We start from the raw sequence: 70,762 nt of genomic DNA on the forward strand, positions 1-70,762 counted from the left end.
GTGTGAGTGATGGTGAGTGAATGAGGGATAGTGAGTGAGTGATAGTGAGTGAGGGATAGTGAGTGAGTGATAGTGAGTGAGTGATAGTGAGTCAGTGAGTGATAGTGCGTGAGTTAGTGATAGTGAGTGAGTGAGGGATAGTGAGTGAGTGAGGGATAGTGAGTGAGTGAGGGATAGTGAGTGAGTGAGGGATAGTGAGTGAGTGATAGTGAGTGAGGGATAGTGAGTGAGGGATAGTGAGTGAGTGAGTGATAGTGAGTGATAGTGAGTGAGTGAGTGATAGTGAGTGAGGGATAGTGAGTGAGTGATGGTGAGTGAGTGAGGGATAGTGAGTGAGTGAGTGAGGGATAGTGAGTGAGTGAGTGAGGGAAAGTGAGTGAGTGAGGATAGTGAGTGAGGGATAGTGAGTGAGTGAGTGAGGGATAGTGAGTGAGTGATAGTGAGTGAGGGATAGTGAGTGAGTGAGTGAGGGATAGTGAGTGAGTGAGGATAGTTAGTGAGTGATAGTGAGTGAGGGATAGTAAGTGAGCGATAGTGAGTGAGGGATAGTGAGAGTGATAGTGAGTGAGTTAGTGATAGTGAGTGAAGGATAGTGAGTGAGTGAGGGATAGTGAGTGATAGTGAGTGAGGGATAGGAGTGAGTGAGGGATAGTGAGTGAGGGATAGTGAGTGAGTGAGTGATAGTGAGTGAGTGAGTGATAGTGAGTGAGGGATAGTGAGTGAGTGATGGTGAGGGAATGAGGGATAGTGAGTGAGTGATAGTGAGTGAGGGATAGTGAGTGAGTGAGTGATAGTGAGTGAGGGATAGTGAGTGAGTGATAGTGAGTCAGTGAGTGAGTGAGTGAGGGATAGTGAGTGAGTGAGGGATAGTGAGTGAGGGATAGTGAGTGAGTGATAGTGAGTGAGTGATAGTGAGTGAGGGATAGTGAGTGAGGGATAGTGAGTGAGGGATAGTGAGTGAGTGATGGTGAGTGAGTGAGGGATAGTGAGTGAGGGATAGTGAGTTGATAGTGAGTGAAGGATAGTGAGTGAGTGAGGGATAGTGAGGGATAGTGAGTGAGTGAGGGATAGTGAGTGAGTGAGGGATAGTGAGTGAGGGATAGTGAGTGATAGTGAGTGAGTGAGGGATAGTTAGTGAGTGATAGTGAGTGAGGGATAGTTAGTGAGTGAGGGATAGTGAGTGAGTGAGGGATAGAGAGTGAGTGAGGGATAGTGAGTGAGGGATAGTGAGTGAGTGAGGAATAGTGAGTGAGGGATAGTGAGTGAGTGAGGAATAGTGAGTGAGTGATAGTGAGTGAGTGAGTGATAGTGAGTGAGTTAGTGATAGTGAGTGAGGATAGTGAGTGAGTGAGGGATAGTGAGTGATAGTGAGTGAGGGATAGTGAGTGAGTGATAGTGAGTGAGTGAGTGAGGGATAGTGAGTGAGTGAGTGATAGTGAGTGAGGGGAAAGTGAGTGAGTGAGCGATAGTGAGTGAGTGAGTGAGGGATAGTGAGTGAGTGATAGTGAGTGAGGGATAGTGAGTGAGTGATAGTGAGTGAGGGATAGTGAGTGAGTGAGGGATAGTGAGTGATAGTGAGTGAGGGATAGTGAGTGAGTGAGGGATAGTTAGTGAGTGATAGTGAGTGAGGGATAGTTAGTGAGTGAGGGATAGTGAGTGAGTGAGGGATAGAGAGTGAGTGAGGGATAGTGAGTGAGGGATAGTGAGTGAGTGAGGAAATAGTGAGTGAGTGAGGAATAGTGAGTGAGTGATAGTGAGTGAGTGAGTGAGTTAGTGATAGTGAGTGAGGGATAGTGAGTGAGTGAGGGATAGTGAGTGATAGTGAGTGAGGGATAGTGAGTGAGTGATAGTGAGTGAGTGAGTGAGGGATAGTGAGTGAGTGAGTGAGGGATAGTGAGTGAGTGATAGTGAGTGAGGGATAGTGAGTGAGTGATAGTGAGTGAGGGATAGTGAGTGAGTGAGGGATAGTTAGTGAGTGATAGTGAGTGAGTGAGGGATAGTTAGTGAGTGAGGGATAGTGAGTGAGTGAGGGATAGAGAGTGAGTGAGGGATAGTGAGTGATAGTGAATGAGGGATAGTGAGTGATAGTGAGGGATAGTGAGTGATGGAGAGTGAGTGAGTGAGGGATAGTGAGTGAGTGAGGGATAGTGAGTGAGTGAGGGATAGTGAGTGAGGGATAGTGAGTGAGTGATAGTGAGTGAGCGAGGGATAGTGAGTGATAGTTAGTGAGTGAGGGATAGTGAGTGAGTTAGGGATAGTGAGTGAGGGATAGTGAGTGAGTGAGGGATAGTGAGTGAGGGAGGGATAGTGAGTGAGGGATAGCGAGTGAGTGATAGTGAGTGAGTGATAGTGAGTGAGTGAGGGATAGTGAGTGAGTGATAGTGAGTGAGGGATAGTGAGTGAGTGAGGGATAGTGAGTGAGTGATAGTGAGTGAGGGATAGTAAGTGAGTGAGTGATAGTGAGTGAGTGAGGGATAGTGAGTGAGTGAGGGATAGCGAGTGAGGGATAGTGAGTGAGGGATAGTGAGGGATAGTGAGTGAGTGATAGTGAGTGAGGGATAGTGAGTGAGTGAGTGATAGTGAGCGAGTGAGGGATAGTGAGTGAGGGATAGTGAGTGAGTGATAGTGAGTGAGGGATAGTGAGTGAGGCATAGTGAGTGAGTGAGGGATAGTTAGTGAGTGAGGGATAGTTAGTGAGTGAGTGATAGTGAGTGAGTGAGGGATAGTGAGTGAGGGATAGTGAGTGAGTGATAGTGAGTGAGTGAGGGATAGTGAGTGAGTGATAGTGAGTGAGGGATAGTGAGTGAGGCATAGTGAGTGAGTGAGGGATAGTGAGTGAGGGATAGTGAGTGAGTGAGGGATAGTTAGTGAGTGATAGTGAGTGAGGGATAGTTAGTGAGTGAGTGATAGTTAATGAGTGAGGGATAGTGAGTGAGTGATAGTGAGTGAGTGAGGGATAGTGAGTGAGTGAGGGATAGTGAGTGAGTGAGGATAGTGAGTGAGGGACAGTGAGTGAGTGAGGGATAGTGAGTGAGTGAGGGATAGTGAGTGAGTGATAGTGAGTGAGGGATAGTGGGTGAGGGATAGTGAGTGAGGGATAGTGAGTGAGTGAGGGATAGTGAGTGAGTGAGTGATAGTGAGTGAGTGAGGGATAGTGAGTGAGGGATAGTGAGTGAGGGAGGGATAGTGAGTGAGGGATAGTGAGTGAGGGATATTGAGTGAGGGACAGTGAGTGAGTGAGGGATAGTGAGTGAGGGATAGTGAGTGAGGGATAGTGAGTGAGTGAGGGATAGTGAGTGGGTGAGGGATAGTGAGTGAGTGAGGGATAGTGAGTGAGTGAGTGATAATGAGTGAGTGAGTGATAGTGAGTGAGGGATAGTGAGTGAGTGAGGGATAGTGAGTGAGGGATATTGAGTGAGGGACAGTGAGTGAGTAAGGGATAGTGAGTGAGTGAGGAATAGTGAGTGAGTGAGGGATAGTGAGTGAGTGATAGTGAGTGAGTGAGTGATAGTGAGTGAGGGACAGTGAGTGAGTGATAGTGAGTGAGGGATAGTGAGTGAGGGATAGTGAGTGAGTGAGGGATAGTGAGTGATAGTGAGTGAGTGAGGGATAGTGAGTGATAGTGAGTGAGGGATAGTGAGTGATAGTGAATGAGTGAGTGATAGTGAGTGAGTGAGTGAGGGATAGTGAGTGAGTGAGGGATAGAGTGAGTGATAGTGAGTGAGTGAGTGATAGTGAGTGAGTGAGGGATAGTGAGTGAGGGTGAGGGATAGTGAGTGAGTAGTGAGGGATAGTGAGTGAGTGAGAGATAGTGGGTGAGGGATAGTGAGTGAGGGAGGGATAGTGAGTGAGGGATAGTGAGTGAGTGAGGGATAGTGAGTGAGGGATAGTGAGTGAGGGATAGTGAGTGAGTGATAGTGAGTGAGTGAGTGATAGTGAGTGAGTGAGTGAGGGATAGTGAGTGAGTGAGGGATAGAGAGTGAGTGAGGGATAGTGAGTGAGTGAGGGATAGTGAGTGAGGGTGAGGGATAGTGAGTGAGTGAGAGATAGTGAGTGAGGGATAGTGGGTGAGGGATAGTGAGTGAGTGATAGTGAGTGAGTGAGGATAGTGAGTGAGGGATAGTGAGTGAGTGATAGTGAGTGAGGGATAATGAGTGAGGGATAGTGAGTGAGTGAGGGATAGTGAGTGAGGGATAGTGAGTGAGTGAGTGATAGTTAGTGAGTGAGGGATAGTGAGTGAGTGATAGTGAGCGAGTGAGGGATAGTGAGTGAGTGAGTGATAGTGAGTGAGGGATAGTGAGTGAGTGAGTGATAGTGAGTGAGTGAGTGATAGTGAGTGAGGATAGTGAGTGAGTGAGGGATAGTGAGTGAGGGATAGTGAGTGAGTGAGGGATAGTGAGTGAGTGAGGGATAGTGAGTGAGTGAGGGATAGTGAGTGAGGGTGAGGGATAGTGAGTGAGTAGTGAGGGATAGTGAGTGAGTGAGGGATAGTGAGTGAGTGATAGTGAGTGAGGGATAGTGAGTGAGTGAGGGATAATGAGTGAGGGTAGTGAGTGAGGGATAGTGAGTGAGTGAGGGATAGTGAGTGAGTGAGGGATAATGAGTGAGTGAGGGATAGTGAGTGATATTGAGTGAGTGAGGGATAGTGAGTGACTGAGTGATAGTGAGTAGTGAGGGATAGTGAGTGAGTGATTGTGATGTGAGGGATAGTGAGTGAGTGAGGGATAGTGAGTGAGGGAGTGAGGGATAGTGAGTGACTGAGTGATAGTGAGTAGTGAGGGATAGTGAGTGAGTGAGGGATAGTGAGTGAGGGATAGTGAGTGAGTGAGGGATAGTGAGTGAGGGAGGGATAGTGAGTGAGTGAGGGATAGTGAGTGAGTGAGGGATAGTGAGTGATAGTGAGTGAGGGATAGTGAGTGAGTGAGGGATAGTGAGTGAGTGATATTGAGTGAGGGATAGTGAGTGAGTGAGGGTGAGTGAGTGATATTGAGTGAGGGATAGTGAGTGAGTGAGGGATAGTGAGTGAGTGAGGGATAGTGTGAGGGATAGTGAGTGAGTGAGGGATAGTGAGTGAGTGAGGATAGTGAGTGAGTGAGTGACTGAGTGATAGTGAGTGAGGGATAGTGAGTGAGGGGTAGTGAGTGAGTGAGGGATAGTGAGTGAGTGAGGGATAGTGAGTGAGGGTGATGGATAGTGAGGGATAGTGAGTGAGTGAGGGATAGTGAGTGACTGAGTGATAGTGAGTGAGGGATAGTGAGTGAGTAGTGAGGGATAGTGAGTGAGTGAGGGATAGTGAGTGAGTGAGGGATAGTGAGTGAGGGAGGAATAGTGAGTGAGGGATAGTGAGTGAGGGAGGGATAGTGAGTGAGGGTGAGTGAGTGAGGGATAGTGAGTGAGTGAGGGATAGTGAGTGAGTGAGGGATAGTGAGTAGTGAGGGGTAGTGAGGGATAGTGAGTAGTGAGGGGTAGTTAGTGAGGGATAGTGAGTGAGTGATAGTGAGTGAGTGAGGGATAGTGACTGAGTGAGGGATAGTGAGTGAGGGATAGTGAGTGATAGTGAGTAGAGGGATATTGAGTGAGGGATAGTGAGTGAGTGAGGGATAGTGAGTGACTGAGGATAGTGAGTGAGGGATAGTGAGTGAGGGTGAGTGAGTGATATTGAGTGAGTGAGGGATAGTGAGGGATAGTGAGTAAGAGGGATATTGAGTGAGTGAGTGATAGTGAGTGAGGGATAGTGAGTTGAGAGGGATAGTGAGTGAGGGATAGTGAGGGATAGTGAGTGAGGGATAGTGAGTGACTGAGTGATAGTGAGTGAGGGATAGTGAGTAGTGAGGGATAGTGATGAGTGAGGGATAGTGAGTGAGTGAGGGATAGTGAGTGAGGGATATTGAGTGATAGTGAGTAAGAGGGATATTGAGTGAGGGATAGTGAGTGACTGAGGGATAGTGAGTGAATGAGTGATAGTGAGTGATATTGAGTGAGTGAGGGGTAGTGAGTGAGTGAGGGATAGTGAGTGAGTGATAGTGAGGGATAGTGAGTAAGAGGGATATTGAGTGAGTGAGGGATAGTGAGTGACTGAGGGATAGTGAGTGACTGAGTGATAGTGAGTGAGAGTGATAGTGAGGGATAGTGAGTGAGAGTGATAGTGAGGGATAGTGAGTGATGGATAGTGAGTGAGGGATAGTGAGTGAGTGAGGGATAGTGAGTGACTGAGTGATAGTGAGTGAGGGATAGTGAGTGAGTAGTGAGGGATAGTGAGTGAGTGATAGTGAGGGATAGTGCGTGAGTGATAGTGAGTGAGTGATAGTGAGGGATAGTGAGTGAGTGAGGGATAGTGAGTGAGGGATAGTGAGTGAGTGAGGGATAGTGAGTGAGTGAGGGATAGTGAGTGAGTGAGGGATAGTGAGTGACTGAGTGATAGTGAGTGAGGGATAGTGAGTGATGGATAGTGAGTGAGTGAGGGTGAGGGATAGTGAGTGATAGTGAGTGAGGGATAGTGAGTGAGGTATAGTGAGTGAGGGTTAGTGAGTGAGTGAGGGATAGTGAGTGAGTGAGGTATAGTGAGTGAGGGTGAGGGATAGTGAGTGAGGGATAGTGAGTGAGAGATAGTGAGGGATAGTGAGTGAGTGAGGGATAGTGAGTGAGTGAGGGATAGTGAGTGAGTGAGTGAGGGATAGTGAGTGAGGGATAGTGAGTGAGTGAGGGATAGTGAGTGAGGGATAGTGAGTGAGGGATAGTGAGGGATAGTGAGTGAGTGAGGGATAGTGAGTGATTGATAGTGAGTGAGTGAGGGATAGTGAGTGAGTGAGGGATAGTGAGTGAGGGATAGTGAGTGAGGGATAGTGGGATAGTGAGGGATAGTGAGTGAGTGAGGGATAGTGAGTGAGTGATAGTGAGTGAGTGAGGGATAGTGAGTGAGGGATAGTGAGAGTGATAGTGAGTGAGTGAGGGATAGTGAGTGAGGGATAGTGAGTGAGTGAGGGGTAGTTAGTGAGTGAGGGATAGTTAGTGAGTGAGTGAGGGATAGTGAGTGAGGGATAGTGAGTGAGTGAGTGAGGGATAGTGAGAGGGATAGTGAGTGAGTGAGGGATAGTGAGTGAGTGATAGTGAGTGAGGTATAGTGAGTGATAGTGAGTGAGTAAGGGATAGTGAGTGATAGTGAGTGAGGGAAGTGAGTGAGTGATAGTGAGTGAGTGAGGGATAGTTAGTGAGTGAGGGATAGTGAGTGAGGGATAGTGAGTGATAGTGAGTGAGTGAGGGATAGTGAGTGAGGGAGTGATAGTGAGTGAGTGAGTGAGGGAAGTGAGTGATAGTGAGTGAGTGAGGGATAGTTAGTGAGTGAGTGATAGTGAGTGAGTGAGGGATAGTGAGTGAGTGAGGGATAGTGAGTGAGGGATAGTGAGTGAGTGATAGTGAGTGAGGGATAGTGAGTGATAGTGAGAGTGATAGTGAGTGAGTGAGGGATAGTGAGTGAGTGAGGGATAGTGAGTGAGTGATAGTGAGTGAGGGATAGTGAGTGAGTGAGGGATAGTGAGTGAGGGATAGTGAGTGAGTGAGTGAGGGATAGTGATTGAGGGATAGTGAGTGAGTGATAGTGAGTGAGGGATAGTGAGTGAGGGAGGGATAGTGAATGATGGATAATGAGTGAGGGAGGGTGAGGGATAGTGAGTGAGTGAGGGATAGTGAGGGAGGGATAGTGAGTAGTGAGTGAGTGATATAGTGAGGGAGGGATAGTGAGTGAGTGATAGTGAGGGAGGGATAGTGAGTGAGTGAGGGATAGTGAGTGAGGGATAGTGAGTGAGTGATAATGAGTGAGGGATAGTGAGTGAGGGATAGTGAGTGATAGTGAGTGAGTGATAGTGAGTGAGTGAGTGATAATGAGTGAGGGATAGTGAGTGAGGGATAGTGAGTGATAGTGAGTGAGTGATAGTGAGTGAGTGAGGGATAGTGAGTGATGGATAGTGAGTGAGGGATAGTGAGTGAGTGATAGTGAGTGAGGGATAGTGAGTGAATGATAGTGAGTGAGGGATAGTGAGTAATAGTGAGTGAGGGATAGTGAGTGATAGTGAGTGAGGGATGGATAGTGAGTGTGTGATAGTGAGTGAGGGAGAGTGAGTGAGTGAGGGATAGTGAGTGAGTGAGGGATAGTGAGTGAGTGAGGGATAGTGAGTGAGTGATACTGAGTGAGTGAGTGATAGTGAGTGAGGGATAGTGAGTGAGTGATAGTGAGTGAGTGAGTGATAGTGAGTGAGTGATAGTGAGTGAGAGTGAGTGAGTGATAGTAAGTGAGTGATAGTGAGTGTGGGATAGTGAGTGAGTGAGGGATAGTGAGGGAGTGAGTGAGAGGGAGGGTGAGTGAGTGATAGTGAGTGAGGGAGGGATAGTGAGTGAGGGAGGGAGGGATAGTGAGTGAGGGTGAGGGATAGTGAGTGAGGGATAGTGAGTGTGGGAGGGATAGTGAGTGCGGGATAGTGAGTGAGTGAGGGATAGTGAGTGAGTGAGGGATAGTGAGTAAGGGTGAGGGATAGTGAGTGAGGGAGGGTGAATGAGTGAGGGATAGTGATATAGTGAGTGAGGGAGAGTGGGATAGTGAGTGAGGGATAGTGGGATAGTGAGTGAGGGAGAGAGGGATAGTGAGTGAGGGATAGTGATATAGTGAGTGAGTGGGATAGTGAGGGAATATGGGATAGTGAGTGAGGGTGAGGGATATTGAGTGAGGGAGTGTGGGATAGTGAGTGAGTGAGGGATAGTGAGTGAGAGTGAGTGAGTGATAGTGAGTGTGGGATAGTGAGGGAGTGAGTGAGAGAGGGAGGGTGAGTGAGGGATAGTGAGGGAGGGAGGGATAGTGAGTGAGGGATAGTGAGTGAGTGAGGGTGAGGGAGAGTGAGTGAGGGGGAGGGATAGTGAGTGTGGGATAGTGAGTGAGAGAGGGAGGGTGAGTGAGTGATAGTGAGGGAGGGAGGGATAGTGAGGGAGGGAGGGATAGTGAGTGAGGGAGGGAGTGAGCGAGTGCTGAGATAGGGAACTCGCTGTGGGGGGAATCGGTGATCTGTGGGTGGGGGCCTTCGACAGCCTGCACCTCGGTGACTCCCCACCCCCAGATTACGGGGGCCGGGGGAGAGAGCGTGTGCGATTGATGTCTGCCCTTCCCGTTAAATGACCCCGCTATTATTTACCTTCCAGAGAAAGTCGTCAAAAGCAAAGGAAAAGAAGCAGAAGAGAATGGAGGAGCGAGCGGCCATGGATGCCATCTGTGCAAAGGTGGAAACAGCAAACAAGGTGAGTTCGGAGAATGTGGTGTGAGCAAGTGGGGGAGGGGGGGACGGAGCGAGGGAGGGGGAAACGGAGCGGGGGAGGGGGAACGGAGCGGGGGAGGGGGAACGGAGCGGGGGAGGGGGAACGGAGCGGAGGAGGGGGAACGGAGCGGGGGAGGGGGAACGGAGCGGGGGAGGAGGAACGGGGGAGGGGGAACGGAGCGGAGGAGGGGGAACGGAGCGGAGGAGGGGGGAACGGAGCGGGGGAGGAGGAACGGGGGAGGGGGAACGGAGCGGAGGAGGGGGAACGGGGGAGGGGGAGGGGGAACGGAGCGGGGGAGGGGGAACGGAGCAGGGGAGGAGGAACGGGGGAGGGGGAGGGGGAACGGAGCGGGGGAGGGGGAACGGGGGAGGGGGAACGGAGCGGAGGAGGGGGGGACGGAGCGGGGGAGGGGGAACGGAGCGGGGGAGGGGGCACGGAGGGGGAGGGGGAAACGGAGCGGAGGAGGGGGGAGAGGGGACGGAGCGGGGGAGGGGGGACGGAGCGGGGGAGGGGGAACGGAGCGGAGGAGGGGGAACGGAGCGGGGGGAGGGGGGGTGGAATGAAGGGGATGGAGCAGGGGAGGGGGGATGGAGCGGGGGAGGGGGGAGCGGAGCAGTGGAGTGGGGATGGAGCAGGGGAGGGGGGACGGGGGACGGAGCGGGGGGGGAACAGAGCGGAGGAGGGGAGACAGAGCGGGGGGAGGGGGGGCGGAATGGGGTGGATGGAGCAGGGGAGGGGGGATGGAGCGGGGGAGGGGGGAGCAGAGCGGGGAGGGGGGACGGAGTGGGGGGGGGACGGAGTGGGGGGGGGGCGGAGCGGAGGAGGGGAGCCAGAGCGGGGGGAGGGGGGAAGGAGGAGGGGGGGGAGGGGGGCCGGAGCAGGGGAGGGGGGAGCGGAGCGGGGAGGGCGGGAACGGAGCGGGGGGGGACGGAGCGGAGGAGGGGAGACAGAGCGGGGGGAGGGGGGAAGGAGGAGGGGGGGGAGGGGGGACGGAGCAGGGGAGGGGGAATGGAGGAGGGGGGACGGAGGGGGGATGGAGCGGGGAGGGGGGACGGAGTGGGGGGGGGGCGGAGCGGAGGAGGGGAGCCAGAGCGGGAGGAGGGGGGACGGAATGGGGGGGGGAGGGGAGACGGAATGGGGGGGGGAGCGGAGGAGGGGAGCCAGAGCGGGAGGAGGGGGGACGGAATGGGGGGGGAGGGGCTGGAGAATCGGGTAGTTTTGAGATTTAACTTTTCTCCTCCTTCCCTTCAAAGCTCGACGATCCGTTAGCGTCATTTCCCGCCTTCAAAAAATACGACCGGAACGGGTAAGAGTGTGTGTCACTTACTTCATGTACTCCCGCCAGTGCGGCTAACCTTCCAACATCCAAGCTCCCCATCCACACGCCCCCCAACCTTCCACACCTGTCCCCCTGGGCTTTACCTCTCCTGGGATTCTACCAAGCAATGCGGACTTCAATAGACACCCTAGGACCGCCCCTGCCCCTGCCCCTGCCCCGCCCCTGCCCCTGCCCCTGCCCCGCCCCTGCCCCTGCTGGTGTCTCTCAGCCCCCTCTCTCTCAGGGAGATATCTGTACACTGACTGGTGTCTCTCAGTCCCTCTCCCTCAGGGAGATATCTGTACACTGACTGGTGTCTCTCAGTCCCTCTCCCTCAGGGAGACATCTGTACACTGACTGGTGTCTCTCAGCCCCCTCTCTCTCAGGGAGATATCTGTACACTGACTGGTGTCTCTCAGCCCCCTCTCTCTCAGGGAGATATCTGTACACTGACTGGTGTCTCTCAGTCCCTCTCCCTCAGGGAGATATCTGTACACTGACTGGTGTCTCTCAGTCCCTCTCCCTCAGGGAGATATCTGTACACTGACTGGTGTCTCTCAGTCCCTCTCCCTCACGGAGATATCTGTACACTGACTGCTGTCTCTCAGTCCCTCTCCCTCAGAGAGATATCTGTACACTGACTGGTGTCTCTCAGTCCCCCTCTCCCTCAGAGAGATATCTGTACACTGACTGCTGTCTCTCAGTCCCTCTCCCTCAGAGAGATATCTGTACACTGACTGGTGTCTCTCAGCCCCCTCTCTCTCAGGGAGATATCTGTACACTGACTGGTGTCTCTCAGTCCCTCTCCCTCAGGGAGATATCTGTACACTGACTGGTGTCTCTCAGTCCCTCTCCCTCAGGGAGATATCTGTACACTGACTGGTGTCTCTCAGTCCCTCTCCCTCACGGAGATATCTGTACACTGACTGCTGTCTCTCAGTCCCTCTCCCTCAGGGAGATATCTGTACACTGACTGGTGTCTCTCGGTTCCTCTCCCTCAGGGAGATATCTGTACACTGACTGGTGTCTCTCAGTCCCTCTCCCTCACGGAGATATCTGTACACTGACTGGTGACTCTCAGTCCCTCTCCCTCAGGGAGATATCTGTACACTGACTGGTGTCTCTCAGTCCCTCTCCCTCAGGGAGATATCTGTACACTGACTGGTGTCTCTCAGTCCCTCTCACTCAGGGAGATATCTGTACACTGACTGGTGTCTCTCAGTCCCTCTCCCTCACAGAGATATCTGTACACTGACTGGTGACTCTCAGTCCCTCTCCCTCAGGGAGATATCTGTACACTGACTGGTGTCTCTCAGTCCCTCTCACTCCGAGAGATATCTGTACACTGACTGGTGTCTCTCAGTCCCTCTCCCTCAGGGAGATATCTGTACACTGACTGGTGTCTCTCAGTCCCTCTCACTCAGGGAGATATCTGTACACTGACTGGTGTCTCTCAGTCCCTCTCCCTCACGGAGATATCTGTACACTGACTGGTGACTCTCAGTCCCTCTCCCTCAGGGAGATATCTGTACACTGACTGGTATCTCTCAGTCCCTCTCACTCAGGGAGATATCTGTACACTGACTGGTGACTCTCAGTCCCTCTCCCTCAGGGAGATATTTGTACACTGACTGGTGTCTCTCAGTCCCTCTCACTCAGGGAGATATCTGTACACTGACTGGTGTCTCTCAGTCCCGCTCACTCAGGGAGATATCTGTACACTGACTGGTGTCTCTCAGTCCCTCTCACTCAGGGATATATCTGTACACTGACTGGTGTCTCAGTCCCTCTCACTCAGGGAGATATCTGTACACTGACTGGTGTCTCTCAGTCCCTCTCCCTCAGGGAGATATCTGTACACTGACTGGTGTCTCTCAATCCCTCTCCCTCAGGGAGATATCTGTACACTGACTGGTGTCTCTCAGTCCCTCTCTCTCAGGGAGATATCTGTACACTGACTGGTGTCTCTCAGTCCCTCTCCCTCAGGGAGATATCTGTACACTGACTGGTGTCTCTCAGTCCCTCTCCCTCAGGGAGATATCTGTACACTGACTGGTGTCTCTCAGTCCCCTATCCCTCAGGGAGATATCTGTACACTGACTGGTGTCTCTCAGTCCCTCTCCCTCAGGGAGATATCTGTACACTGACTGGTGTCTCTCAGTCCCTCTCCCTCAGGGAGATATCTGTACACTGACTGGTGTCTCTCAGCCCCCTCTCCCTCAGGGAGATATCTGTACACTGACTGGTGTCTCTCAGTCCCTCTCCCTCAGGGAGATATCTGTACACTGACTGGTGTCTCTCAGTCCCTCTCCCTCAGGGAGATATCTGTACACTGACTGGTGTCTCTCAGCCCCCTCTCCCTCAGGGAGATATCTGTACACTGACTGGTGTCTCTCAGTCCCTCTCCCTCAGGGAGATATCTGTACACTGACTGGTGTCTCTCAGTCCCCTCTCCCTCAGGGAGATATCTGTACACTGACTGGTGTCTCTCAGTCCCTCTCACTCAGGGAGATATCTGTACACTGACTGGTGTCTCTCAGTCCCTCTCACTCAGGGAGATATCTGAACACTGACTGGTGTCTCTCAGTCCCTCTCACTCAGGGAGATATCTGTACACTGACTGGTGTCTCTCAGTCCCTCTCACTCAGGGAGATATCTGTACACTGACTGGTGTCTCTCAGTCCCTCTCACTCAGGGAGATATCTGTACACTGACTGGTGTCTCTCAGTCCCCTCTCCCTCAGGGAGATATCTGTACACTGACTGGTGTCTCTCAGTCCCCTCTCCCTCAGGGAGATATCTGTACACTGACTGGTGTCTCTCAGTCCCTCTCACTCAGGGAGATATCTGTACACTGACTGGTGTCACTCAGTCCCTCTCACTCAGGGAGATATCTGTACACTGACTGGTGTCTCTCAGTCCCTCTCACTCAGGGAGATATCTGTACACTGACTGGTGTCACTCAGTCCCTCTCACTCAGGGAGATATCTGTACACTGACTGGTGTCTCTCAGTCCCTCTCACTCAGGGAGATATCTGTACACTGACTGGTGTCTCTCAGTCCCTCTCACTCAGGGAGATATCTGTACACTGACTGGTGTCACTCAGTCCCTCTCACTCAGGGAGATATCTGTACACTGACTGGTGTCTCTCAGTCCCTCTCACTCAGGGAGATATCTGTACACTGACTGGTGTCTCTCAGTCCCTCTCCCTCAGGGAGATATCTGTACACTGACTGGTGTCTCTCAGTCCCTCTCCCTCAGGGAGATATCTGTACACTGACTGGTGTCACTCAGTCCCCTCTCCCTCAGGGAGATATCTGTACACTGACTGGTGTCTCTCAGTCCCTCTCACTCAGGGAGATATCTGTACACTGACTGGTGTCTCTCAGTCCCCTCTCCCTCAGGGAGATATCTGTACACTGACTGGTGTCTCTCAGTCCCCTCTCCCTCAGGGAGATATCTGTACACTGACTGGTGTCTCTCAGTCCCTCTCACTCAGGGAGATATCTGTACACTGACTGGTGTCACTCAGTCCCTCTCACTCAGGGAGATATCTGAACACTGACTGGTGTCTCTCAGTCCCTCTCACTCAGGGAGATATCTGTACACTGACTGGTGTCTCTCAGTCCCTCTCACTCAGGGAGATATCTGTACACTGACTGGTGTCTCTCAGTCCCCTCTCCCTCAGGGAGATATCTGTACACTGACTGGTGTCTCTCAGTTCCCTCTCCCTCAGGGAGATATCTGTACACTGACTGGTGTCTCTCAGTCCCTCTCACTCAGGGAGATATCTGTACACTGACTGGTGTCACTCAGTCCCTCTCACTCAGGGAGATATCTGTACACTGACTGGTGTCTCTCAGTCCCTCTCACTCAGGGAGATATCTGTACACTGACTGGTGTCACTCAGTCCCTCTCACTCAGGGAGATATCTGTACACTGACTGGTGTCTCTCAGTCCCTCTCACTCAGGGAGATATCTGTACACTGACTGGTGTCTCTCAGTCCCTCTCCCTCAGGGAGATATCTGTACACTGACTGGTGTCTCTCAGTCCCTCTCCCTCAGGGAGATATCTGTACACTGACTGGTGTCACTCAGTCCCCTCTCCCTCAGGGAGATATCTGTACACTGACTGGTGTCTCTCAGTCCCTCTCACTCAGGGAGATATCTGTACAGTGACTGCTGCACAGAGTTCATATGTGAAAGATGAGGATTGAAGCAGGCTCAAGGTGGAATAGCTGCCGTTCAGTCTGAGCGTGTCAGTGAATTTTAGTCCCTAGGCTGCTGGCTGCACTTGGATCAATATCCCAACAGTGGTTTTAGGAGACGAGAAAGCTGCAATTATACAAGGCCCTGGTGAGACCACACCACGAGGTGTGGAATAATGGAACAGGGGCCACTCCTGAAATTCTGGTTACACTTCTGTCCCACACTCCTGATCTTTGGGCACCCTGTGCGGAGGGGAGCAGGCAGGTCCGAGGGCCTCCTCGTAGGACTGCTCCTGGGCCTGGCCAAGGGGGCCATCAGCCGGTCCAGGCAGCGGGCGGTCGAGGGGGCCGTTCAGCCCGACTGCCTGCCTCTCTTCCGCGGTTAGATCCGAGCCAGGGTGTCCCTGGAGATGGAGCACGCGGTGTCCACCGGTACGCTCGCGGCCTTCCGCGAGAGGTGGGCGCCAGAGGGACTGGAGTGCATCATCACCCCCGGCAACCAAATTTTAATTTGATTTTACATGTTTTAAAGTTTAATTTGTTTTAATTGCCGGGTTTTTAGTGTTCCCCTCCCCTTTTAATAGGGGGCACTTGTAAAATATATGATTTTAATGCCCCCCCAAAAAAATCACAAAAAACCAACAAAAAAAAAAGAGTTGTGCACAGTGTCGGTCTCCTTACCTAAGGAAGGATATACTTGCCAGAGAGGGAGTGCAGCGAAGGTTCACCAGACTGATTCCTGGGATGGGGGGATTGTCCTATGAGGAGAGATTGAGCAGACTGGGCCGATATTCTCTGGAGTTTAGAAGAATGAGAGGGGATCCCATTGAAACACACACAATACTTACAGGGCTTGACAGGGTAGATGCAGGGAGGGTGTTTCCCCCCGGGGCTGGGGAGTCTAGAACCAGGGGTCACAGTCTCAGGATAAGGGCTCGGCCATTTAGGACTGAGATGAGGAGGAATTTCTTCACTCAGAGGGGGGTGAATCTTTGGAATTCTCTGCCCCAGAGGGCTGTGGAGACTCAGTCTTCAAGGCCGAGATCGGGAGATTTTTGGATATTAAGGGAATCGAGGGATCGGGCGGGAAAGTGGGGTTGAGGTCGAAGGTCAGCCGCGATCTCATTGAATGGTGGAGCAGGCTCGAGGGGCCGAATGGCCGTCTCCTGCTCTTAACCGTTATGTTGTATGAAGGGGAGGAAGCAGGAACTATTTAGCGGCCCTGTTTTTGGAGGGTGGAGGGAGGGGCGGCTGTGATGTGTGACTGACCATCCCTCCCTCTCCCTCTCGCCCAGAATGAACGTGCTGATTGAGTGCAAGCGGCTGGCCGACCTGGACCCCAACACAGTGGACTGGGCCGTGGAACTGACCAAGACCAACATGCAGACCATGTGAGTGAGCCCTGGGCTGAGGGAGTAGAGAGAGGAGAGATCAGAGGAGATGTCCCTCAGTCATTGAGCACCTGCCGGCCGGGATCCACGGAGGCAGTCCAGGGGAGGGAGCTGTGCGTCTCCAATCCCATTGGTCGGAGATCTGGGACACTCCCTCTCTTCCATGGCCTGCTCTGGCGCCCGGTCTGGAATCTGCTGTGGGAAGGTTGAAGGATTAATGTCGGCCAGGACGCCGGGGAGAACTCCCCTGCTCTTCGGGCCCTCAGTTTAACGTCTCACCCAAAAGACGGCACCCTCCAACAGTCCGGCGCTCCCTCAGTACCGCCCCTCCGACAGTCCGGCGCTCCCTCAGTACCGACCCTCCGACAGTGCGGCGCTCCCTCAGTACCGCCCCTCCCTCAGTACCGACCTTCCGACAGTGCGGCGCTCCCTCAGTACCGACCCTCCGACAGTGCGGCGCTCCCTCAGTACCGCCCCTCCCTCAGTACCGACCTTCCGACAGTGCGGCGCTCCCTCAGTACCGCCCCTCCGACAGTGCGGCGCTCCCTCAGTACTGCCCCTCCGACAGTGCGGCGCTCCCTCAGTACCGCCCCTCCGACAGTGCGGCGCTCCCTCAGTACTGCCCCTCCGACAGTGCGGCGCTCCCTCAGTACCGCCCCTCCGACAGTGCGGCACTCCCTCAGTACTGCCCCTCCGACAGTGCGGTGCTCCCTCAGTACCGCCCCTCCGACAGTGCGGCACTCCCTCAGTACTGCCCCTCTGACAGTGCGGCACTCCCTCAGTACCGCCCCTCCGACAGTGCGGCGCTCCCTCAGTACTGCCCCTCCGACAGTGCGGCACTCCCTCAGTACTGCCCCTCCGACAGTGCGGCGCTCCCTCAGTACCGCCCCTCCGACAGTGCGGCGCTCCCTCAGTACTGCCCCTCCGACAGTGCGGTGCTCCAAGGCAGAGATGGCGGGGCGGGGCCCGATCGGACGGGACCCTGGGCGGGGGGGGGGGGGGGATTGATCGGACGGGACCCTGGGCGGGGGGGGATTGATCGGACGGGACCCTGGGCGGGTGGGGGGGGGGATTGATCGGACGGGACCCTGGGCAGAGGGGGATTGATCGGACGGGACCCTGGGCAGGGGGGGGGATTGATCGGACGGGACCCTGGGCGGGGGGGGGGATTGATCGGACGGGACCCTGGGCGGGAGGGGGATTGATCGGACGGGACCCTGGGCGGGGGGGGGTTTGATCGGACGGGACCCTGGGCGGGGGGGGGGGATTGATCGGACGGGACCCTGGGCAGGGGGGGATTGATCGGACGGGACCCTGGGCGGGAGGGGGATTGATCGGACTGGACCCTGGGCGGGGGGGAGGGGGGATTGATCGGACGGGACCCTGGGCAGAGGGGGATTGATCGGACGGGACCCTGGGCAGGGGGGGGGATTGATCGGACGGGACCCTGGGCGGGGGGGGGGATTGATCGGACGGGACCCTGGGCGGGAGGGGGATTGATCGGACGGGACCCTGGGCGGGGGGGGTTTGATCGGACGGGACCCTGGGCGGGGGGGGGGGATTGATCGGACGGGACCCTGGGCAGGGGGGGATTGATCGGACGGGACCCTGGGCGGGGGGGGGGGATTGATCGGACTGGGCCCTGGGCGGGGGAGGGGATAGATCGGACGGGACCCTGGGCGGGGGGATTGATCGGACGGGACCCTGGGCAGGGGGGGATTGATCGGACGGGACCCTGGGCGGGGGGGGGGGGTTTTGATCGGACGGGACCCTGGGCGGGGGGGGGATTGATCGGACGGGACCCTGGGCGGGGGGGGGGGGGGATTGATCGGACGGGACCCTGGGCGGGGGGGGGGGGGGATTGATCGGACGGGACCCTGGGCAGGGGGGGGATTGATCGGACGGGACCCTGGGCAGGGGGGGATTGATCGGACGGGACCCTGGGCAGGGGGGGGATTGATCGGACGGGACCCTGGGCGGGGGGGGGGGGGGATTGATCGGACGGGACCCTGGGCAGGGGGGGGATTGATCGGACGGGACCCTGGGCAGGGGGGGGATTGATCCCGGAGGCCGTGACACTCAACACTTGGCGGATTGCCGCCGCTCTCTCCCTGCAGGTATGAGCAGAGCGAGTGGGGTTGGAAGGACCGGGAGAAGAAGGAGGAGATGACGGATGAGCGAGCCTGGTATCTGGTGGCCCGGGACGGTGGCAGTGCCATGCCCGCCGCGTTCTCGCACTTCCGCTTCGACGTGGATTGTGGCGAGGAAGTACTGTACTGGTATTCTTGCGCTACGTTAACTGATTGCGTTCCCCGCGGAGGGCGGTGTGGCCGGCCGAGGGAGGCGTCCCGATCCCGTGCCGGCTCTGGGCCACGCCGGCCTGGTGCAGCCGGCAATCGCACGGACTCCTGAATTTTAAAACCGGGCGCGGCAGGGAGCAGAGGTCCCAGTGCCCCGAGGTGTCTGGGCGCGAGGACGTGGCGTGGCTGACAGATTTAAGGTGACTTGGCTCTCCGTCACCACGTGCGTTGAGTCCCCCGGGCCCCACTCCCGCCTCCATCTCGGGCACCGCCCGTCCCTAACTCGCCCGCTGGACATATCCGCCGCGTGCTCACCTTCGCACCGAGTGTCGGGGAGGGCCCACAATCGCCAAGCACCAGTCCTCCCCGGTGCGCATGCACGCACACACAAAACACACCTCCCCTTCTCGCACGCACCCCTCCCATACTGTCCCATCAAACGCTCCCAGGGCAGGTACAGGGGGTTAGATACAGAGTAAAGCTCCCTCTACACTGTCCCATCAAACACTCCCAGGGCAGGTACAGCACGGGTTAGATACAGAGTAAAGCTACCTCTGCACTGTCCCATCAAACACTCCCAGGGCAGGTACAGCACGGGGTTAGATACAGAGTAAAGCTCCCCCTACACTGTCCCATCAAACACTCCCAGGGCAGGTACAGGGGGTTAGATACAGAGTAAAGCTCCCTCTACACTGTCCCATCAAACACTCCCAGGGCAGGTACAGGGGGTTAGATACAGAGTAAAGCTCCCTCTACACTGTCCCATCAAACACTCCCAGGGCAGGTACAGCACGGGGTTAGATACAGAGTAAAGCTCCCTCTACACTGTCCCATCAAACACTCCCAGGGCAGGTACAGGGGGTTAGATACGGAGTAAAGCTCCCTCGACACTGTCCCATCAAACACTCCCAGGGCAGGTACATGGGGTTAGATACAGAGTAAAGCTCCCTCTACACTGTCCCATCAAACACTCCCAGGGCAGGTACAGGGGGTTAGATACAGAGTAAAGCTCCCTCTACATTGTCCCATCAAACACTCCCAGGGCAGGTATCTCTCTGTGTGGTTACCGCTAGCGCTGATCTGATCTGTTTGTCTTGTGTTGCAGTTATGAGGTTCAGCTGGAGAGCCGTGTGAGGAGGAAAGGGCTGGGGAAATTCTTAATGCAGATTCTACAGCTTTTAGCAAACAGGTAATTTGTGGATGTTCTGGAGATGATGCAATTGTCTGTGTATGTGTGTGTACGCAGTGCTGTATGTGTGTGTGTACACACAGTGCTGTATGTGTGTGTACACAGTGCTGTATGTGTGTGTGTATACACTGTGCTGTATGTGTGTGTGTGTATACACAGTGCTGTATGTGTGTGTGTACACGCAGTGCTGTATGTGTGTACACGCAGTGCTGTATGTGTGTACACGCAGTGCTGTATGTGTGTGTGTACGCAGTGCTGTATGTGTGTATACACAGTGCTGTGTGTGTGTGTATATATACACAGTGCTGTGTGTGTGTGTGTATACACAGTGCTGTGTGTGTGTGTATACACAGTGCTGTATGTGTGTGTGTATACGCAGTGCTGTGTGTGTGTGTGTGTATACGCAGTGCTGTATGTGTGTGTACGCAGTGCTGTGTGTGTGTGTGTGTATACACAGTGCTGTATGTGTGTGTGTATACACAGTGCTGTATGTGTGTGTACACGCAGTGCTGTATGTGTGTGTACACAATGCTGTATGTGTGTGTGTGTGTATACACAGTGCTGTATGTGTGTATACACAATGCTGTATGTGTGTGTGTACACGCAGTGCTGTATGTGTGTGTACACGCAGTGCTGTATGTGTGTACACAGTGCTGTATGTGTGTGTATACACAGTGCTGTATGTGTGTGTGTGTATACACAGTGCTGTATATGTGTACGCAGTGCTGTATGTGTACGCAGTGCTGTATGTGTGTGTACGCAGTGCTGTATGTGTGTGTACACGCAGTGCTGTATGTGTGTGTACACAATGCTGTATGTGTGTGTGTGTATACACAGTGCTGTATGTGTGTATACACAATGCTGTATGTGTGTGTGTACACGCAGTGCTGTATGTGTGTGTACACGCAGTGCTGTATGTGTGTACACAGTGCTGTATGTGTGTGTGTATACACAGTGCTGTATGTGTGTGTATACACAGTGCTGTATGTGTGTGTGTGTATACACAGTGCTGTATATGTGTACGCAGTGCTGTATGTGTACGCAGTGCTGTATGTGTGTGTACGCAGTGCTGTATGTGTGTACACACAATGCTGTATGTGTGTACGCAGTGCTGTATGTGTGTACACGCAGTGCTGTATGTGTGTACACGCAGTGCTGTATGTGTGTACACAGTGCTGTATGTGTGTGTACGCAGTGCTGTATGTGTGTACACACAATGCTGTGTGTGTGTGTACACGCAGTGCTGTATGTGTGTACACACAATGCTGTGTGTGTACACGCAGTGCTGTATGTGTATACACAGTGCTGTATGTGTGTGTACGCAGTGCTGTATGTGTGTGTACGCAGTGCTGTATGTGTGTACACACAATGCTGTGTGTGTGTGTACACGCAGTGCTGTATGTGTGTACACGCAGTGCTGTATGTGTGTGTACGCAGTGCTGTATGTGTGTGTACGCAGTGCTGTATGTGTGTGTACGCAGTGCTGTATGTGTGTACACACAATGCTGTGTGTGTGTGTACACGCAGTGCTGTATGTGTGTACACGCAGTGCTGTATGTGTGTGTACGCAGTGCTGTATGTGTGTGTACGCAGTGCTGTATGTGTGTACACACAATGCTGCCAGACAGAGCTCTTTGACACTTCAGCTGACAAATTCTCCGCTCCCTCTCCCCGCCTACTGTTCCCCAGTCTGAGGTGGGGAGCTGGGTGTAGAGGCAGGACAATCTGCTCTGGGTTCTGCCAGTGTTCCCGTGAAGCCCGCAGACTGCAATTTCCGGAGAGCAGCCCTCTATCTCCCAACGGGGTTCCCCCTCGTGAGCGGAGGTGTCCTGGTCCTGCAGGGGGGAGGGGTCCCGTGAGGCTATCCTGTGTCGCCGTATTTGCAGAGTGTCGGAAGTTGCCCAGCGAATGGGGGCGAGTGCGGGGTGGGGGGCGTGGAGACTGGACAAGACTAATTCTCGCTCTCTGCTCTCGCCACAGTACACAGATGAAGAAAGTGATGTTGACGGTATTTAAGCACAACCGCGGGGCGTATCAATTCTTCAGGGAGGCGATGCAGTAAGTTGGGCCGCGGTGTGTGGTCTGGAGTCTGTGGTATTTACAGGGACGTACGGATAACCGGACGATCAGTGAGGACACACGCACTCGTGCACACGTGCTCACCCTCGATCACACTGCCGCAAGGGCACAGGGCGGCGATCACAAGTCCTGCCGATGTCCCCGGGGCCCCTTGTGTCTCCCCGACTACTGCCCGAGCTCAGACTCGCCAGTTATCATCGAATCACACGGCACTGAAGACCACTCGACCCATCGTGCCTGCTCTCCAATGCTCCCCTGCTCTGTAGACCGTTCCTTTTGTAAGGAGGCTCCGTCTGCCCTCTCGCGTGGACGTACGGTTTGGGCAATAAATGCTGCCACACATCGGGCAAATTCATTAAATAACAAAAATCCCACAGCACTTTTCAAAGTAGCTCAGGGGAATTCTCCCAGTATCCTGGGGCCAATATTTATCCCTCAACCAACCCTTAAAAAAACAACTCATTATCATATCGCGGTGTGGGATCTTGCTGTGCACAAATTGGCTGCCGAGTTTCCCACAATACAACAGTGACCACACTCCCCCCAAAAAAGTTCTTCATTGGCTGTGAAACACTTTGGGACGTCCCGGGATCATGAAAGGCGCTATATAAATGCAAGTTTCTTTCCTTTGTCTCACCTGTTGTGGCTGACATTGACTCCAGTCTCGTGCTTGATATCATCAGCTGTCGGGGCAGAGAGGGGGGAGCACGAAATGTGGCCTTGTAGCACCCTCATCTCCAAGTCAGTCGTTCGTCGGTTCAAGTCCCACTCCAGGGACTGAGAGAGCGCCGCACTGTCGGAGGGGCAGTACTGAGAGAGCGCCGCACTGTCGGAGGGGTAGTACTGAGGGAGTTCTGCACTGTCGGAGGGGCGGTACTGAGGGAGTGCTGCACTGTCGGAGGGGCGGTACTGAGGGAGCGCCGCACTGTCGGAGGGGCGGTACTGAGGGAGCGCCGCACTGTCGGAGGGGCAGTACTGAGGGAGCACCGCACTGTCGGAGGGGCAGTACTGAGGGAGTACTGCACTGTCGGAGAGGCAGTACGGAGGGAGCGCCGCACTGTCGGAGGGGCAGTACTGAGGGAGTGCCGCACTGTCGGAGGGGCAGTACTGAGGGAGCGCCGCACTGTCGGAGAGGCAGTACTGAGGGAGCGCCGCACTGTCGGAGAGGCAGTACTGAGGGAGTGCCGCACTGTCGGAGAGGCAGTACTGAGGGAGTGCCGCACTGTCGGAGAGGCAGTACTGAGGGAGAGCCGCACTGTCGGAGAGGCGGTACTGAGGGAGTGCCGCACTGTCGGAGGGGCGGTACTGAGGGAGCAGCGCACTGTCGGAGGGACGGTGCTGAGGGAGAGCCGCACTGTCGGAGGGGCAGTACTGAGGGAGTGCCGCACTGTCAGAGGGGCGGTACTGAGGGAGTGCCGCACTGTCGGAGGGGCGGTACTGAGGGAGCGCCGCACTGTCGGAGGGGCGGTACTGAGGGAGTGCCGCACTGTCGGAGGGGCAGTACTGAGGGAGCGCCGCACTGTCGGAGGGGCAGTACTGAGGGAGCGCCGCACTGTCGGAGGGGCAGTACTGAGGGAGTGCCGCACTGTCGGAGGGGCCGTCTTTCGGATGAGACGTTAAACCGAGGCCCCGTCTGCCCTCTCGGGTGGATGTAAAAGATCCCGGGGCCACTATTGGAAGAAGAGCAGGGGAGTTCTCCCCGGTGTCCTGGGGCCAATATTTAACCCTCGACCAACATCACTAAAACAGATGATCTGGGTCATTATCACATCGCTGTGTGTGGGAGCTTGCTGTTCACAAATTGGCATTTCCCACATTACAACAGGGACTACACTCCAAATAAAAAGGACGTCATTGACAGTAAAGCGCTTTGAGACGTCCGATGGTCGTGAAAGGCGCTATATAAATACAATTATTTGTCAGCATTGTCCACATCCTGAGAAATCGTTAGTTTAAAAAACAGGCGGTGCCATAATCATGGATAACAGGACTGTGGTCTGTTTGTGTCAGTGCGCCTTTGTGGTGGTGGGGGGGGGGGGGGGGGAAAGGAACAAGGAGGGGGCGAGGTGGGGAGGGGGAGAGATGGGGGAGGTGGTGGGAGGAGGGAGAAGGGAGAAGGAGGAGGGTGGGCGGGGGGGGGGCGAGGAGAGAGCGCCAGGGCTCCTGATTGTTTGCTGACGGGTTGGGTCGCTGGGATGGAGATGTATCAATAGGGGGGGGGGTATTCTGTCCCCGGGTATCGCTGTGACCGGGGGCCCCCCACCCCGTTAGTTGTGGTACACTCCTGTGACCCACCAGCTTGCTCTGTTTGACCCTTACGTCCTGTTGCGTCGAATTCGCTAGATGTTCGAAAGATCAAACAAATAGGTTCGCAATTTTCCATTTAGGGTTCCCACAGTAAGTTTCAGTTTAACCTGAACAAAAGATTATGACACTAGATTCACAAGCCAACATATCTTCAATAAATGCTTTAACAAACACTGCTCATTAGTTGCTACATAATATAGGACTCACAACCTATATAGATTACAGAATATAGGACTCACAATCTATATGGATTACAGAGTATAGGATTCACAACCTATATGGATTACAGAGTATAGGATTCACAACCTATATGGATTACAAAGTATAGGATTCACAACCTATATGGATTACAGAGTATAGGATTCACAACCTATATAGATTACAGAATATAGGACTCACAACCTATATGGATTACAGAGTATAGGATTCACAACCTATATAGATTACAGAGTATAGGATTCACAACCTATATAGATTACAGAATATAGGATTCACAACCTATATAGATTACAGAGTATAGGATTCACAATCTATATGGATTACAGAATATAGGACTCACAACCTATATAGATTACAGAATATAGGACTCACAATCTATATGGATTACAGAGTATAGGATTCACAACCTATATGGATTACAGAGTATAGGACTCACAACCTATATGGATTACAAAGTATAGGATTCACAACCTATATGGATTACAGAGTATAGGATTCACAACTTATATAGATTACAGAATATAGGACTCACAACCTATATAGATTACAGAATATAGGATTCACAACCTATATAGATTACAGAGTATAGGATTCACAACCTATATGGATTACAGAGTATAGGATTCACAACCTATATAGATTACAGAATATAGGATTCACAACCTATATGGATTACAGAGTATAGGATTCACAACCTATATGGATTACAGAGTATAAGATTCACAACCTATATAGATTACAGAATATAGGATTCACAACCTATATAGATTAGAGTATAGGATTCACAACCTATATAGATTAGAGTATAGGATTCACAACCTATATGGATTACAGAGTATAGGATTCACAACCTATATAGATTACAGAGTATAGGATTCACAATCTATATGGATTACAGAATATAGGACTCACAACCTATATAGATTACAGAATATAGGACTCACAATCTATATGGATTACAGAGTATAGGATTCACAACCTATATAGATTATAAAATATAGGACTCACAACCTATATAGATTACAGAATATAGGATTCACAACCTATGTTACCCGATTCGGTCCGAGGTGATCAAGCTCCGTCTGACTTCAGCTGAAGGATTCTATCCCAAGTTCCTGCTGTTGAGTGTTGCTCCGAAGTTCTCGCTAACTTCCTCCAAATCTTATACCCTTTCTTCTCTCTGTTAAACACGTGTCGGTTTCTGCTGACATTTCAACTTTGTACATATACATTCTTCTGTTATTGTAACCCTGTCTTTCCTCCCTGAGTTATTACCAATGTCGGTGTCTTTGTTACTGGTGTGTGTGTCCCATACCTTGACGCATTAGGTCGTTTTTCATCCCCTCCCACCCCTGCTGTTCCTACAGCATGTTTCTGCTAAGGTAAACTTACCCTCCCATTTGGCCACATCTGTTATAGCTGCAACTGACCTGTTGTTCATTCACTAGCGTTTGTAGGGACCCTGTTAACTGACATCCATTATTCACACACTATCTCTTACACATGGTGACTCCTTTGAATTTGGCTTTACTATTCTGCAGCTTTTATCCTTATCTCCTTCAGCCCGAGGTCAGTGCAAGAGGCACTGAGTCTACCGGTTTAACCTCAAGCCTGAGCTAAATTCTTATTAATCGTGAATTCTTTCTGATATTTCCACAGTCCTTTCTCCCCCGCAGGTTCGACATTGACGATTCATCTCCCAGTGTGTCGGGGTGCTGTGGCGATGACTACTCCTACGAGATACTGAGCCGGCGGACCAAATACGGGGAGCACCCGCACCCCCAGGGCAGCCCGCACTGCGGAGGCTGTTGTCACTGAGGAGGGGTGGGGGGGGAACCATCCTTTGACCCCCGACCTCTCCCCTCTTCCCCTCGCCACCACTTCTCTCTGACCTTCCCCCTCCCGGAAGCACCCATCACGCAAGGGAGTGCGTGTTTGAACCTTCCCAGCTGTCGCATCGCGAGGGACATTGCAGAAAGCTTTTTAAATGTTTTTTTTTAATACACACGCGTCTCTATATACTGTGAATAACTCCCAGACTCTCACTGCCAGACTGCACAAGTCTACAAAGCTAAATCTCACTGCTATTTACTGGCTAAATGACGAGGTGATACGGTAAGGGCTCCTGCAGCCTCTTAAATACAACTTATTTATATAATAAAAACAAAAAATTATTTCTGTTAAGTCCAAGCAGGAAAAAAAAATAACAGGAGCTTTTTTTAAATTCAATAAATAACATCCCGATGGGTTTGAGGATATACTGTATATTGTATCTGTAATATATTTTTTAAAAACCTCGTATCTGTGCTCCACTTTTCCGTGAATGTTTTTTTTTTCTGCCCTAAATTCCTGCAGATATTTATATGTAAACTTGTCACGCGGTAATGACAGCCGGTGACCACCGGGGGGGGGCGATGCAACACCACCGTCGGTTGCCTCCTGACATTTTTACATTTGGTGGTTCCATTCTAGAAGTGACATCAGAATTTATAACGGAGATATCGGCACCGATTGTGCAGCTTTCGAGCGGGCTCCATATCCCTCTAACCCCTGGGTTCTCCTGAAGACGGAACCGACTGCCCTGGACTGTGGCTGGAACAGGAGTTGCCCTACCCCTCCCTGTTTCAAGGGCAGGCTCGGGTGGCACGAAAGTACAGGCCGTGCTTAAATTACCAGGCGTTGGGAGCTGGGAGTGTCACCCTGGAAGATTTTGGGCTCTGTGAATGTCTGCATCCAATGACTCCCTCCCCAGATTAGCACCGGGGCAGGAACCCGGGTGCCCTGTTAACGATGTCGGGCTTTGTGTCTTTGTCAAAGAGTTGCTGAAATCCAGAAGCCCCACAACTCGTTCTCTGTGCTGTACCCTTAATCCTCGTGTCCTGTTTAACGCCACTGTTGTACACTAACTCCCAGGGCACATCCGTAAATTCTCAATTCATTCATACCATCTGGTTGTGGGTTTTGTGTTTTTTTTTTATATAATTGTCGAATAAAATTTTGTACTATGTTTGTTTTTGTTCCTTAATCCTCACTTTCCAACTCCCAACAAATTAACAGACAGGTACAGCCTGCAAATAGCAAAGCAAATGGTATGTTAGCTTCTGTTACACGTGGATTTGAGTACAAGAGTAAAGATATTACTGCAATTATACAGGGCCCTGGTGAGACCACACCTGGAGTATTGTGCACAGTTTGGGTCTCCTTACCTAAGGAAGGATATACTTGCCACAGAGGGAGTGCAGCGAAGGTTCACCAGACTGATTCCTGGGATGGGGGGATTGTCCTATGAGGAGAGATTGAGGAGACTGGGCCGGTATTCTCTGGAGTTTAGAAGAATGAGAGGGGATCCCATTGAAACACACACAATTCTTACAGGGCTTGACGATGGTTGATGCAGGGAGGGTGTTTCCCCCCCGGGCTGGGGAGCAGGAGTTGGCCATTCGGCCCCTCGAGCCTGCTCCACCATTCAATGAGATCATGGCTGACCTTCGACCTCAACTCCACTTTCCCGCCCGATCCCCATATCCCTCGACTCCCAATAGTTCTCAAAAATCTATCGACCTCTGTCTTGAATATACTCAACATCTGAGCCTCCATAGTGCTTGGTAACTGACAGTGGCCTCCAGCGGTGATCCTCGCTCATTATTCCCCCCCCCGCCACTTTCCTTGCTTTGGGGTTTGTACACAGTCTTTTGTTGGCTGCTCATCACAGGAACAAGGGTAGACCATTCAGCCCCTTGAGCCTCTATCGCCACTCTTATCAGATCATGGCTAATCTGTACCCCAACTCCATTGACCCGCTCTTGCTCCATATCCTTTGCTACCCTTACCTGACAAAAATCTATCCCTCTCGGTGTCAGCTGTGGGTCAACGGGCTCTGAGTCATAATATAGAGGCCAACATTTGCAGTAAGGGACGAGGTCAACTTGAGGATCTCAGGAAGCAGTGCTCCAGGGACTTGAGCACAGAAATTGAGGCTGACACTCCAGTGCAGTGCTGAGGGAACGCCGCACTGTCGGAGGGGGCAGTACCGAGGGAGCGCCGCACTGTCGGAGGGGCAGTGCTGAGGGAACGCCACGCTGTCGGAGGGGCAGTACCGAGGGAGCGCCGCACTGTCGGAGGGGCAGTGCTGAGGGAACGCCACGCTGTCGGAGGGGCAGTACCGAGGGAGCGCCGCACTGTCGGAGGGGCAGTACTGAGGGAGCGCCGCACTGTCGGAGGGGCAGTACCGAGGGAGCGCCGCACTGTCGGAGGGGCAGTACCGAGGGAGCGCCGCACTGTCGGAGGGGCAGTACTGAGGGAGCGCCGCACTGTCAGAGGGGCAGTACTGAGGGAGCGCCGCACTGTCGGAGGGGCAGTACCGAGGGAGCGCCGCACTGTCGGAGGGGCAGTACTGAGGGAGCGCCGCACTGTCGGAGGGGCAGTACTGAGGGAGCGCCGCGCTGTCGGAGGTGCAGTACCGAGGGAGCGCCGCACTGTCGGAGGGGCAGTACTGAGGGAGCGCCGCAGTGTCGGAGGGGCGGTACTGAGGGAGCTCCGCACTGTCGGAGGGGCAGTACCGAGGGAGCGCCGCACTGTCGGAGGGGCAGTACCGAGGGAGCGCCGCACTGTCGGAGGGGCAGTACTGAAGGAACGCCGCACTGTCGGAGGGGCAGTACCGAGGGAGCACCGCACTGTCGCAGGGGCAGTACTGAGGGAGCGCCGCACTGTCGGAGGGGCAGTACCGAGGGAGCGCCTCACTGTCGGAGGGGCAGTACTGAGGGAGCGCCGCACTGTCGGAGGGGCAGTACTGAGGGAGCGCCGCACTGTCGGAGGGGCAGTACTGAGGGAGCGCCGCACTGACGGAGGGGCAGTACTGAGGGAGCGCCACACTGTCGGAGAGGCAGTACTGAGGGAGCGCTGCACTGTTGGAGGGGGCGCCCCACTCTCAGAGGGGCAGCACTGAGAGAGTGCTACATTGCTGGGGCAGTACTGAGGGAGTGCCGCACTGTTGGAGGGGCAACACTGAAGGAGTGCTACATTGCTGGGGCAGTACTGAGGGAGCGCCGCACCGTCGGAGGGGCGGTACTGAGGGAGCGCCGCACTGTCGGAGGGGCGGTACTGAGGGAGCGCCGCACTGTCGGAGGGGGCGCCCCATTCTCGGAGGGGCAGCACTGAGGGAGTGCTACATTGCTGGGGCAGTACTGAGGGAGTGCCGCACTGTCGGAGGGGCGGTACTGAGGGAACGCCGCACTGTCGGAGGGGCGGTACTGAGGGAGCGCCGCACTGTCGGAGGGGCGGTACTGAGGGAGCGCCGCACTGTCGGAGGGGCGGTACGGAGGGAGCGCCGCACTGTCGGAGAGGCGGTACTGAGGGAGCGCCGCACTGTCGGAGGGGCGGTACTGAGGGAGCGCCGCACTGGCGGAGGGGCAGTACTGAGGGAGTGCCGCACTGTCGGAGGGGCGGTACTGAGGGAGCGCCGCACTGGCGGAGGGGCGGTACTGAGGGAGCACCGCACTGTCGGAGGGGCGGTACTGAGGGAGCGCCGCACTGTCGGAGGGGCGGTACTGAGGGAGCACCGCACTGTCGGAGGGACGGTGCTGAGGGAGCGCCGCACTGTCGGAGGGGCAGTACTGAGGGAGCGTCGCACTGTCGGAGGGGCGGTACTGAGGGAGCGCCGTACTGTCGGAGGGGCGGTTCTGAGGGAGTGCCGCACTGTCGGATGAGATGTTAAACTGAGGCCCCGTGTGCACAGGTGGATGTAAAAGATCCCATGGCACTATTTCGAAGAAGAGCAGGGGAGTTATCCTCGGTGTCTTGGGCCAATATTTATTCCTCAATCAACATAACAAAAACATTATCTGGGTCATTGTCACATCGCTGTGTGTGGGAGCTTGCTGTGCGCAAATTGCCTGCTGAGTTTACCACATTACAACAGTGACCACACTCCAAAAGTATTTAATTGGCTCTACAGTGCTTTGAGACGTCCAGTGGTCATGCAAAGCACTATATAAATGCAAGATGGTAGTTTCCAGTGATTTGTCCACAACTGCTTTGGGACTGCCAGGTCTGTAGTCACCTGGTTTTTCTCTCCCTGTCCCTTATTAAGTAATAGCATGGCATTTACAATTGTCCAATCCACAGGCACGATTCCTGAATCTGGAGACCCTGGGAAAATTATGTCTAACACACCTACAATTTCTCCCCCTATTTCTCCGGGGTTGAGGAATGACCGGAACAAACTCGTCAAGTTTCAGAAGGATTGTGATGAGGTAAATGGTGCGAGGTGGTAACGAGGGAGCACAAGATGGAAGGTGAGAGAAAACAAGTCTTTACAGAGCTGGTCAGAATGTGTCCTAAACCATGACTGAAGCGGAGCTTCTAAACTCTTTATAAGCTTAAACATGAAGAACATATGAAATAGGAGCAGGAGTCAGCCATTCGGCCCCTCGAGCCTGCTCCACCATTTAATACCATCATGGCTGATCTGATTATGGACTCAGCTCCACTTCCCCGCCCACTCCCCATAATCTTTCAGTCCCTTATCGCTCAAAAATCTGTCTATCTCCGTCTTAAATATATTCAATGACCCAGCCTCCACAGCTCTCGGGGGCAGAGAATTCCACAGATTGAGAGAAGAAATTCCTCATCTCAGTTCAAATGGGCGGCCCCTATTCTGAAACTATACCCCCTAGTTCTAGATTTCCCCATGACGGGAAACATCCTCTCTGCATCAACCTTGTTGAGCCCCCTCAGTATCATAAGATCACCTCTCATTCTTCTGAACTGCAATGAGTAGAGGCCCAATCTACTCAGCCTTTCTTCATAAGTCAACCCCTCATCTCGGGAATCAACCGAGTGAACCTTCTCTGAACAGCCTCCAATGCAAGTAAATCCCTCCTTAAATAAGGAGACTAAAACTGTACGCAGTACTCCAGGTGTGACCTCACCAATATCCTGTGCAGTTGAAGCAGGACTTCTCTGCTTTTATACTCTATCCCCCTTGCAATAAAGGCCAACATTCCATTTGCCTTCCTGATCACTTGCTGTACCTGCATAGTAACCTTTTGTATTTCATGCACAAGTACCCCCAGGTCCCTCTGTACTGCAGCATTTTGTAATTTTTCTCCATTTAAATAATAATTTGCTTTATTTTTCCTGCCAAAGTGGATAACCTCACATTCTACTCCATCTGCCAAATTTTTTGCCCACTCACTTAGCCTGCCTATATCCCTTTGCAGATTTTTTGTGTCCCCCTCACAACTTGCTTTCCCAGCCATCTTTGTATCATCAGCAAACTTGGCTACATTACACTCGGTCCCTTCATCCAAGTCATTAATATAGATTGTAAATAGTTGAGGCCCCAGCACCGATCCCTGTGGCACCCCACTAGTCACTGTTTGCCAACCAGAAAATGACCCATTTATCCCGACTCTCTGTTTTTGGTTAGCCAATCCTCTATCCATGCTAATATATTGCCCCAACCCCGTGAACTTTTATCTTGTGCAGTAACCTTTTATGTGGCACCTTATCGAATGCCTTCTGGAAATCCAAATACACCACATCCACTGGTTCCCCGATCCACCCTGCTCATTACATCCTCAAAGAACTCCAGCAAATTTGTCAAACATGATTTCCCTTTCACAAAACCATGCTGACTCTGCTTGAATGTATTATGCTTTTCCAAATGTCCCGCTACTGCTTCCTTAATAACGGACTCCAGTATTTTCCCAATGACAGATGTTCGGCTAACTGATGTGTGGAGGGAGCCAGAGTGTCTGGAGGTGCTGGTTGAGGTCACAAAGAGGAGAACAATGGGTTTGTGACTCCGTGAACAGTCCAGTAATCAAACTGGCCAGCTCACATCCTTCAGCTTCACAATGAAGATCCTCGGGCCATCACTCAGCGCCTTCCTCGTGCTTTTTCTTTCAGTGGGCGAGTAAAAACCTTCCTGCCGTTGCTTAATTGGTTTGATCTTGGGGGGTGGGGTTGCTGCACCGGGAGCCATGGGAGGTTCCGAGACACCAGGCTTGGTCCCCGCTCAGATCCCACACACCTTCCAGCAGGGATCGGTGGATAGCAATCGGGATTTTTGCCCCTAGCCCCTCCCCTCGGTACCCCAGGGGCTCTGAGGCCAATTCTAGCACCCGAGCTACATAGAGGGACTAATGTAGAAGTGCGCGCCCTGTTACAATAAACCCCCCACCCCCTAAACCCACTTCACTTCACGTGTATACTTGGTCTTGACTTCCCGTGTGCACTGCCATGGTTGGGGTTATTTCACCTGGATGGACTGGGGAATCAACCCGAGAACCTTCTCGGGTTCCAACCCAGATGATCTGGTCACTTATCTCATTGTGGTTTGTGGGAGCTTGTTGTGCATAAATTGGCTGCCGCACATCTTGCATGACAACAGTGACCCCACGTCAAAAAAAAAGTACTTCATTGTCTGTAAAGCGCTTTGGGCGTCCTGCAATGGTGAAAGACACTTCTTCAGAGAACCATCACCAAATCTTTTGTGTTGCAGTTGCGTGAATGTTCTTTATAAAAAAAAATTGGGGGGAGGGGAGTTTGGTGGGTGGGGGATCTGGGTGATACAGAGCATTAGAGAACAGCCTTGTACCCAAACCATCATCTAACAACAACTTGTATTTATATAGCATCTCTAACGTAGTAAACGTCCCAAGGTGCTTCACAGGAGCGATTATCAAACAAAATTACAGAGATAGGGAGGGGTGTAGGGGCTGGAGGAGGTTACAGAGATAGGGAGGGGTGTAGGGGCTGGAGGAGGTTACAGAGATAGGGAGAGGTGTAGGGGTTGGAGGAGGTTACAGAGATAGGGAGGGGTGTAGGGCTGGAAGAGGTTACAGAGATAGGGAGGGGTGTAGAGGTTGGAGGAGGTTACAGAGATAGGGAGGGGTGTAGGGGCTGGAGGAGTTTACAGAGATAGGGAGGGGTGTAGAGGCTGGAGGAGATTACAGAGATAGGGAGGGGTGTAGAGGCTGGAGGAGGTTACAGAGATAGGGAGGGGTGTAGAGGCTGGAGGAGATTACAGAGATAGGGAGAGGTGTAGGAGCTGGAGGGGGTTACAGAGATAGGGAGGGGTGTTGGGGCTGGAGGGGGTTACAGAGATAGGGAGGGGTGTAGGGGCTGGAGGAGATTACAGAGATAGGGAGGGGTGTAGGGGCTGGAGGAGGTTACAGAGATAGGTAGGGGCTGGAGGGGGTTACCGAGATAGGGAGGGGTGTTGGGGCTGGAGGGGGTTACAGAGATAGGGAGGGGTGTAGGGGCTGGAGGAGGTTACAGAGATAGAGAGGGGTGTAGGGGGCTGGAGGGGGTTACAGAGATAGGGAGGGGTGTAGGGGCTGGAGGAGGTTACAGAGATAGGGAGGGCTGGAGGGGGTTACAGAGATAGGGAGGGGTGTAGGGGCTGGAGGAGGTTACAGAGATAGGGAGGGGTGTAGGGGGCTGGAGGGGGTTACAGATATAGGGAGGGGTGTAGAGGTTGGAGGAGATTACTGAGATAGGGAGGGGTGTAGAGGCTGGAGGAGGTTTCAGAGATAGGGAGAGGTGTAGAGGCTGGAGGAGATTACAGAGATAGGGAGGGGTGTAGAGGCTGGAGGAGATTACAGAGATAGGGAGAGGTGTAGGAGCTGGAGGGGGTTACAGAGATAGGGAGGGGTGTTGGGGCTGGAGGGGGTTACAGAGATAGGGAGGGGTGTAGGGGCTGGAGGAGATTACAGAGATAGGGAGGGGTGTAGGGGCTGGAGGAGGTTACAGAGATAGGTAGGGGCTGGAGGGGGTTACCGAGATAGGGAGGGGTGTTGGGGCTGGAGGGGGTTACAGAGATAGGGAGGGCTGTAGGGGCTGGAGGAGGTTACAGAGATAGGGAGGGGTGTAGGGGGCTGGAGGGGGTTACAGAGATAGGGAGGGGTGTAGGGGCTGGAGGAGGTTACAGAGATAGGGAGGGCTGGAGGGGGTTACAGAGATAGGGAGGGGTATAGAGGCTGGAGGAGGTTACAGAGATAGGGAGGGGTGTAGAGGCTGGAGGAGATTACAGAGATAGGGAGAGGTGTAGGGGCTGGAGGGGGTTACAGAGATAGGTAGGGGCTGGAGGGGGTTACCGAGATAGGGAGGGGTGTTGGGGCTGGAGGGGGTTACAGAGATAGGGAGGGGTGTAGGGGCTGGAGGAGGTTACAGAGATAGGGAGGGGTGTAGGGGGCTGGAGGGGGTTACAGAGATAGGGAGGGGTGTAGGGGCTGGAGGAGGTTACAGAGATAGGGAGGGCTGGAGGGGGTTACAGAGATAGGGAGGGGTGTAGGGGGCTGGAGGGGGTTACAGATATAGGGAGGGGTGTAGAGGCTGGAGGAGATTACTGAGATAGGGAGGGGTGTAGAGGCTGGAGGAGGTTTCAGAGATAGGGAGAGGTGTAGAGGCTGGAGGAGATTACAGAGATAGGGAGAGGTGTAGGGGCTGGAGGGGGTTACCGAGATAGGGTGGGGTGTTGGGGCTGGAGGGGGTTACAGAGATAGGGAGGGGTGTAGGGGCTGGAGGAGGTTACAGAGATAGGGAGGGATGTAGCGGGCTGGAGGGGGTTACAGAGATAGGGAGGGGTGTAGGGGCTGGAGGAGGTTACAGAGATAGGGAGGGCTGGAGGGGGTTACAGAGATAGGGAGGGGTGTAGGGGCTGGAGGAGGTTACAGAGATAGGGAGGGGTGTAGGGGCTGGAGGGGGTTACAGAGATAGGGAGGGGTGTAGGGGCTGGAGGAGGTTACAGAGATAGGGAAGAGGCCATGGAAGGATTTGACCACCAGAATGAGAATTTTGAAATCGAGGCGTTGCCAGACCGGAAGCCAATGCAGGTCAGCGAGCACAGGGGTAACGACTTTGTCTATATGTGTGAAGATATTGTGACAAGTTCTGCTAGAGAAAGATCAGGAACACAATACAAAGAATGGTTAATATCCAATTCCAACATAGGTTGACGGGATGAAAGTCTTCAGTTTCAGCTGGCAATCAGAGTCCGATGTGAGATGACCTGTCAGTCTACATCCATTTCCGAGTGGACAGGGTCAGATTAGGAAGCCAGAGGATGGCTTGAGTTAGAATTGGAAACTGCCACACCAGTGCAGCCAGGACTGAGAAGAGAGGCAGTGTGAAGTCTGCTGCGGTTCGGGGCTGAGACATGTTGGTTCAGTATTGAGAGCGATCTTTACTCTGTATCTAACCCCGTGCTCCACCTACGCTGGGAGTGTGTGATGGGACAGTGTAGAGGGAGCTTTACTCTGTATCTAACCCCGTGCTCTACCTACGCTGGGAGTGTTTGATGGGACAGTGTAGAGGGAGCTTTACTCTGTATCTAACCCCGTGCTGTACCTGCCCTGGGAGTGTTTGATGGGACAGTGTAGAGGGAGCTTTACTCTGTATCTAACCCCCTGTACCTGCCCTGGGAGTGTTTGATGGGACAGTGTAGAGGGAGCTTTACTCTGTATCTAACCCCGTGCTCTACCAACGCTGGGAGTGTTTGATGGGACAGTGTAGAGGGAGCTTTACTCTGTATCTAACCCCGTGCTGTACCTGTCCTGGGAGTGTTTGATGGGACAGTATAGAGGGAGCTTTACTCTGTATCTAACCCCCTGTACCTGCCCTGGGAGTGTTTGATGGGACAGTGTAGAGGGAGCTTTACTCTGTATCTAACCCCCTGTACCTGCCCTGGGAGTGTTTGATGGGACAGTGTAGAGGGAGCTTTACTCTGTATCTAACCCCGTGCTCTACCTACGCTGGGAGTGTTTGATGGGACAGTGTAGAGGGAGCTTTACTCTGTATCTAACCCCCTGTACCTGACCTGGGAGTGTTTGATGGGACAGTATAGAGGGAGCTTTACTCTGTATCTAACCCCCTGTACCTGCCCTGGGAGTGTTTGATGGGACAGTGTAGAGGGAGCTTTACTCTGTATCTAACCCCCTGTACCTGCCCTGGGAGTGTTTGATGGGACAGTATCGAGGGAGCTTTACTCTGTATCTAACCCCCTGTACCTGCCCTGGGAGTGTTTGATTGGGACAGTGTAAAGGGAACTTTACTCTGTATCTAACCCCGTGCTGTACCTGTCCTGGGAGTGTTTGATGGGACAGTGTAGAGGGAGCTTTACTCTGTATCTAACCCCCTGTACCTGCCCTGGGAGTGTTTGATGGGACAGTGTAAAGGGAGCTTTACTCTGTATCTAACCCCCTGTACCTGCCCTGGGAGTGTTTCATGGGACAGTGTAGAGGGAGCTTTACTCTGTATCTAACCCCGTGCTGTACCTGCCCTGGGAGTGTTTGATGGGACAGTGTCGAGGGAGCTTTACTCTGTATCTAACCTGTGCTGTACCTGCCCTGGGAGTGTTTGATGGGACAGTGTAGAGGGAGCTTTACTCTGTATCTAACCCCGTGCTGTACCTGTCCTGGGAGTGTTTGATGGGACAGTGTAGAGGGAGCTTTACTCTGTATCTAACCCCCTGTGCCTGCCCTGGGAGTGTTTGATGGGACAGTGCAGAGGGGACTTTACTCTGTATCTAACCCCGTGCTGTCCCTGCCCTGGGAGTGTTTGATGGGACAGTGTAGAGGGGACTTTACTCTGTATCTAACCCCGTGCTGTCCCTGCCCTGGGAGTGTTTGATGGGGACAGTGTAGAGGGAGCTTTACTCTGTATCTAACCCCCTGTACCTGCCCTGGGAGTGTTTGATGGGACAGTGTAGAGGGAGCTTTACTCTGTATCTAACCCCCTGTACCTGCCCTGGGAGTGTTTGATGGGACAGTGTAGAGGGAACTTTACTCTGTATCTAACCCCCTGTACCTGCCCTGGGAGTGTTTGATGGGACAGTGTAGAGGGAGCTTTACTCTGTATCTAACCTCGTGCTGTACCTGCCCTGGGAGTGTTTGATGGGACAGTGCAGAGGGAGCTTTACTCTGTATCTAACCCCCTGTACCTGCCCTGGGAGTGTTTGAGGGGACAGTGTAGAGGGGACTTTACTCTGTATCTAACCACCTGTACCTGCCCTGGGAATGTTTGATGGGACAGTGTAAAGGGAGCTTTACTCTGTATCTAACCCCGTGCTGTCCCTGCCCTGGGAGTGTTTGATGGGACAGTGTAGAGGGAGCTTTACTCTGTATCTAACCCCCTGTATCTGCCCTGGGAGTGTTTGATGGGACAGTGTAGAGGGAGCTTTACTCTGTATCTAACCCCCTGTATCTGCCCTGGGAATGTTTGATGGGACAGTGTAAAGGGAGCTTTACTCTGTATCTAACCCCGTGCTGTCCCTGCCCTGGGAGTGTTTGATGGGACAGTGTAGAGGGAGCTTTACTCTGTATCTAACCCCCTGTATCTGCCCTGGGAGTGTTTGATGGGACAGTGTAGAGGGAGCTTTACTCTGTATCTAACCCCCTGTATCTGCCCTGGGAATGTTTGATGGGACAGTGTAAAGGGAGCTTTACTCTGTATCTAACCCCGTGCTGTCCCTGCCCTGGGAGTGAGTGATGGGACTTGCTAACCCCTTGACTGGTACATTGATGAGTTATTGGACTGCGGAGGGCACTGCCTCAGCCAACATACGGAGAATATAATGAGGGGTGGCAGCTTTGCATTTGCTGCTATTGCCCGCAGGGTGAGTGAGACCTGGGAACTATAGGGCGCGGCGGAGGCCGGAGAGAAGGAGTGTGTGAGCCTCGAGAGTGGGGCGAGTTCCAGTCCCCACTTGTGCCGCGGTGACTAGCGTTCTACCTCCTTAGCACGGACTTGCTGCTCTCTGCTTCCGAGCGTGTGAGACTGTCGCAGGAGTCTGACCTCCCCACCACAGCCAGGGATGCAGCGGGACAGTTCTGGCCATTCCCTACGGGCATTGCCTCACTCACCATTGTCACAGAGGAGCAGCAGTCCAGGCTGAACAACAATCTGTCTTTATATAGCGCCTTTAACGTAGTGAAACGTGCCAAGGTGCTTCACAGCAGTCTTATGAGACGGAAGATTTGACACCAAGCCGCGTAAGGAGAAATTAGCGCAGGCGACCAAAAGCTGGGTCTCAGAGGTGGGTTTTAAGGAGCGTCTTGAAGGAGGAGAGAGGCGGAGAGGTTTAGGGAGGGAGTTCCAGAGCTTGGGGCCCAGGCAACAGAAGGCACGGCCACCGATGGTGGAGCGATTATAATCAGGGATGGTCAGGAGGGCAGAATTAGAGGAGTGCAGACATCTCGGGGGGTTGTGGGTTTGGAGGAGGTTACAGAGATAGGGAGGGGCGAGGGCCATGGAGGGATTTGTAAACAAGGATGATAATTTTAAAATCGAGGCGTTGCTTAACCGGGAGCCAATGTAGGTCAGCGAGCACAGGGGGTGATGGGTGAGCGGGACTGGGTGCGAGTTAGGACACGGGGCAGTGAGCACAGGGGGTGATGGGTGAGCGGGATTTGGTGCGAGTTAGGACACGGGGCAGCAAACACAGGGGGTGATGGGTGAGCGGGACTCGGTGTGAGTTAGGACACGGGGCAGCGAGCACAGGGGGTGATGGGTGAGCGGGACTGGGTGTGAGTTAGGACACGGTCAGTGAGCACAGGGGGTGATGGGTGAGCGGGACTTGGTGCGAGTTAGGACACGGGTCAGTGAGCACAGGGGGTGATGGGTGAGCGGGACTTGGTGCGAGTTAGGACACGGGTCAGTGAGCACAGGGGGTGATGGGTGAGTGGGACTGGGTGTGAGTTAGGACACGGGGCAGTGAGCACAAGGGGTGATGGGTGAGTGGGACTGGGTGTGAGTTAGGACATGGGGGCAGTGAGCACAGGGGGTGATGGGTGAGTGGGACTGGGTGTGAGTTAGGACACGGGGCAGTGAGCACAGGGGGTGATGGGTGAGCGGGACTCGGTGCGAGTTAGGACACGGGGCAGTGAGCACAGGGGGTGATGGGTGAGCGGGACTGGGTGTGAGTTAGGACACGGGTCAGTGAGCACAGGAGGTGATGGGTGAGCGGGACTGGGTGTGAGTTAGGACACGGGGTCAGTGAGCACAGGGGGTGATGGGTGAGCGGGACGGTGCGAGTTAGGACACGGGGCAGTGAGCACAGGGGGTGATGGGTGAGCGGGACTGGGTGTGAGTTAGGACACGGGGTCAGTGAGCACAGGGGGTGATGGGTGAGCGGGACTGGGTGCGAGTTAGGACACGGGGTCAGTGAGCACAGGGGGTGATGGGTGAGCGGGACGGTGCGAGTTAGGACACGGGGTCAGTGAGCACAGGGGGTGATGGGTGAGCGGGACTGGGTGTGAGTTAGGACACGGGGCAGCTGAGTTTTGGATCACCTCTACTTTACGTCGGGTAGAATGTGGGAGGCCGGCCAGGAGTGCGTTGAATAGTCAAGTCTGGAGGTAATAAAGGCATGGATGAGGGTTTCAGCAGCGGATGAGCTGAGGCAGGGGAGGAGACGGAGGATGTTACGGAGGGGGAAATAGCCGGGTTTAGTTATGCTGTGGATATGTGGTTGAAAGCTCATTTCAGGGTCAGATCTGACACCCAGGTTGTGAACAGTCTGGTTCAGCCTCAGACAGGAGTTGGGGAGAGGGATGGAGTCAGTGGCTGGGGAATGGAGTTTGTGGCGGGGACCGAAAACAATGGCTTTGGTCTTCCCAATATTCAACCGGAGAAAATTTCTGCTGATCCAGAACTGGATGTGGGACAGGCAGACTGACAATTTAGAGAGCGAGGAGGGGTGGAGAGAGGTGGTGATGAGGTAGAGCTGGCTGTTATCAGCGTACATGTGGGAACTGATGCTGTGTTTCCGGATGATGTCGCCAAGGGGCAGCATGTAGATGGGGAATAGGAGGGGGCCAAGGACAGATCCTGGGGGGACACCAGGGGTAACAGAGTAACCAGGTTATTGGATCACGGACGGAGCACAGTCGAGCTCTTGTCTGAAGTGTTTCCATCAGGAGGGGGTTGCTAGTTTTGGGTTTTTTGCCCTCACTTGCCCAAGGACAGTGTCAGCACCCCGAGACCACAGTCCCGACTGATCTCAGTGGGCTCCGCACAGATCGGGGACTGAAGGTGTGATTCCTACCCCCACCTGTGCAGTGCCAGAGAGACAGTGCAGTTAGCAGTGGGGTCATCAGGGGCCTGGTAAAGCTGCACCCATCAGTCACCCCAGTTTGCAATGTCTCCCTTGGGTGTGCCTCGCCTCTCAAGGCATCGCCTTAAACAAGAGAGTGATTAAATATCAGTCCATCCAACTGCAACATTCCTTCTGAAAGCCTTGCTCCCTTTGTATTCTCAGTGTGGGAATTCACTCCGGTATTGAGCGACAGGAACTTATTTATTATTTATTCATTCCTGGGATGTGAACATAACGTAAGAAATAGGAGCAGGAGTCGGCCATTCGGCCCCTCGAGCCTGCTCCGCCATTTAATACGATCATGGCTGATCCGATCATGGACTCAGCTCCACTTCCCCGCCCGCTCCCCATAACCCTTCACTCCCTTATCGCTCAAAAATCTGTCTATCTCCACCTTAAATATATTCAATGTCCCAGCCTCCACAGCTCTCTGGGGCAGGGAATTCCACAGATTTACAACCCTCTGAGAGAAGAAATTCCTCCTCATCTCAGTTTTAAATGGGCGGCCCCTTATTCTGAGACTATGCCCCCTAGTTCTAGATTCCCCCACGAGGGGTAACATCCTCTCTGCATCTACCCTGTCCAGCCCCCTCATAATCTTATATGTTTCAATAAGATCACCTCTCATTCTTCTAAACTCCAATGTGTACAGGCCCCACCTGCTCAACTTTTCCTCATAAGTCAACCCCTTCTTTTAGCGGTTAACTGAGCCATTAAAGTGGCCTGCTCATGAAACAGTTATCGAGAAGTGGCCTGTCCCCTCAGTAATGCTCTGTGGTTTTTTATCTCTTTCAGAATTTTCGAGGGCTGCGAGTATTCACAATTTCTCTTGGCCGGTGAGCAGCCGAGTTCAGAATTCCACGCGAGCGTAAAGCAGGGGCGCTGGGGGTTGATAAAGAAACTCGGTTCACCTTGTTTCTCTGCTCTCTTTAGGCGGACTGCGACTACACCACGATCTGTGTGCGGGAATTACGCCCAGTCTGTGGGACAGACGGACAGACTTACAAGAATCGCTGTGACCTCTGCAAGGAAAAAATGTGAGCCTCTTTATCTCCGTATTCTGATTAATCAGCAAAGCCACTTGTGCACAGGAAGCTAACACGTTCGAGGAACATCTCTCCGCAATTAGGCTCTCTCCAGTTTAAGCCAACGCATGTTGGAGGGGCGGTACTGAGGGAGTGCCGCACTGTCGGAGGGGCAGTACTGAGGGAGTGCCGCACTGTCGGAGGGGCAGTACTGAGGGAGTGCCGCACTGTCGGAGGGGCAGTACTGAGGGAGTGCCGCACTGTCGGAGTGGCAGTACTGAGGGAGTGCCGCACTGTGGGAGGGGCAGTACTGAGGGAGTGCCGTACTGTCGGAGGGGCAGTACTGAGGGAGTGCCGCACTGTCGGAGGGGCAGTACTGAGGGAGTGCCGCACTGTCAGAGGGGCAGTACTGAGGGAGTGCCGCACTGTCGGAGGGGCAGTACTGAGGGAGTGCCGCACTGTCGGAGGGGCAGTACTGAGGGAGTGCCGCACTGTCGGAGGGGCAGTAATGAGGGAGCGCCACACTGTCGGAGGGGCAGTACCGAGGGAGCGCCGCACTGTCGGAGGGGCGGTACTGAAGTCTCTCAGTGCTTACCGGCTCATCCGCCGGCCAGCCGGGAAATGAAGAAAGACTTGCATTTATATAGCGCCTTTCATGACCACCGGCCAATGAAATACTTTTGGAGTGCGCTCACTGTTGTAATGTGGGAAACGCCAATTTGCGCACAGCAAGCTCCCACGCACAGCGATGTGAGAATGACCCAGATCATCTGTTTTAGTGATGTTGGTCGAGGGATAAATATTGGCCCCAGGACACCGGGGAGAAGTCCCCTGCTCTTCTTCCAATAGTGGCCCCGGGATCTTTTACATCCACCCGAGAGGGGCAGATTTAGAGCATGACAACTCTAGCCTGCAGTCAGTATCTTCACGGCCCACAGACATCAGAAGACACAGGTTATTGTGTATCATTAGCAAATGAAGTTCAACACAGATAACTGTGAGGTATTACATTTTGGTGGGAAGAACAGGGGGCTCGCATTACTGGGAGGGTGTGAGTCTGGGTGGGGCAGAGGAGCAAAGGGATCTCGGCTGCACACACTCAAATCACTAAACGTTGTGACACAGGTTAGCAAGGCCATAAAAAGCAAACCAAACACTCGGGTTTATTTCTAGAGATATTGGGCCCAAGTTTCCACACGCGCCTAGAACGGCGCAGTCCCGACCTGGACGCACATTTTTCGCGCCACAAAGTGCGCCTAAAAAAAACCTCGGTATTCTCCACCTCCCTGCAGGTCCTCTGGCCCTCGGCGCAGCGCAGCAGGAGCTGTAGGGGGCGGAGCCAGGTCCCGGCGCTGAAAACAGTGCCGGGACCCCTGCACATGCGCGCTACAGTCAGTGCGCATGTGCAGTAGCTCCAGGCACCGAACTGTGTGGGAGGGGCCCGGAGCACGCAGCCCCCTAGCCCTGGCCCAATGGCCTCACTGGGGCTCCTCCCACGGCCAACTCCGCCACCGCCCCCCCGCCGACCAGACCCGACACCCGCTCCCCCCCCCCCCCGACTGGACCCGACACCCGCTCCCCCCCCCCCCCCGACTGGACCCGACCCGACCCGACCCCCCCCCCCCCCGACCCGACCCGCGCTCCCGCCCCCCGACCCGCCCCCCCCCCCCCCAACCAGACCCGACACCCGCTCCCCCCCCCCCCCCAACCAGACCCGACACCCGCTCCCCCCCCCGACTGGACCCGACCCGACACCCACTCCCGGACTGGATCCGACCTGACCTCCCCCCCTCCCCCCTCTCTCTCCCCCTCCCCCCCTCTCTCTCCCCCTCCCCCCCTCTCTCTCCCTCCCCCCTCTCTCTCCCTCCCCCCTCTCTCTCTCCCTCCCCCCCTCTCCCTCCCCCCCTCTCTCTCCCTCTCCCCCTCTCTCTCCCCCCCCTCTCTCCCCCCCCTCCTCTCTCTCCCCCCCTCTCTCTCCCTCTCCCCCTCTCTCTCCCCCCCTCCTCTCTCTCCCCCCCTCCTCTCTCTCCCTCCCCCCTCTCTCTCCCCCCCTCCCTCTCCCTCTCCCCCTCTCTCTCCCTCCCCCCTCTCTCTCCCCCCCTCTCTCTCTCCCTCTCTCTCCCTCTCTCTCCCCCTCCTCTCTCTCCCTCCCTCTCCCCCCTCTCTCTCCCTCCCCCCTCTCTCTCCCCCCCTCTCTCTCCCTCTCTCTCCCTCTCTCTCCCCCCCCTCTCTCTCCCTCCCCCTCTCTCTCCCTCCCTCTCCCCCCTCTCTCTCCCTCCCTCTCTTTCCTCTCCCCCCTTCTCTCTCCCTCTCTCTCCCCCCCCTCCCCCCTCTCTCTCCCTCTCTCCCCCTCTCCCCCCCTCTCTCTCCCTCTCTCTCCCCCTCCTCTCTCTCCCTCCCTCTCCCCCCTCTCTCTCCCTCCCCCCTCTCTCTCCCCCCCTCTCTCTCCCTCTCTCTCCCTCTCTCTCCCCCCCTCCCCCCCCTCTCTCTCCCCCCCCCTCTCTCTCCCTCTCTCCCCCCCCCGACCTGAACCGAACCTCCCCGACCCAACCCAACGCCACCTACCTGTAAATCTGGTGCTGGGGACGGGCCCTGCCCGAAGTCTCGGGCCGGCCCGTTCAGCCTTCAGTCCCGAAAGGCCTGCCTGAAGCACTTTCACACAGGTAGGAAGATGGTTTATTTAATCTTTTCTTTGCTTATAAATGTTTATTCAGGTTGGATTTATTTGTATAATATTTGTAGAAGTATAAATAAGGATTTATTGTAGAATTTAATGAGTTCCCCTCCCCCCTCCCTCGTTCTGGACGCCTAATTTGTAACCTGCGCCTGATTTTTTAATGTGTAGAACAGGTTTTCTCAGTTCTACAAATATCTTCACTTGCTCCATTCTAACTTAGTTTGGAGAACGTTTTCACTGTGGAAACTTTCAAATCAGGCGTCAGTGGCCGGAGACGCCCCCTTTTGAAGAAAAAATTCTGTTCCAAAGTAGAACTGTTCTACCTGACTAGAACTGCAGAAAATAAAATGTGGAGAATTGCGATTTCTAAGATAGTCCGTTCTCCATCAGTTGCTCCTAAAAATCAGGCGCAAATCATGTGGAAACTTGGGCCCGTAGAACTGAAAAGTAGGGAAGTTATGCTAAACCTGCATCGAACCTCAGTTAGACCACACTGGGAGCACTGTGCACAGTTCTGGTCTCCATATACCTGGGTTAGACCACACTGGGAGCACTGTGCACAGTTCTGGTCTCCATATACCTGGGTTAGACCACACTTGGAGCACTGTGCACAGTTCTGGTCTCCATATACCTGAGTTAGACCACACTGGGAGCACTGTGCACAGTTCTGGTCTCCATATACCTGGGTTAGACCACACTGGGAGCACTGTGCACAGTTCTGGTCTCCATATACCTGGGTTAGACCACACTTGGAGCACTGTGCACAGTTCTGGTCTCCATATACCTGGGTTAGACCACACTTGGAGCACTGTGCACAGTTCTGGTCTCCATATACCTGGGTTAGACCACACTGGGAGCACTGTGCACAGTTCTGGTCACCATATACCTGGGTTAGACCACACTTGGAGCACTGTGCACAGTTCTGGTCTCCATATACCTGGGTTAGACCACACTGGGAGCACCGTGCACAGTTCTGGTCTCCATATACCTGGGTTAGACCACACTGGGAGCACCGTGCACAGTTCTGGTCACCATATACCTGGGTTAGACCACACTGGGAGCACTGTGCACAGTTCTGGTCACCATATACCTGGGTTAGACCACACTGGGAGCACTGTGCACAGTTCTGGTCTCCATATACCTGGGTTAGACCACACTGGGAGCACTGCGTACAGTTCTGGTTGCTATATTATAAAATGGATATCGAGGCACTGGAGAGGGTGCAGAGAGGATTTACAAGGATGATACCAGAAATGCGAGGGTATACATATCAGGAAAGGATGAACAGGCTGGGTCTCTTTTCTCTTGAAAAAAGAAGGCTGAGGGGTGACCTAATAGAGGTCTTTAAAATGATGAAAGGGAGTGCATACAGAATGTTCCCCCTTGTGGGGGAGAGCAGAACTGGGGGCCACCAATATCAGACAGTCACTGATAAACCCAACGGGGAATTCAGGAGAAACTTCTTTACCCAGAGAGCGGTGAGAATGTGGAACTCGCTGCCACAGGGAGGGGTTGAGGTGAATAGTATCGATGTATTTAAGGGGAGGCTGGATAAACACACGGGGGAGAGAGGGATAGAGAGTTTTACTGATAGAGTTAAATGAGGAAAGACGGGAGGAGGATCGAGTGGAGCAGAAACCCAGGCACGGACTGGTTGGGCCCAATGGTCTGTATATCCCGTGTAATCCGATGTATTCTGTGCACCAGTCAGAAGCCACACATTGAGGATGAGAATTAATTTAAGGAAACAAATTGAGGATTGATTGAAGCAGCCAAGCCAGCAGGGGGTTCACAACCAGAAAACTGGGGTGCCCCTTTACCGAGGAACTGAAGATCAGCCATTGCACATGGCCCTTGTAAAGCATCTGCTTCATGGGGTCTTTGACAATCACACCACCGGTTCAACCACCAGGCTCACAACCACCTGCCCCATCGTGGATCCCCCGAACCCAACTGGCCGGGGTTTTATTGAGTCTCTGTGAATGATCACGTGACTGGCTAAGCCCCGCCCAACTCAACAGCTCGACCAACCTGTGAGCACTCTGTAATTACAGCCCTGATTTCCACGAGTGACTCCTGTTGGAAAGTGGGTGAACACTCGGGGCGGTGGGGGAGAGAGAAACGTTAACCACAATATGATGGACGGTTAAAGTTAACCTTCTGTGTTCACTTGCAGGAAGTCTGGTCGAGATATTAACATAAAGAATCACGGAAAATGTTGACCCACGGAGAGGCTCTCGATAGAACAAACTACAAGAATTTCACCACAAATCTAACTGACGTTTTGCTCATTGGGAATACAAGTACTTTTAAATTTTGTGAGCTTATAATTGTGAATAAAGTTAAAGCTGTTCTGAATGTGGCTGTTGCTCCGTGTCATGTCGTGGATGTTGCTCTGTTGGGAGTCGCTGGGGATCCCAAGGGAAGGGGTGTGTCCGATGCAATCGATCCGGGTTAAAGCAGGAAGGAAATGTCACCCCCACTGGACAGGCCACACACTGGGGGACAATGTGTGCCCCTCACAAAGGGGGTCACTAGGCTGCCCCAGCCCAAATCTGGCGAGTTGCTTTGGGACCTGTGTTTGGGGCAGGCAGGAGTGCGAAAAGTTACATCGACTCTGGCCATTTCTGCTTGGCGCATTTTTATTGGGTAATAAACCCGATTGACAGTTTTAGCCTGTGTGTCAGCCGGTGATTTAGTGGGTGGTACCCTCACCTCTGACTCAGCAGGTTGTGGGTTCAAGTCCCACTCCACAGACTCGAGCACAAAAATCTCAACCGACACTCCCAGTGCAGTACTGAGGGAGTGCCGCACTGTCGGAGGGGCAGTACTGAGGGAGCGCCGCGCTCTCGGAGGGGCAGTACTGAGGGAGCGCCGCACTGTCGGAGGGGCAGTACTGAGGGAGCGCCGCACTGTCGGAGGGGCAGTACTGAGGGAGCGCCGCGCTCTCGGAGGGGCAGTACTGAGGGAGCGCCGCACTGTCGGAGGGGCAGTACTGAGGGAGCGCCGCGCTCTCGGAGGGGCAGTACTGAGGGAGCGCAGCACTGTCGGAGGGGCAGTACTGAGGGAGTGCCGCACTGTCGGAGGGGCAGTACTGAGGGAGCGCCGCACTGTCGGAGGGGCAGTACTGAGGGAGCGCCGCGCTCTCGGAGGGGCAGTACTGAGGGAGCGCCGCGCTGTCGGAGGGGCAGTACTGAGGGAGCGCCGCACTGCCGGAGGGGCAGTACTGAGGGAGCGCCGCACTGTCGGAGGGGCAGTACTGAGGGGGCACCGCACTGTCGGAGGGGCAGTACTGAGGGAGTACTGCACTGTCGGAGGGGCAGTACTGAGGGAGCACTGCACTGTCGGAGGGGCAGTACTGAGGGAGCACCGCACTGTCGGAGGGGCAGTACTGAGGGAGCACCGCACTGTCGGAGGGGCAGTACTGAGGGAGCGCCGCACTGTCGGAGGGGCAGTACTGAGGGAGCGCCGCACTGTCGGAGGGGCAGTACTGAGGGAGCGCGGCACTGTCGGAGGGGCAGTACTGAGGGAGTGCCGCACTGTCGGAGGGGCAGTACTGAGGGAGTGCCTCACTGTCGGAGGGGCAGTACTGAGGGAGTGCCTCACTGTCGGAGAGGCAGTACTGAGGGAGTGCCGCACTGTCGGAGGGGCAGTACTGAGGGAGTGCCTCACTGTCGGAGGGGCAGTACTGAGGGAGTGCCGCACTGTCGGAGGGGCAGTACTGAGGGAGTGCCTCACTGTCGGAGGGGCAGTACTGAGGGAGTGCCGCACTGTCGGAGGGGCAGTACTGAGGGAGTGCCTCACTGTCGGAGGGGCAGTACTGAGGGAGCGCCGCACTGTCGGAGGGGCAGTACTGAGGGAGCGCCGCACTGTCTGGTCATATTGAGTATTGAGTCTGGACACAGTGAGAGTTGAGACTGCTATGACGCCTAGATCTCGTTTAAATTCATCCGTAGCTATTTCAGCGCATTCTCGAAGAGTGTGTGGGCCATTTTCCCTTCGTACTTGCCTGCACTAAAGTTCTTGTGCCATTTCTCGTTGTCCTATCACTGGTGTGTTCCACGTGTGGTTCTGTCGGCCCTCAGCCAGACCTGGCACCGTGTGCTGTGGCTCAGACTCAGCAGTGTTGGTCGATTATCCACCCAGACCTGGACATTGTGCCCTGAGCAGGTACATGGTGTCCTGGGCCCAGTGCTCACTGTCCGAGGGCTGGTACCGAGGGCTCTCCATGGACAGTCCTTGGCCCATCACCACTTAAAGCTGTACGTCTGCTCTGCCTTTATTCCCAGCACAGAAATAGCGGGGACAGCCCTCGCCCTTTCTCTCCAGCCCAGAATCAGGGCAAATACTTGTAAGGCCAGTAAGTTGTCCAGACTGGGACTCAACCTGCACCTGCATTTCTCTGCTGTCCACAGTCGGGGGCGAGTACTGAGTGTTTGCCGGGTACGGCATCATACACAGCCGTTCACTGCTACTCTCTGTCACTGAGCCAAATTTGTATCGAGCTTTTCACTGTCCCTCTTATTCCATGGGCTTCAACTTTGCTGCAAGCCGATGACATGCCCTTTATGTGTCTGTTTATTCCCTTGTGATTGCGATTTATATTTGAATGTTCAGAAATACTGAAAGTATTTGGAAAATCAAGTGGTCTCACACTCGGCCCGTTCTCCGCACATTCTGACACTTGCTTATTGAAGAAAACACCATCACACGGGATCATTCTGTGCACTGATCCAGTTTTTATTCAGTGTTCTGCCAAATTATGGAACAGTTTTTAAACAAAATTTGATTGATAACGGAACTATGAATGACACCATCCATTCCCGATTTGCTTGTCTGGTAACTTCCTGCATGAATGAGATCGACTCTCATGTTCTTCTCTGGCAACTTCCTGCATGAATGAGATGGACTCTCATGTTCTTATCCCTGGAAGGGAACGAGAAGATGTCAGCGTTTCCGTTCCGACGGAGACGCAATGAGCAGCCTCCCACCCGGGGAATTGGGGCGTAGTGGCCCAGGGTTGGATGGCGGCCTGGCTCGGGGTGGATCCCTGTGCTGCGTGCATTGCCCGCGCCTCGGGAGGTGGAATTGGTAAACCCGGCTTGCCAGTTTTACTTGTGACCCCTGGTTCTAGACTCCCCAGCCCCGGGGGGAAACACCCTCCCTGCACCTGTCAAGCCCTGTAAGAATTGTGTGTGTTTCAATGGGATCACCTCTCATTTTTCTAAACTCTAGAGAATATCGGCCCAGTCTGCTCAATCTCTCCTCATAGGACATAGAAACATAGAAAATAGGTGCAGGAGTAGGCCATTCGGCCCTTCGAGCCTGCACCACCATTCAATAAGATCATGGCTGATCATTCCCTCAGTACCCCTTTCCTGCTTTCTCTCCATACCCCCTGATCCCTTTGGCCGTAAGGGCCACATCTAACTCCCTTTTGAATATATCTAACGAACTGGCCCCAACAACTCTCTGCGGCAGGGAATTCCACAGGTTCACCACTCTCTGAGTGACGTTTCTCCTCATCTCGGTCCTAAATGGCTTACCCCTTATCCTTAGACTGTGACCCCTGGTTCTGGACTTCCCCAACATCGGGAACATTCTTCCTGCATCTAACCTGTCTAAACGCATCAGAATTTTAAACGTTTCTATGAGATCCCCTCTCATTCTTCTAAATTCCAGTAAATATAAACCTAGTCGATCCAGTCTTTCTGCATATGTCAGTCCTGCCATCCCGGGAATCAGTCTGGTGAACCTTCGCTGCACTCCCTCAACAGCAAGAATGTCCTTCCTCAGATTAGGAGACCAAAACTGAACACAATATTCCAGGTGAGGCCTCACCAAGGCCCTGTATATTCACAATTTAATGTGGGACTTTGCTGAGGTCTTTCGCTGCCTGGCACAGTAGGAATTGTTGAAACACTTACTTGATGTCAGCGCAGAGATAACAAGGGTTTGCGTATGTTGCTCCATTGTTCCCGCACACAAACATACACCCGTACATATAACAACGTGTCACATTGTACCGATCACAATGAGGCTTCAAGAGAAGAGATTAACAAATCAATATTCACAAATTAATATTAACAATCACAGATTGATCAACAAGCAGGAATAAATTGAAATATAGCTACTGACATCTGGATCAATCGCCGCCTTCGTGTCTGAAACAGAGAAACACACAGTCTGTCACAAGTTGAGCAAGTGCAGACAGGCCACTGCTAACTGAGGAGGGGGACATTTAAAAACCACGGGGAATCTCACTGAAATCTCACAAAGCATTTTAATAAATCATATCACCTTTCTATGATTCTACGATGCTATAAAAAGTAATGGTCATTGGCATCGGGCCTGTCTCAATAACCGGTCAGAATATCGCCATCAGTCAGAATTCCCTCAAACGCATTCTTTTTGTTCAAATCCTGAGAATCCCTTTGGGAATGGGGAAGGGCCCCTTCAGCACTAACGGAAGGAAGATCTCACTCAGGTTTACAACCAGACCAATTCCCACAATATTGGCCCATCAGGGAACTGACATTAGTCAGATCTCTGTCCTTTTAAAATGTCGCAAACCTTTCTTATCCCGATCTTCCAAGGTAAGGATCATCTCCTCCCGAACTCCTTCCTGCAGTAAGTGTTAAGGGGTAATCTATGACACACATACCGAGACAGCGAGAGCCACAGACAGCGAGAGCCAGGGCCAGAGCCAGGGCCAGAGCCAGGAGCAGTGTGCTGACAGACTTCATTCTCAAGTTGCTGGATGTGAGTTACACCGCTCGCTATTTGTACAGCCTCACAGCCCATTCCCGCTTTGGGAACCGATGGAACAGCCTGGATAGTTGCCTGAATGAGTGGCTAAATATTGTTTTCTTGCAACTTATTATAGGACTGATGATTCACAGATCAGCCTCCAGGTAATTGGGCAAAGTCCCATCCGTTGAACATGCCAGGACGTTGTCTTTTGCTTCTCAGACCCGGGGCTGAACACAGTCCAAAGGAAGCTTGCTGCAAAAGCTCCCAATTTTGTGATCAGAGCAACAATCATTATCATCATAGGCAGTCCCTCGAAACAAGGATCACTTGCTTCCTCGCCAAAAAAGGATGAGTTCACAGGTGTTTCAATGTTCCAGATCCCGAACTAATATTCTGGATCCTGAACTACATCCTGAAGGGTGGAAGGTGCCTGTGGGTGGATTATTTAACGTGGGGTGACCGTTGCACACCAGCCACCACACGGGCTTGACAGAGCGAGGTCTCGGTCCAGGGGCAAGGGTTAACCAGGACTGGAGACCTGCTCTGCTGCACGGACCCAGTGCGCACACATATCGCAGTGTGGGCTGGCCCCAGACTCTCGCCTCTCCCAGATCCCGGTCACTTCCCTCTACAAACTCTTGCTGCTCCTTCGCCCCTCCTGCTGTGCCTGCCCGCTCTGCAATCAGCGACCTGGCTTCCCAGCCCCCGCCCTCCTGCAGGAGCACGCTGCTCCCTCCAATGGTCCCGGCCCGCTGATGGTCTTACAGGCCGGACTGCACCGATTTCCGGGCCGAGCCTCTGTACACTGCTCCCTCCAATGGTCCCGGCCCGCTGATGGTCTTACAGGCCGGACTGCACCGATTTCCGGGCCGAGCCTCTGTACACTGCTCCCTCCAATGGTCCCGGCCCGCTGATGGTCTTACAGGCCGGACCGAGCCTCCGTACGCTGCTCCCTCCAATGGTCCCGGCCCGCTGATGGTCTTACAGGCCGGACCGAGCCTCCGTACACTGCTCCCTCCAATGGTCCCGGCCCGCTGATGGTCTTACAGGCCGGACCGAACCTCCGTACGCTGCTCCCCTCCAATGGTCCCGGCCTGCTGATGGTCTTACAGGCCGGACCGAGCCTCCGTACGCTGCTCCCCTGTGCTTTGAGGGGATAAGTGTGCTGTTGAACAAAGCTCGGTGGAAAGCAACAAAAGCCAGGAGGTGTGCAATTCCCGCCTGCTTCCCCCCTCCTCTCCCCCCCCCCCACAAATCAAATCCGGACAAGGAGGGATTGGTCAATAAATGCCGGTCCTGACAGTAACGCCCACACGCCGCGAATCCGTTAAATTAGAAACGTTTGGAGTTGACACTCAACTAATGGCAGTCAGGACAGATGCAAAAATGGTGCATGGAAGAATATCAAACCGAATGCTACCTCCTTGTCCTCTTTAGACGGCTCGAAGCAGTGGAACGGTGCCTGAGAATATACAAAGTCGTGATGAACGTCCCTCAGCGACGGCACAAGCACCAGATGGGACCCCCCCCCCGTAGCATTGTGTTGGTTCAAAGTGCAGAGGTGCTTATGGTTCATGGGGAGCGAGCTTTGCAATATAAGCCCCATCCTGAAGGCAAGGGGAGATGTGTCCAGAGAGAACATAAGAACATGAGAACTAGGAGCAGGAGTCGGCCATTCGGCCCCTCGAGCCTGCTCCGCCATTCACCGAGATCACGGACTGATCTTCGACCTCAAGCCCACTTTCCTGCTCTGTTCCCATATCCCTCGATTCCCCAAATATGGAAAGTATGTTGAGTATGGCCCACGGCACATTGTGCTGTCAGATCACAGTCTTAAACAGCAGCCGCTCTTGAAACAGCCAGTTATAGTGGCCAAAACAATGTGGGCAGCTTGTTCACAATGGAACATTGTCGGCACATGGGCAACAGAGACATTACATCAGTGACTACACTCCAAAAATACTTTGTTGGCTGTATAGCGCTTTGGGACGTCCGGTGGTTGTGAAAGGCGCTATATAAATGCAAGTCTTTCTTTCTGTCTTCAAGGCCCTGTATTTGATGTGAAGATATATTTCATACACAGCTGGGCTCAATGTGCCATTCCCTGGCCTCGGGGGAACCCTGCGATCGGGATAAAGTCGTGCATCCTAGCCTTGTTGCCTGAGCACAGGAATGGTGATTTCCCTTGCCACCATCAATCTCCTCTGCACCTTAAGGCCGTCACATTCTTCCTAAAGTGCGGTGCCCAGAATTGGACACAATACTCCAGCTGGGGCCGAACCCGTGTTTTATAAAAGTTCATCGTAACTTCCTTGCTTTTGTCCTCTGTGCCTCTATTTACGAAGCCCAGGATCCCGTCTGCCTTTTTAATTCTGCCACCTTCAACAATTTGTATAAATATCCCCCAGCTCTCTCTAATGATCTGGACTTGGGGTGTACAGGACACAAGTCTAGTGAACAGTGAGAACAGTGACACGGACCGGCTGGTGGAATGGGCAGGCACGGGGCAGATGAAATTTAACACAGAAAAAGGTGAAGTGATACATTTTGGTAGCAAGAATGAGGGGAGGCAATATAAACTAACGGTACAATCCTAAAAGCGGGTGAATGAACCGAGAGACCTGGGGGATGTGTGCACAAATCGCTGGAAGTGGCAGGGCAAGTTGAGAAGAACGGTCCCGGGGGGATGAGGGACTTCAGTGAGGTGGGGAGACTGGAGAAGCCGGGGATGTTCCCCCTGGAGCAGAGAAGGTTAAGGGGGAGATTTGATCGAGGTGTTCACAATCACGGGGGGGGTTCTGACGGAGTAAATCAGGAGGGACTGTTCCCGTTGGTGGAAGGGTCAAGAACCAGAGGGTTACAGATTTAAGGCGATTGGCAGAAGAACCAAAGGCAACGTGAGGAAAAACGTTTTACGCAGCGAGTGGTTAGTGTTGTGTATCTGTAAAGCATGCACTCCCATGTTCTGCCACCAGGGAGCGCATCCCCTGAAGTCCCCAGGGATCCCAGCATCACTTGGGAGCACTGTATATAAGCCGGCCCCTAAGACCTGTTCCTCACTCTGGAGTGTCTTAATAAAGACTGAGGTCACTGTTACTTTAACCTCCCTGTGTGCAGCCTCATCTGTGTTAGGAACACAATAGTTAGGATCTGGAATGCACAGGAGGCAGACTCAAGCGCGGCTTTCAAAGGAGAGCTGAAGGAAAAATATTGGAGGGCTATGGGGAAAGGCGGGGGAGTGGGACTGAGGGAGAGGGGCTGGGGGAGTGGGGCTGGGGGAGAGGGGCTGGGGGGGTGGGACTGAGGGAGAGGGGCTGGGGGAGTGGGACTGAGGGAGAGGGGCTGGGGGAGAGGGGCTGGGGGAGAGGGGCTGGGGGAGTGTGGGAGAGGGACTGAGGGAGAGGGGCTGGGGGAGAGGGGCTGGGGGAGAGGGGCTGGGGGAGTGTGGGAGAGGGACTGAGGGAGAGGGGCTGGGGGAGAGGGGCTGGGGGAGTGGGACTGAGGGAGAGGGGCTGGGGGAGTGGGGCTGTGGGAGAGGGGCTGGGGGATTGGGACTGGGGGAGAGGGGCTGGGAGAGTGGGACTGAGGGAGAGGGGCTGGGGAGAGGGGCTGGGGGAGAGGGGCTGGGGGAGTGGGGGAGAGGGACTGAGGGAGAGGGGCTGGGGGAGAGGGGCTGGGGGAGTAGGACTGAGGGAGAGGGGCTGGGGGAGTGGGACTGAGGGAGAGGGGCTGGGGGAGAGGGGTTGGGGGAGAGGGGCTGGGGGAGTGGGGGAGAGGGACTGAGGGAGAGGGAGAGAGGGAGAGGGGCTGGGGGAGAGGGACTGGGGGAGTGGGACTGGGGGAGTGGGACTGAGGGAGAGGGGCTGAGGGAGCGGGGCTGAGGGAGAGGGGCTGGGGGAGTGGGGCTGGGGGAGAGGGACTGGGGGAGAGGGGGACTGGGGGAGAGGGACTGGGGGAGTGGGACTGGGGGAGAGGGGCTGGGGAGAGGGGCTGGGGGCGAGGGACTGGGGGAGTGGGACTGGGGGAGAGGGTCTCGGGGAGTGGGGGAGAGGGAGAGGGGCTGGGGGAGAGTGGGACTGGGGGAGAGGGACTGGGGAAGTGGGACTGGGGGAGAGGGGGAGAGGGACTGAGGGAGAGGGGGAGTGGGACTGGGGGAGTGGGACTGAGGGAGAGGGGCTGAGGGAGAGGGGCTGAGGGAGAGGGGGAGAGGGAGAGGGGCTGGGGGAGAGGGACTGGGGGAGTGGGACTGGGGGAGTGGGACTGAGGGAGAGGGGCTGAGGGAGCGGGGCTGAGGGAGAGGGGCTGAGGGAGAGGGGCTGGGGGAGTGGGGCTGGGGGAGAGGGACTGGGGGAGAGGGGGACTGGGGGAGAGGGACTGGGGGAGTGGGACTGGGGGAGAGGGGCTGGGGAGAGGGGCTGGGGGAGTGGGACTGGGGGAGAGGGAGACTGGGGGAGAGGGACTGGGGGAGTGGGACTGGGGGAGAGGGGCTGGGGGAGTGGTTGGGAGGGGAGGGGCTGGGGGAGTGGTTGGGAGGGGAGGGGCTGGGGGAGAAGGGGGACTGGGGGAGAGGGGCTGGGGGAGAGGGACTGGGGGAGTGGGACTGGGGGAGAGGGGGACTGGGGGAGAGGGGCTGGGGGAGAGGGACTGGGGGAGAGGGACTGGGGGAGAGGGGCTGGGGGAGAGGGACTGGGGGAGTGGGACTGGGGGAGAGGGGGACTGGGGGAGAGGGGCTGGGGGAGAGGGACTGGGGGAGAGGGGCTGGGGGAGAGGGACTGGGGGAGTGGGACTGGGGGAGAGGGGGACTGGGGGAGAGGGGCTGGGGGAGAGGGGCTTGGGGAGTGGGGCTGGGGGCGAGGGACTGGGGGAGAGGGGCTGGGGGAGTGGGACTGAGGGAGAGGGACTGGGGGAGTGGGGCTGGGGGAGAGGGACTGGGGGAGAGGGGCTGGGGGAGAGGGACTAGGGGAGAGGGACTGGGGGAGAGGGACTGGGGGAGAGGGACTGGGGGAGAGGGGCTGGGGGAGAGGGACTGGGGGAGTGGGACTGGGGGAGAGGGGGACTGGGGGAGAGGGACTGGGGGAGAGGGACTAGGGGAGAGGGGCTGGGGGAGAGGGACTGGTGGAGAGGGGCTGGGGGAGAGGGACTGGGGGAGTGGGACTGGGGGAGAGGGGAACTGGGGGAGAGGGGCTGGGGGAGAGGGACTGGGGGAGAGGGGGACTGGAGGAGAGGGACTGTGGGAGAGGGACTGTGGGAGAGGGACTAGGGGAGAGGGACTGGGGGAGAGGGACTGGCTGAGCTGCTCTTACAGTGAGCCGGCACGGGCTCGATGGGCCGAATGGCCTCCTACTGTGCTGTAACCATTCTCTGATTCTATCAGGGTGTAAACCCAGCAGACAATGTGGCATATTCAGGACAGGTTGCAGTACAGATACGACACCCTCAGCAGGTTATACAGAGTGGGAACGTGTTACCTAACACCACAAAGGAGCAGTGTATCGTGAGGTTCAGCAATCCCCAATAGGGAGTTTATACAGTTAGCCTGAGGCTGCACCACTTGTTGTTCGAGGTTCAGGAACCCCAGCCTGTCGAGTGAGCAGTCTCCATATCCCTCACAATCAGACACGACCACTGGATGCTTCATAGCACTTTACAGCCAATGAAGTACCTTTTGAAATGTAGTCACTGTTGTAATGTGGGAATGTACTGAATGTACCGGATATCCTGAGGGAGTGCCGCACTGTCGGAGGGGCAGTACTGAGGGAGCGCCGCACTGTCGGAGGGGCAGTACTGAGGGAGCGCCGCACTGTCGGAGGGGCAGTACTGAGGGAGCGCCGCACTGTCAGAGGGGCAGTACTGAGGGAGTGCCGCACTGTCGGAGAGGCAGTACTGAGGGAGCGCCGCACTGTCGGAGGGGCAGTACTGAGGGAGCCCCGCACTGTCAGAGAGGCAGTACTGAGGGAGTGCCCTGTGCTCTGGGTCAGGTTGAGAAAGCGGTTAAAAAGGCAGACGGGATCCTGGGCTTCGTAAATAGAGGCACAGAGGACAAAAGCAAGGAAGTTACGATGAACTTTTATAAAACACGGGTTCGGCCCCAGCTGGAGTATTGTGTCCAATTCTGGGCACCGCACTTTAGGAAGAATGTGACGGCCTTAAGGTGCAGAGGAGATTGATGGTGGCAAGGGAAATCACCATTCCTGTGCTCAGGCAACAAGGCTAGGATGCACGACTTTATCCCGATCGCAGGGTTCCCCCGAGGCCAGGGAATGGCACATTGAGCCCAGCTGTGTATGAAATATATCTTCACATCAAATACAGGGCCTTGAAGACTTGCATTTATATAGCGCCTTTCACAACCACCGGACGTCCCAAAGCGCTGTACAGCCAACAAAGTATTTTTGGAGTGTAGTCACTGATGTAATGTCTCTGTTGCCCATGTGCCTACAATGTTCCATTGTGAACAAGCTGCCCACATTGTTTTGGCCACTATAACTGGCTGTTTCAAGAGCGGCTGCTGTTTAAGACTGTGATCTGACAGCACAATGTGCCGTGGGCCATACTCAACATACTTTCCATATTTGGGGAATCGAGGGATATGGGAACAGAGCAGGAAAGTGGGCTTGAGGTCGAAGATCAGTCCGTGATCTCGGTGAATGGCGGAGCAGGCTCGAGGGGCCGAATGGCTGACTCCTAGTTCTCATGTTCTTATGTTCTCTCTGGACACATCTCCCCTTGCCTTCGGGATGGGGCTTATATTGCAAAGCTCGCTCCCCATGAACCATAAGCACCTCTGCACTTTGAACCAACATAACCCTATTGTTGCTCTGATCACAAAATTGGGAGCTTTTGCAGCAAGATTCCTTTGGACTGTGTTCAGCCCCGGGTCTGAGAAGCGAAAGACAACGTCCTGGCATGTTCAACGGATGGGGCTTCACCCAATTACCTGGAGGCTGATCTGTGAATCATCAGTCCTATAATAAGTTGCAAGAAAACAATATTTAGCCACTCATTCAGGCAACTATCCAGGCTGTTCCATCGGTTCCCAAAGCGGGAATGGGCTGTGAGGCTGTACAAATAGCGAGCGGTGTAACTCACATCCAGCAACTTGAGAATGAAGTCTGTCAGCACACTGCTCCTGGCTCTGGCCCTGGCTCTGGCCCTGGCTCTCGCTGTCTGTGGCTCTCGCTGTCTCGGTATGTGTGTCATAGATTACCCCTTAACACTTACTGCAGGAAGGAGTTCGGGAGGAGATGATCCTTACCTTGGAAGATCGGGATAAGAAAGGTTTGCGGTTGGCACATTTTAAAAGGACAGAGATCTGACTAATGTCAGTTCCCTGATGGGCCAATATTGTGGGAATTGGTCTGGTTGTAAACCTGAGTGAGATCTTCCTTCCGTTAGTGCTGAAGGGGCCCTTCCCCATTCCCAAAGGGATTCTCAGGATTTGAACAAAAAGAATGCGTTTGAGGGAATTCTGACTGATGGCGATATTCTGACCGGTTATTGAGACAGGCCCGATGCCAACGACCATCACTTTTTATAGCATCGTAGAATCATAGAAAGGTGATATGATTTATTAAAATGCTTTGTGAGATTTCAGTGAGATTCCCCGTGGTTTTTAAACTTCCCCCTCCTCAGTTAGCAGTGGCCTGTCTGCACTTGCTCAACTTGTGACAGACTGTGTGTTTCTCTGTTTCAGACACGAAGGCGGCGATTGATCCAGATGTCAGTAGCTATATTTCAATTTATTCCTGCTTGTTGGACAATCTGTGATTGTTACTATTAACTTGTGAATATTGATTTGTGAATATTAATTTATGAATCTGTTCTTTTGAAGCCTCATTGTGAACAGTACGATCTCCCATTATGTCCTAAGGTGCTCAAAAATGTGTGTGCCACCAATGGCAAGACTTACTCACATCCTTGCGTGCTCTGCCTTGAAATCCAGTAAGTGTTTCGACTATTCCCGCCGTGCCAGACAGCCAAATACCTGGGCAAAGACCCAGTTCTGCTTCAGTCAACCCACAAAGCCAGGTCTCCAATAATAGTGTCTTGCTTTGCGTTGAGTTACTATTCGGGACATGCATCCTGTGATGTGATCAGGGTTTTGTGGCCTCCAGGCAATTTTGAAGTTTGTGGACGACACAAAACTTGGCAAAGTAGTAAATAGTGAGGAGGATCGAAGCAGACGTCTGGAGGAGATATCTAGACCGGCAGACTGGAGAAATGGGCAGACACGTGGCAGGTGCAGTTTAACACGGATAAGTGTGAAGTGATGCACTTTGGGAGGGGCAACATGGAGAGAGTATAATCTAAACGGTTCTATTTTCAGGAGGGGCCTGGGGGTGCACATCAACAAATCCTTGCAGGTGGCAGGTTCAAGTTGCTACGACGGTTAAGAAAGTGTATGGGATACTTGGGTTCGTAAACAGGGGCATTGAATATAAAAACACAGAAGTCATGCTAAACCTTTACAATTCTCCGGTTAGGCCACAGCTGGTGTATTAGAATATAAATAAGAACATAAGAATTAGGAGCAGGAGTCGGCCATTCAGCCCCTCGAGCCTGCTCCGCCATTCAATAAGTTCATGACTGATCTGATCCTGGCCTCAACTCCACTTCCTGCCCGCTCCCCATAACCCTCGACTCCCTTATCTTTCAAAAATCAGATTTAAGGTCGATCTCCACCTTAAATATATTCAATGACCCAGCCTACACTCCAATTATGTACAATTCTGGGCTGTGTGTGGGAGCTTGCTGTGCGCAAATTGCCAGCCGTGTTTCCCACATGACAACAGTGACCACACTCCAAAAAGTACTTCATTGGCTGTAAAGCGCTCTGAGACGTCCGGTGTTGTGAACGGCGCTATATAAATGCAAGTCTTTCAAGCCTTTGAGCGCTGTTCCCAATCCACCTTGTGAAGCCTTGCATTGACGGTCTGAGCAGTGGAGGTTGGGCGATTACCCGGTCAAACACATCACCGCGGTCAGCGTGAGATCTGCCAAAACTTGGAGAAGGTAACGGCCAAGAAATCTCGTGCTGGTCAATACGCCGGGCAGTGAGCGCGCACATTCACGCTGAGAGTGTACCGCCCGCCATTTTGGCAAAGGCACCCGGGGCTCACCTGTCAAACAGGCTGCAGATTTGCAAAGGGCCCAATGTCCCCACCCTCCCCCTCGACCAGTGCCCGAGCCAGGTGATATCCGTTCCTCCCAGCGCCCGTCTGCTGTGTCTGCAACCGTGACTGCTGCCCACTGCCCGCCAATAACCAACCGGCGAGCCAGATTTACCAATCCCGCCTGGTCTTCCCACCTCCCGAGGCGCGGGCAATGCACGCAGCACAGGGATCCACCCCGAGCCAGGCCGCCATCCAACCCTGGGCCACTACGCCCCAATTCCCCGGGCGGGAGGCTGCTCATTGCGTCTCCGTCGCAACGGAAACGCTGACATCTTCTCGTTCCCTTCCAGGGAGAAAGGCACAGTTGCCAGAATCAGACATCAAGGAAGATGCTGAATAGGATAAATGGGAATGGATGGTGTAATTCACAGTTCTGATTATCAATCACATTTTGTTCGAAAACGCTTCCATCATTTGGCTGAACACGGAATAAAACCAAATCAGAGCACAGTATGATCCCGTGTGATGGTGTTTTCTTCATAAGCAAGTGTCAGAACGTGCGGAGACTGGGCGGAGTGCGAGACCATTTCTAGGCCGTAGGAACTCCGGAAAAAATTGCTGCGTATTTAATTGCTGACATTCGAAAGCAGGGTTTGAAAATAAGCCATTCACACCATCGAGCTCACTCCTTTCACAGACCATGCAGTCCAATAGACTCCGGCTACTTCATAAGGACATCAGAAATAGGAGCAGGAGTCGGCCATTCGGCCCCTCGAGCCTGCTCCGCCATTTAATACGATCATGGCTGATCCGATCATGGACTCAGCTCCACTTCCCCGCCCGCTCCCCATAACCCCTTATTGTTTAAGAAACTGTCTATCTCCACCTTAAATATATTCAATGACCCAGCCTCCACAGCTCTCTGGGGCAGAGAATTCCACAGATTTACAACCCTCTGAGAGAAGAAATTCCTCCTCATCTCAGTTTTAAATGGGCGGCCCCTTATTCTAAGACCATGCCCCCTAGTTCTAGTCTCCCCCATCAGTGGAAACATCCTCTCTGCATCCACCTTGTCGAGCCCCCCTCATAATCTGATACGTTTCGATAAGATCACCTCTCATTCTTCTGAATTCCAATGAGTAGAGGCCCAACCTCCTCAACCTTTCCTCATAAGTCAACCCCTTCATCTCCAAATTAAATCACTGTCAAAATCCTTACCTGATACTCAAACATAATTCATTAGTATCATAGCATCAAAGAATGGTTACAGCATAGAGGGAGGGGCAGTACTGAGGGAGTGCCGCACTGTCGGAGGGGCAGTACTGAGGGAGTGCCACACTGTCGGAGGGGCAGTACTGAGGGAGCGCCGCACTGTGGGAGGGGCAGTACTGAGGGAGTGCCGCACTGTCGGAGGGGCAGTACTGGGGGAGTGCCGCACTGTCGGAGGGGCGGTACTGAGGGAGCGCCGCACTGTCGGAGGGGCAGTACTGAGGGAGCGCCGCACTGTCGGAGGGGCAGTAGTGAGGGAGCCCCGCACTGTCGGAGATGCCATCTTTTGGATGAGACGTTAAACCGAGGCCCCGTCTGCCCTCTCGGGTGGATGTAAAAGATCCCGGGGCCACTATTGGAAGAAGAGCAGGGGAGTTCTCCCCGGTGTCCTGGGGCCAATATTTATCCCTCAACCAACATCACTAAAACAGATGATCCGGGTCATTATCACATCGCTGTGTGTGGGAGCTTGCTGTGCGCAAGTTGGCGTTTCCCACATTACAACAGTGACAACAGTGTAAAGCATTTTAAGGTGTCCTGAAGGGGTGAAAGGCGCTATATAAATGCAAGTCTTTCTTTCTAATTTGCTCACCCCCAGTGCATTGGGAGCAGAACTTTAGGGACAAGGTGCTGTGATATCGGCCAATGAGGCGACTCAGTACTCGCCCCCGACTGTGGACAGCAGAGAAATGCAGGTGCAGGTTGAGTCCCAGTCTGGACAACTTACTGGCCTTACAAGTATTTGCCCTGATTCTGGGCTGGAGAGAAAGGGCGAGGGCTGCCCCCGCTATTTCTGTGCTGGGAATAAAGGCAGAGCAGACGTATGGCTTTAAGTGGTGATGGGCCAAGGACTGTCCATGGAGAGCCCTCGGTACCAGCCCTCGGACAGTGAGCACTGGGCCCAGGACACCATGTACCTGCTCAGGGCACAATGTCCAGGTCTGGGTGGATAATCGACCAACACTGCTGAGTCTGAGCCACAGCACACGGTGCCAGGTCTGGCTGAGGGCCGACAGAACCACACGTGGAACACACCAGTGATAGGACAACGAGAAATGGCACAAGAACTTTAGTGCAGGCAAGTACGAAGGGAAAATGGCCCACACACTCTTCGAGAATGCGCTGAAATAGCTACGGATGAATTTAAACGAGATCTAGGCGTCATAGCAGTCTCAACTCTCACTGTGTCCAGACTCAATACTCAATATGACCAGACAGTGCGGCGCTCCCTCAGTACTGCCCCTCCGACAGTGCGGCGCTCCCTCAGTACTGCCCCTCCGACAGTGCGGCGCTCCCTCAGTACTGCCCCTCCGACAGTGCGGCGCTCCCTCAGTACCGCCCCTCCGACAGTGCGGCGCTCCCTCAGTACTGCCCCTCCGACAGTGCGGCGCTCCCTCAGTACTGCCCCTCCGACAGTGCGGCGCTCCCTCAGTACTGCCCCTCCGACAGTGCGGCGCTCCCTCAGTACTGCCCCTCCGACAGTGCGGTGCTCCCTCAGTACTGCCCCTCCGACAGTGCGGTGCTCCCTCAGTACTGCCCCTCCGACAGTGCAGCACTCCCTCAGTACTGCCCCTCCGACAGTGCGGCGCTCCCTCAGTACTGCCCCTCCGACAGTGCAGCGCTCCCTCAGTACTGCCCCTCCGACAATGCGACACTCCCTCAGTACTGCCCCTCCGACAGTGCGGCGCTCCCTCAGTACTGCCCCTCCGTCAGTGCGGCGCTCCCTCAGTACCGCCCCTCCGACAGTGTGGCACTCCCTCAGTACCGCCCCTCCGACAGTGCGGCGCTCCCTCAGTACTGCCCCTCCGACAGTGCAGCGCTCCCTTGGTACTGCCCCTCCGACAGTGCAGCGCTCCCTCAGTACTGCCCCTCCGACAGTGCAGCGCTCCCTCAGTACTGCCCCTCCGACAGTGCAGCACTCCCTCAGTACTGCCCCTCCGACAGTGCGGCGCTCCCTCAGTACTGCCCCTCCGACAGTGCGGCGCTCCCTCAGCACTGCCCCTCCGACAGCGCGGCACTCCCTCGGTACTGCCCCTCCGACAGTGCGGCACTCCCTCAGTACTGCCCCTCCGACAGTGCGGCACTCCCTCAGTACCGCCACTCCGACAGTGCGGCACTCCCTCGGTACTGCCCCTCCGACAGTGCAGTGCTCCCTCAGTACTGCCCGTCCGACAGTGTGGCACTCCCTCAGTACCGCTCCTCCAACAATGCGGTCCCTCAGTACTGCCCCTCCAACAGTGCGGTGCTCCCTCAGTACTGCCCCTCCGACAGTGCGGTGCTCCCTCAGTACTGCCCCTCCGACAGTGCGGCACTCCCTCAGTACTGCCCCTCCGACAGTGCGGTGCTCCCTCGGTACTGCACTTGTTTGCCGATCGAGTAACGGACTAGCGAGCTTACAAAGAACACATCAACGCATGCCTGAGGTGAAATTTAATTATATTGTGCATGTAGCGGATGACATGACGATTTTTAAAAAATCCTTCAATGCATTTTTCTTGTTCTTTTTATTGGTAAATCAGTGGATGCTGTTTCAGCTTTGCACGCCCCATCGTGCAAGATTTTAACGTTATAACCCGTTCCCCTGAAAGAGAAGGGAAAATGTGAATCAGTTGCTGGTCTATCCCATGCTCCATTTAGACACCGTTAGCTCCCAACTCCCCTCAAACATTCCTCATCTGCTTCATTGGCTGTGAAGCTCTGTGAAACGTCCGGTGGTCGTGAAAGGCGCTATATAAATGCAAGTCTTTCTTTCTTCACACCGTGAACCTAGGATTGTAGCCATGAAGTTCGCTAAAAGCCAAAATAATAGAATAGATTGGCAAATGGAATGTTGGCCTGTCAAACCAGCTGAAAATTCTCCTGTTAAACATATTTTAAAATCAATAATATTTTAGGAACCTAACCCTTCACTCCCTTATCTTTCAAAAATCCGTCCATCTCCACCTTAAATATATTCAATGACCCAGCCTCCACAGCTCTCTGGGGCAGAGAATTCCACAGATTTACAACCCTCTGAGAAGAAATTCCTCCTCATCTCAGTTTTAAATGGGCGGCCCCTTATTCTAAGACCATGCCCCCTAGTTCTAGTCTCCCCCATCAGTGGGAACATCCTCTCTGCATCCACCTTGTCAAGCCCCCTCATAATCTTATATGTTTCGATAAGATCACCTCTCATTCTTCTGAACTCCAATGAGTAGAGGCCCAACCTCCTCAACCTTTCCTCATAAGTCAACCCCCTCATCCCCGGAATCAACCGAGTGAACCTTCTCTGAACAACCTCCAATGCAAGTATATCCTTCCTTAAATACGGAGACCAAAACTGCACGCAGTACTCCAGGTGTGGCCTCACCAATACCCTGTATAACTGGAGCAAGACTTCCCTGCTTTTATACTCCATCCCCTTTGCAATAAAGGCCAAGACACCATTGGCCTTCCTGATCACTTGCTGTACCTGCATACTAACCTTTTGTGTTTCATGCACAAGTAACCCCAGGTCCCGCTGTACTGCGGCACTTTGCAATCTTTCTCCATTTAAATAATAACTAGCTTTTTATATTTTTCCTACCAAAGTGGATAACCTCACATTTTCCCACATTATACTCCATCTCCAAGTGTTTGCCCACTCACTTAGCCTGTCTATATCCCTTTGCAGTTTTTTTGTGTCCTCCTCACAACTTGCTTTCCCACCCATCTTTGTATCATCAGCAAACTTGGCTCCATTACACTCGGTCCCTTCATCCAAGTCATTAATATAGATTGTAAATAGTTGAGGCCCCAGCACTGATCCCTGCGGCAGCCCACTAGTTACTGTTTGCCAACCGGAAAATGACCCATTTATCCCGACTCTCTGTTTTCTGTTAGTTAGCCAATCCTCTATCCATGGCTAATATATTACCCCCCACCCCGTGAGCTTTTATCTTGTGCAGTAACCTTTTAATGTGGCACCTTATCGAATGCCTTCTGGAAATCCAAATACACCACATCCACTGGTTCCCCCTGATCCACCCTGTTCTCAAAGAACTCCAGCAAATTTGCTCAAACATGTTTTCCCTTTCATCTTCTTGACTGAATTATGATTTTCTAAATGTCCTGCTACCACTTCTTTAATAATGGACTCCAGCATTTTCCTAACGACAGATGTTAGGCTAACCGGTCTATTGTTTCCTGCTTTCTGTCTCCCTCCTTCCTTAAATAGGGGTGTGACAATCCACTGGGACCTCCCCAGAATCCAGGGAACTTTGGTAATTACAACCAGTGCACCCACTATCTCTGCAGTCACTTCTTTTAAGACCCGAGGATGTAGGTCATCAGGTCCAGGGAACTTGTCCACCTTTAGTCCCATTATTTTACCCAGTACTACTTCTCTCGTGATAGTGATTGTATTAGTTCCTCCCTCCCTATAGCTCCTTGATTATCAATTATTGGGATGTTTTTAGTGTCTTCTACCGTGAAGACCGATACAAACTATTTGTTCAAAGTCTCTGCCATTTCCCTGTCCCTATTATTAATTCCCCAATCTCATCCTCGAGGGACCAACATTTACTTTAACTATTCTCTCCTTTTTTATATACCTGTAGAAACTCTTACTATCTGTATTTATATTTCTTGCTAGCTTACTCTCATAATCTATCTTCCCTCCCTATTATTTTTTTAGTCGTCCTTTGCTGATTAAAAACATTTCCCAATCTTCTGGCCTCCCACTGAGCTTCGTAACATTGTCTGCCTTTGGTTTCAATTTGATCCCATCCTTTATTTCCTAGTTAGCCACGGATGGTTCATCCTTCTCTTCGAGTCTTTCTCACTGTGAGGGTTATGTCTAACAACACGTCATCCGCCATTAATATCTTACTGTCACCTACCACACAAACATCTCTCCATTATTGCCAGCACACAACCAAACTCAGGAGTGAAGTCAGGAAATTCCTCTACACACACAGGGTGGGAGAGGTTTGGAATTCTCTTCCACAAACGGCAATCAATGTTGGGTCAATTCATTTTAAACCGGAGATTGATACCTTTGTTCATCTGCCCTAATATCTCCTTATGGGACTCGGTGTCAAACTTATAATGTTCCTGTGAAGCTCCTTGGGATGTTTTAAGAACATAAGAGCATCAGAATCAGGAGCAGGAGTCGGCCATTCGGCCCCTCGAGCCTGCTCCACCATTCAGTGAGATCACGGCTGATCATCGACCTCAACCCCACTTTCCCGCCCGATCCCTCGATTCCCATAATATCCAAAAATCTCTCGATCTCAGCCTTGAATATACTCACAGACTGAGCCTCCACAGCTCTCTGGGGCAGAGAATTCCAAAGATTCACCCCCCTCTGAGTGAAGAAATTCCTCCTCATCTCAGTCCTCAATGGCCGACCCCTTATCCTGAGACTGTGACCCCTGGTTCTAGACTCCCCAGCCCCGGGGGGAAACACCCTCCCTGCATCTACCCTGTCAAGCCCTGTAAGTATTGTGTGTGTTTCAATGGGATCACCTCTCATTCTTCTAAACTCCAGAGAATATCGGCCCAGTATGCATTAAAGGCACTATATTAATGCAGACTGTTGTAGCTTTACTGACTCTGTTTCATTTATCTTCACAATCTGAGTCTTCAGTAAAATATTTCAGTAAATGATAAGGAGACTTACCAGTTATAAAGGCAGAGATTACAGAGGCTTCTGTAAGTCACAGAGTTGGTTCCACACAAGGGCTGGTAGTACAAGGGACAGACTGGGTGATATGGAAAACTCTGACATTTGGGCTGTGAGAGAGAAATCGCTGGGTTAGAATGGAGAATACCGGAATCGTCACCAATCATTCAAAAATCAGAAACAGGATCACCCAAGTCTTGGGGCTGGCTTCTCGGTTGTCTGACGCCTCAGTTCGCGGCCAGAGGGGGTGTTAATGGGAGGGTCAGAGGTTACGGACCGGGAGTGCAGCGTTTAGTGCTCATTCATCCGCGGCTCACCCGGGGCACAAACCGTTAGCACCTGGCTACAGACGATCGCTCCGATCCTGACGTATTCCTGGTGCAACGCCCACGCTTAACCCCGGTCGGTAAATTCGGTGCAGCTGCCTCATTGAGCGCCCGCCAACAACACTGTCTGGAGAAACAGTCGGTCCAGGCTTAGAGTCGTTAACTGGCGGCTGCTTAAAGGGACGGGGAAGCGGTTCGCTCGGAGGTCACAGTCAGTGCAAGGTTTACACACAGCACGGTGTGTGTCTCAGTCACAGTCAGTGCAAGGTTTACACACAGCACGGTGTGAGTCTCAGTCACAGTCAGTGCAAGGTTTACACACAGCACGGTGTGAGTCTCAGTCACAGTCAGTGCAAGGTTTACACACAGCACGGTGTGAGTCTCAGTCACAGTCAGTGCAAGGTTTACACACAGCACGGTGTGAGTCTCAGTCACAGTCAGTGCAAGGTTTACACACAGCACGGTGTGAGTCTCAGTCACAGTCAGTGCAAGGTTTACACACAGCACGGTGTGAGTCTCAGTCACAGTCAGTGCAAGGTTTACACACAGCACGGTGTGAGTCTCAGTCACAGTCAGTGCAAGGTTTACACACAGCACGGTGTGAGTCTCAGTCACAGTCAGTGCAAGGTTTACACACAGCACGGTGTGAGTCTCAGTCACAGTCAGTGCAAGGTTTACACACAGCACAGTGTGAGTCTCAGTCACAGTCAGTGCAAGGTTTACACACAGCACGGTGTGAGTCTCAGTCACAGTCAGTGCAAGGTTTACACACAGCACGGTGTGAGTCTCAGTCACAGTCAGTGCAAGGTTTACACACAGCACGGTGTGAGTCTCAGTCACAGTCAGTGCAAGGTTTACACACAGCACGGTGTGAGTCTCAGTCACAGTCAGTGCAAGGTTTACACACAGCACAGTGTGAGTCTCAGTCACAGTCAGTGCAAGGTTTACACACAGCACGGTGTGAGTCTCAGTCACAGTCAGTGCAAGGTTTACACACAGCACGGTGTGAGTCTCAGTCACAGTCAGTGCAAGGTTTACACACAGCACGGTGTGAGTCTCAGTCACAGTCAGTGCAAGGTTTACACACAGCACGGTGTGAGTCTCAGTCACAGTCAGTGCAAGGTTTACACACAGCACGGTGTGAGTCTCAGTCACAGTCAGTGCAAGGTTTACACACAGCACGGTGTGAGTCTCAGTCACAGTCAGTGCAAGGTTTACACACAGCACGGTGTGAGTCTCAGTCACAGTCAGTGCAAGGTTTACACACAGCACGGTGTGTGTCTCAGTCACAGTCAGTGCAAGGTTTACACACAGCACGGTGTGAGTCACAGTCAGTGCAAGGTTTACACACAGCACGGTGTGAGTCTCAGTCACAGTCAGTGCAAGGTTTACACACAGCAAGGTGTGAGTCTCAGTCACAGTCAGTGCAAGGTTTACACACAGCACGGTGTGTGAGTCTCAGTCACAGTCAGTGCAAGGTTTACACACAGCATGGTGTGAGTCTCAGTCACAGCCAGTGCAAGGTTTACACACAGCACGGTGTGTGAGTCTCAGTCACAGCCAGTGCAAGGTTTACACACAGCACGGTGTGTGAGTCTCAGTCACAGTCAGTGCAAGGTTTACACACAGCACGGTGTGAGTCTCAGTCACAGTCAGTGCAAGGTTTACACACAGCACGGTGTGAGTCACAGTCAGTGCAAGGTTTACACACAGCACGGTGTGAGTCTCAGTCACAGTCAGTGCAAGGTTTACACACAGCACGGTGTGAGTCTCAGTCACAGTCAGTGCAAGGTTTACACACAGCACGGTGTGAGTCTCAGTCACAGTCAGTGCAAGGTTTACACACAGCACGGTGTGAGTCACAGTCAGTGCAAGGTTTACACACAGCACGGTGTGAGTCTCAGTCACAGTCAGTGCAAGGTTTACACACAGCACGGTGTGAGTCTCAGTCACAGTCAGTGCAAGGTTTACACACAGCACGGTGTGAGTCTCAGTCACAGTCAGTGCAAGGTTTACACACAGCACGGTGTGAGTCTCAGTCACAGTCAGTGCAAGGTTTACACACAGCACGGTGTGAGTCTCAGTCACAGTCAGTGCAAGGTTTACACACAGCACGGTGTGAGTCTCAGTCACAGTCAGTGCAAGGTTTACACACAGCACGGTGTGAGTCTCAGTCACAGTCAGTGCAAGGTTTACACACAGCACGGTGTGAGTCTCAGTCACAGTCAGTGCAAGGTTTACACACAGCACGGTGTGAGTCACAGTCAGTGCAAGGTTTACACACAGCACGGTGTGAGTCTCAGTCACAGTCAGTGCAAGGTTTACACACAGCACGGTGTGAGTCTCAGTCACAGTCAGTGCAAGGTTTACACACAGCACGGTGTGAGTCTCAGTCACAGTCAGTGCAAGGTTTACACACAGCACGGTGTGAGTCTCAGTCACAGTCAGTGCAAGGTTTACACACAGCACGGTGTGAGTCTCAGTCACAGTCAGTGCAAGGTTTACACACAGCACGGTGTGAGTCTCAGTCACAGTCAGTGCAAGGTTTACACACAGCACGGTGTGAGTCTCAGTCACAGTCAGTGCAAGGTTTACACACAGCACGGTGTGAGTCTCAGTCACAGTCAGTGCAAGGTTTACACACAGCACGGTGTGAGTCTCAGTCACAGTCAGTGCAAGGATTACACACAGCACGGTGTGAGTCTCAGTCACAGTCAGTGCAAGGTTTACACACAGCACGGTGTGAGTCTCAGTCACAGTCAGTGCAAGGATTACACACAGCACGGTGTGAGTCTCAGTCACAGTCAGTGCAAGGATTACACAGCACGGTGTGAGTCTCAGTCACAGTCAGTGCAAGGTTTACACACAGCACGGTGTGAGTCTCAGTCACAGTCAGTGCAAGGTTTACACACAGCACGGTGTGTGAGTCTCAGTCACAGTCAGTGCAAGGTTTACACACAGCACGGTGTGAGTCTCAGTCACAGTCAGTGCAAGGTTTACACACAGCACGGTGTGAGTCTCAGTCACAGTCAGTGCAAGGTTTACACACAGCACGGTGTGAGTCTCAGTCACAGTCAGTGCAAGGTTTACACAGCACGGTGTGAGTCTCAGTCACAGTCAGTGCAAGGTTTACACACAGCACGGTGTGAGTCTCAGTCACAGTCAGTGCAAGGTTTACACACAGCACGGTGTGAGTCTCAGTCACAGTCAGTGCAAGGTTTACACACAGCACGGTGTGTGTCTCAGTCACAGTCAGTGCAAGGTTTACACACAGCACGGTGTGAGTCACAGTCAGTGCAAGGTTTACACACAGCACGGTGTGAGTCTCAGTCACAGTCAGTGCAAGGTTTACACACAGCAAGGTGTGAGTCTCAGTCACAGTCAGTGCAAGGTTTACACACAGCACGGTGTGTGAGTCTCAGTCACAGTCAGTGCAAGGTTTACACACAGCATGGTGTGAGTCTCAGTCACAGCCAGTGCAAGGTTTACACACAGCACGGTGTGTGAGTCTCAGTCACAGCCAGTGCAAGGTTTACACACAGCAC

At 53.6% G+C, this 70,762-nt stretch overlaps 1 protein-coding gene across 2 annotated transcripts; it reads left to right on the forward strand.

Moving 5' to 3' along the window:
- The first annotated feature begins 9,188 nt into the window (after positions 1 to 9,188).
- On the forward strand, positions 9,189 to 46,428 carry naa40 (N-alpha-acetyltransferase 40, NatD catalytic subunit). Of its 2 annotated transcripts, XM_070868074.1 has the most exons (9): positions 9,189 to 9,279; positions 10,551 to 10,603; positions 16,119 to 16,214; positions 18,332 to 18,493; positions 19,620 to 19,703; positions 21,684 to 21,761; positions 41,206 to 41,246; positions 41,344 to 41,447; positions 46,289 to 46,428. In XM_070868074.1, exons 1-8 carry the CDS (start codon positions 9,223 to 9,225, stop codon positions 41,427 to 41,429), a joined length of 657 nt encoding a protein of 218 aa, XP_070724175.1. In that variant the 5' UTR covers positions 9,189 to 9,222; the 3' UTR covers positions 41,430 to 41,447; positions 46,289 to 46,428. The 2 variants fall into 2 exon arrangements, with proteins under 2 accessions (XP_070724175.1, XP_070724174.1); XM_070868073.1 differs by lacking the exons at positions 41,206 to 41,246; positions 41,344 to 41,447; positions 46,289 to 46,428 and adding an exon at positions 25,985 to 27,315.
- The last annotated feature ends 24,334 nt before the right edge of the window (positions 46,429 to 70,762 follow it).

Source organism: Pristiophorus japonicus, chromosome 27, assembly GCF_044704955.1.
Source record: "Pristiophorus japonicus isolate sPriJap1 chromosome 27, sPriJap1.hap1, whole genome shotgun sequence".
Taxonomy (NCBI): domain Eukaryota; kingdom Metazoa; phylum Chordata; class Chondrichthyes; family Pristiophoridae; genus Pristiophorus; species Pristiophorus japonicus.

Bases quoted from the DNA above. Each gene is read 5' to 3' on its own strand.
- naa40 (XM_070868073.1), top strand. From the start codon at position 9,223: ATGGAGGAGCGAGCGGCCATGGATGCCATCTGTGCAAAGGTGGAAACA. The intron at 19,704-21,683 runs GTAATTTGTGGA...CTCTCGCCACAG, and splicing joins CTACAGCTTTTAGCAAACAG to TACACAGATGAAGAAAGTGA. The intron at 21,762-25,984 runs GTAAGTTGGGCC...TCTCCCCCGCAG, and splicing joins TTCTTCAGGGAGGCGATGCA to GTTCGACATTGACGATTCAT.